Genomic DNA, 72,089 nt, shown 5'->3' on the forward strand with positions numbered 1-72,089 from the left:
ACTCTCTCTCTCTCTCAAGTCGGTTCCCACTCTCTCTCTCTTTGGTGTTTGGAAATTTTGAAGGAATTTGAGAGTCTTAGGCTAAAGAATTGAGGGATCTTGCTTGTTGTGCTTAAAGGAAACAATTCGAGGGAGGAGATACCACAGAGTTAAGGGTTAATCTTACTTATTTTAATGGTTTTTCTGTTTAATTCTCTTGGAAATATTGGCTTACATGAAAATGGGTTCTAAGTGTGATTATGGGTGTTGGCTAAGTTTAGGGAATTGTCTATGGATTTGTTATGGAGCCTAGGTTGTGTGGAAAGGAGGTTTAGGCTTAGTTTTGGGCTCAACTGGTATTTGAGGTGAGAATTCAAGGGTTTGGTTCGGAGAAACATGTTGAATAAATTGTGATTTTCTAGGTTTGGAGGCTCGAGCCGCAGCCCTTGTGTGTCGAAGAGGTTGGAAGCCTTTGTTTGCCCAGGCGCGCTACAACCCAATGTTTGGAGCGTCGCAGCCCGTGTCTCTCAGCAGAGAGGCATTTTGACTCTGACTTGGGACGTGCCGTGGCTCTTAAGTGGCTGGGTCGCGGCCCAAATGAAAGATATTAGCTGTTTGAGGATTTTGGCCTAGGAACCCAAAAGTTAAGGCTCAGGAAGGATTTTACCACCCGGATTGGTAGAATCCAAGGTCTCAGAGGATACAATTATGTTTCGAAGTTATTTATTGGATTAGAACTTGATGGATGGATATTATGAATGCATTGGGACTAGGTTTTCAACAAGGCTCGGTTTAGAAGACTGTGCTCGGGATTGCAGTACTCAGGAAGCTTGGGACGCAGGTAAGAAAACTGTTGTACCCGTAGAGCAGGGCGTGGCCCTATTATTTGTATTCCAGGGCATGGCCCTATGGATTGGATTGCAGGGCATAGCCCTATTGTTTATGTTTAATATATGTTTAAATATTTTTTTATATTATGCTATGTGGTGTATATTTGTGAATGAACGGTGAAGGATGGGAACGGCAAAGGCCGAAAACGGCGAAGGTTGAGAGCGGCAGGAAGCTGAGTATGGCAAGGGTCCGGAACCGTGTTGAGCACGCGGAGTTCAAAGCCGAGTACGGAAAGAGGGCGGGAACAGTGTTGAGCATGCGGAGTGCAGGCTGTTAGGGCGAGACCCTCCTAGAATGCTGGAGTCATCCTCTCGGTGAAGACCGCAAACCCAGGGCCTGGTAAAGCACTTGGGACGGCATGGACGCTATGTGTTTAGCCTATTGGCTGCTTTGTTATATGCTATTGATAGATATGCATATGTTGTTTTTTTTGTATTAAGTTTTCTTGCTGGGCTTCGGCTCACGGGTTCTCTATGTTGTAGGTAAGGGTAAGGGAAAGGTCGACCAACCATGAGTACGGAGAGGGTGGAGCGACGGGTACATGTTCCGCCTGCCTAGCTGCCACGACTAGGGTTATTTTTGGGGAAATGTACTATAATAGTTTTTTTTTTTGCCTAAGTCAACCTTAAATGTATTATGTGATGTAAAGTATTTTCTAAATAGAGTTTTTGGGATCGCAACTGTATAACTTTTTATGTTTTCAATGAATAACCAAATGTTTTGTATTTAATGTCTTGGAATGGGTTTTATCTGAGTTTAGTCACACTTTTAATCTAAAACATCGATTAGCGAGCTAATGGCACATTTTAAACTCACTTAGTAACGACTCTAAGGAAGTAGGGTGTTACAACTTGGTATCAGAGCCAGGTTTATGGTTCTTGGAGATCGACCGAACATGTACGCTTGCTGCTAGTGACAAGCTCGACTTAGGGTTGGTTGGTATTTAATAAATTATATGCTTGATTGCTTATTAAGTGCCATGTTTGGCTGAATATTTTAATAGAGCATGATGGATGAGTTGACATATGCATGATGTTAGGGCATGGCCCCCTAGATTGTTTTATGCTATTTGTGATATGTGGATTTGCTGATTGTGGTTGATTGATGAATTTGGTAGGTGGTTTTGGATATTGTTATCATGCCTGATAAGCGGCGTCATTGATTGCTGGCATATTGTGATAATGCCTCGATGATCAATCAGACTCTGTGACAATAGGGCCGGGGATGACAACCAGGGTCAGGACCCTCCACCTGCCCTACCAAATTTGCAATAGTATTTTGCCGAGATGGAAGCTAGACTTCACTGAACAAAAGAAGAGTTTCGACAGGTGAGGCAACAGGCCCCTCCTCAGAGCATTGGGTTGTAGGTTCCACAGGTTGTGGAACTAGTGCCAGCCCAGCCTGCTATGGAGAATAGATGGGAACCTTTGTATGAGAAGTTCAGGAAGCAGCATCCTCCCACCTTCAAGGGTGGACCAGACCCATTGCGGGCAAAGTAGTGGATGAACATGGTTTCTTCCATCTTGGATTTCATGAGGGTGGAAGGTAATGAGAGAGTAGCTTGTGCCCACTACATATTGAGAGAAGACGTCCGCATCTAGTGGGATGTTGTGTCGCAGAGAAGGAATGTTACAGTTATGACCTGGGAAGAGTTCATGAACATTTTTAATGAGAAGTATTACAGTGTCGTAGTCCGAGCTACAAAGGTTGATGAGTTTACCAACATGACTTAGAATCGAATGATGATTACTCATTATGCTTTAAAGTTTGACCGGTTAGCAAAGTTTGCACCGGATTTGGTGCCGACTGACATGGCGCGGAGAGATCGGTTTGTGCGGGGATTGAATGTTATGATCGCCTGTGATGTCAAGATAACTTTAGATCCGAGGACTACCACTTATGCATAGTTAGTGGATAAGGCCCTCGCATCTGAGGGGGCTAAGGATCAGATATGGAGAGAGGGCGCTGCTAGGCGCGATGCTCAGAGGACGGTGCATCATTTCGCTAGATCTAGTCAAGGCAGTGGCCCTAGTGAGCAAAAGAGAAAGGCCCCAAACTATTTTTTTCCTCCTAGCTCGGATAGCAGGGCACGCGGTGCTTTCAATGGCCATCAGGGTGGGGGAGACAACTGGAGGAATTTCCCAATGTGTCCTCGGTGCAGACGGCGACATCAGGGAGAGTGCAGGATCAGAACCTGCTTTACTTATGGGAGCATTCATCATTTGAGGAAGGGCTTCCCATAAGCCAAGAAGGAAGAGCCGAAGCAAAGCGACAATCTCACTCCTGCCAGAGTAATTACCTTGACCCAGACTGAGACTGAGGCCAGCTCCTCAGTTGTGACAGGTCAAATTTCTAGTGCTGGTTCTTCTTTTACTGCATTGATTGCTTTGGGGGCTACTCATTCATTTGCATATGCTAGAGTGATAGATCAGCTATGTAGACCTAGTGATTTGTATGCTAGGGTATTTCAGACTTTGTTGCCGACTGGGGAACTGGTAGTCTCTAGGAGATGGGTTAGAGCATTGCCAGTAGAGATAGACATTAAAGAGTCGTCTGTTGATCTGATTGATTTGGCGATGGATGACTTCGATATGATCTTGGGGATGTATTGGTTATGGAAGTACGGGGTGACGATTGACTGCAAGCATAGGATGGTGACCTTTGAACCGGAAGAAGAGGTACCATTTGTATTCCTGGGGACACTGAGTGGACCGCGAGTACCTATGATTTTGGCACTGAGGGCTAGCAACCTGATGCAGGATGGTTGCATAAGATTCATATCAAACATTGTGGATACCTCTAGAGTTGTGTCGGTTGGGCCGAGTAAGACGAGATTGGTATGTGAGTTTCCAGATTTCTTCCCCGTGGACTTGCCAGGGTTTCCACCGGGAGATTGAGTTTGTTATAGAGTTGGCACCAGGGGTGGAGCCAGTATCTAGGACACCTTATAGAATGACTCCGGCAGAGTTGAAGGAACTGAAGATTCAGTTGCAAGAGTTATTATATTTAGGATTCATCAGACTGAGTTTTTCGCCATGGGGTGCTCCAGTGTTGTTCGTCAAGAAGAAGGATAGATTTTTAAGAATGTGTATTGACTACAGGGAGTTGAACAAGTTAACCATTAAGAACAAGTACCCACTACCCAGGACCGACGACTTGTTTGACTAGCTACAGGGGAAGACAATGTTCTCAAGATTGACCTTCGGTCAGGCTACCACCAGTTAAGGATTAAAGAGGAGGACATACCAAAGACCACTTTCCACACGAGGTATGGACACTATGAATTCCTGGTTATGTCCTTTGGATTAACCAACGCCCCAACAACCTTTATGGATTTGATGAATAAGGTCTTAAAGGACTATTTGGAAAAGTTTGTGATCGTATTCATTGATGACATACTGGTGTACTCTCAGTCAGAGACAGAGCACGAGCAGCATCTACGCTTGGTATTACAACGGTTGAGGGAGCATAGGTTATATGCTAAGTTCAACAAGTGTGAGTTTTGGCTACCACAAGTAAAATTCTTGGGTCATATTGTCAGTAAGGAGGGGATTCTGGTTGACTCAAGTAAGATTGAGGCAGTGAGAGATTGGCCTAGGTCAAGCAGTGTACTAGAAGTTAGGAGCTTTTTGGGATTGGCAGGGTACTGTCGGCGGTTCATTGAGGGATTCTCCAGAATAGCCACACCATTGACCGAGTTGACGCGTAAGAAGACTAAGTATGTGTAGACAGACAGGTATGAGAATAGTTTCAAGGAATTGAAGCGGCGATTGATCACTGCTCCAGTATTGAGTCTGCAGTCAGACAATGAAAAGTTTGTAGTCTATTGTGATGCCTCCAGACAGGGTTTGGGATGTGTATTAATGAAAGTTGGAAAGGTAATAGCCTACGCATCGAGAAAGTTGAAGGAGTATGAATAGAGATATCCTACACATCATCTGGAATTGGCAGCGGCAGTATTTGCACTTAAGGTTTGGAGACATTATTTATATGGTGAGAAGTGAGAAATATACACTGACCATAAGAGTTTGAAGTACTTCTTTACTCAGAAGGATCTGAATATGTGCCAGAGACGTTGGTTGGAATTGGTAAAGGATTACAATTATGATATTCTATATCATCCTGGGAAGGCCAATGTAGTGGCTGACGCACTGAGTCAGAAGGGCCCAGGACAATTGTTCAGTTTGAGACAGATATCAGATAAATTAGCTGAAGAGATGACTAGAACGCTCATAGAGTTGGTGGTTGGTTAGTTAGCCAACATCACTCTTCAGTCTACGCTCCTTGAGAGGATCAAGGAGGCATAGGGGGAGGATCCCCAGTTGAGAGAGCACAAGGAGAGCGTACTAGACAAAGCGACTAAAAACTTATCTATTTTGGAGATGGGACTACGAAGTACAAAGGCCGGATTTGCGTTCCGATGGATTCTGGTATCCGAGGAGAGGTCTTGGATGAGTCTCATACCACTCCCTATTCTTTACATCCGGGTATGATGAAGATGTACCAAGATTTGAGAACTCTGTATTGGTGGCCGGGAATGAAGAGGGATGTGGTGGATTATGTGGCCAAGTGTTTGACCTGTCAGCAGGTAAAGGCTGAACATCAGAGGCCAATAGGGTTGTTGCAGCCTTTAGGGATTCTGGAGTGGAAATGGGAGGATATTACCATGGACTTTGTGGTTGGATTACCGAAGACCGTGGGACAACATGATTCAGCGTGGGTGATTGTGGACAGGTATACTAAGTCCGCCCAATTTTTTCCTGTTAGGACAACTTATAATGTGGAGCAGTATGCTGAGTTGTATGTGAAGGAAATTGTACGACTTCATGGGGCTCCGAGGTCGATAGTTTCTGACAAGGACCCCACCTTCACCTCCAAGTTTTGGGAGAGCCTGTAGAAGGCTATGGGCACACAGTTGCGGTATAGTACCGCTTTTCATCCTCAGCCGGACAGACAGTATGAGAGGACGATTCAGATACTGAAGGATATGATGCGAGCCTATGTGCTGGATTTTGGGGGATCTTGGAGTAAGTATCTCCCTTTGATTAAGTTTTCCTACAATAACAGTTATCTGGCGACTATCCGAGTGGCTCCGTATGAAATGTTATATGGGAGAAAGTGTAGATCTCCTATCCATTGGGATGAGACAGGTGAGAGGAGATATCTGGGTCCTGAGGTTATTCAGAGGACCAATGAGGCGACTGAAAATATTAGAGCTTGAATGCTCACCACCCAGAGTCTCCAGAAGAGTTACTCAGACTTGAGATTCAAGAGAGTAGAGTTTCAAGTCGGTGACCATGTATTTCTCAGAGTTTCTCCCTTGAGAGGAGTGAAATAATTTGGTTACGGGGCAAGCTGAGGCTTAGGTTTGTTCGCCCCTTTGAGGTTCTGGAATGGGTTGGAGAGGTAGCTTACAGATTGGCGATGCCTCTAACTTTATTAGGGGTTCACAGTGTGTTTCATGTATCCATGCTCCGGAAGTATGTATCAGATTCTACGCACGTGCTGAGTTATGAGAACTTGGAGCTGGATAAGGATTTATCGTATGAAGAAAAGATGGTTCAAATTCTTGACTGAAAGGATAAAGTCTTGCGGAGCAAGACCATCGCTTTAGTGAAAGTGTTGTGGAGGAACATCAAAGTGGAAGAGGTGACTTGGGAACTTGAGAAAGATATGCAGGATCAGTATCCCGAGTTATTCAGGTAATTTCGAGGATGAAATTTCTGTAAGGAGGGGATAGTTTTAGCGTCACAAATTTTCTAATAAGGCTTAGGGCCTTGATTAGCGTGCCTAGAGGGCAATAATTGATTTAGTTACGTTAATATGTGAATTTGATGATTATGTGATTAGAAATGCATGTTTAGGTGAATTAAATATGCATGTGGGCCCCATTTGGCTATTAGGGGCATATTTGTAATTTTAGCCTGTTGAGGGCATAAATGCAATATTTGTGTATATTGTGATTGATACCACGAGTGAGTAGAGATTTATTTGTGAAGCATGATTCGAGACAATCCCAGGGAGTAGTTTAGCTACAAAGTCACAACGGGGTCAAATACCCAGCTCGAGAGGAGTCTAGGGGTATTTGGGAACGTAATAAGTGTTCGGATTTATCGAGTAACGAGTAGAAATTTATCAATTATTTCGACATGTCAGGTTTGAATGAGGATTTATAGGAACATTCGAGGAATTAGCAGGTTTTGGCTGATGAAGAAATTGCCCTTGGTAGTACTTGAGGATTTAGATAAATTTAAGGGGCATTTTGGACTTTTGGCAAGGGATGGGCTTTGACTTCTTTGACTTGCTGAGATGTTAGAAGGAAAAGCAGAAGGGGAGATAACATAAACTATCTCTCTCTCTCTCTTTGGTGTTTGGAAATTTTGAAGGAATTTGAGAGTCTTAGGCTGAAGAATTAAGGGATCTTGCTTGCTGTGCTTAAGGGAAACAATTCAGGGGAGGAGATACCACATAGTTAAGGGTTAATCTAACTTATTTTATTGGTTTTGCTGTTTAATTCTCTTGGAAATATAGGCTTGCATGAAAATGGGTTCTAAGTGTGATTATGGGTGTTGGCTAAGTTTAGGGAATTGTCTATGGATTTGTTATGGAGCCTAGGTTGTGTGGAAGGGAGGTTTAGGCTTAGTTTTGGGTTCAACTAGTATTTGAGGTGAGAATTCATGGGTTAGGTTCGGAGAAATATGTTGAATAAATGGTGATTTTCTGGGTTTGGAGGCTCGAGCCGCGACCCGTGTGTGTCGAAGAAGTTGGAAGCCTCTGTCTGCCCAGGCGCACTGCGTCCTAATGTTTGGAGCATCGCTGCCCGTGTCTCTTAGTAAAGAGGCATTTTTCCTTTGACTTGGGGCACGATGCGGCCCTTAAGGGGCTGGGTCGCGGCTCAAATGCAAGATATTGGTTGTTTGAAGGTTTTTGACGTAGAAACCCAAAATTTAAGGCTCGAGAAGGATTTTACCACCCGGATTGGTAGAATCCAAGGTCCCGGAGGCTACAATTATGTTATGAAGTTATTTATTGGATTAGAACTTGATGGATGGCTATTATGAATGCGTTATGACTAGGTTTTTAGCAAGGCTCGGGTTAGAAGACTGTGCTCGGGATTGCGGTGCTCAGGAAGCTTGGGACGCAGGTAAGAAAACGGTTGTACCTATAGAGCAGGGCGTGGCCCTATTATATGTATTCCAAGGCATGGCCCTATGGATTGGATTGCAGGGCGTATCCTTATTGTTTATGTTTAGTATATGTTTAAATATTTGTTGTTATTATGCTATGTAGTGTATATTTGTGAATGAATGGTGAAGGCCGAGAATGGCGAAGGTCAAAAATGGCGAAGGCTAAGAGCGGCAGGAAGCCAAGTATGGCAAGGGGCTGGGAACGACGTTGAGCACATGGAGTGCAAAGCCGAGTATGGCAAGGGGAGGGAACGATGTTAAGCACGCGGAGTGCAGGCCGTCAGGGCGAGACTCTCCAAGGATGTTGGAGTCATCCTCTCGGTGAAGACCGCGAACCCAGGGCTTGGTAAAGTGCCTGGGATGGCATGGATGTTATGTGTTTAGCCTGTTGGCTGCTTTGTTATATGTTGTTGATAGATATGCATATGTTATTTTTTTTGTGTTGAGTTTTCTTACTAGGCTTCGGCTCACGGGTGCTCTATGGTGTAGGTAAGGGCAAAGGAAAGGTCGACCAACCATGAGTACGGAGAGGGTGGAGCGACGGGTACATGTTACGCCTGCCTGGCTGCCACGACTAGGGTTATTTTTGGGGAAATGTACTGTAATAGTTGTTTTGTCGCTTAAGTCGACCTTAAATGTATTATGTGATGTAAAGTATCTTCTAAACAGAGTTTTTGGGATCACAACTATATAACTTTTTATGTTTTCAATGAATAACCAAATGTTTTGTATTTAATGTCTTGGAATGGGTTTATCTTAGTTTTGTTACACTTTTAATCTAAAACGTCGATTAGCGAGCTAATGGCACATTTTAAACTCACTTAGTAACGACTCTAAGGATGTAGGGCGTTACATCACTGCACCTAGAACACCACAACAAAATGGTGTTTCTGAAAGGAGGAACATGACATTATTAGACAGGGTTAGATCAATGATGAACTATTCATCATTGCCATTGTTATTATGGGGCTATGCCATTTAATGTGCAATGTACATATTGAATGTTGTTCCATCCAAGTTTATCAAGAAGACACCATTAGAATTATGGAATGGTACTGAACCTAATTAACACAACTTTTGTATTTGGGGGTGCCTAACACTTGTGCTGAAAGGAAAGACTGGAAAGCAGGAATCTCCCACTGAACTGTGCATGTTTGTGGGATATTCCAAAAAGACTAGAGGTAGTATATTCTATAGTCCTAAAGAAAATAAAATATTTGTATCGACAAATGCTACTTTTATTGAATATGACTATATTACCAACCACAAGCCTCATAGTGAGGTTATAATGGAGGAGATGGTCTTTGATAAAGTAAATAGATCACCAATTTTTCACAATGAACAATGACTAGTAGAAGCCCCAAGTTCTGGTTAGAACATTAGAGAGCTTCGTCGTGGTGGGATGGTTTTCAGGAAGCCAATTCGCTATGAACATGGAGTTCAATTGCTTGTGTCTGACACAAACAAAGATGATCCTTTGACATATAGAGTTCAATGGAAGATGTTGATAAAGAAAAATGGCAAGATTCCATGAACCTGGAAATGGAATCGATGTATTCCAATTCAGTCTTGACTCTCGAAAATCTTCTTGAGAATGTTAAACTTATTGGTGGCAAGTGGATATTCACGAAGAAAAGAGGAGCGGAAAGCTAGGCTTGTAGCCAATGGCTATACTCAGCAAGAAGGGGTTAATTATGAAGAAACCTTTTTCTTTTGTGGCCATGCTTAAATCCATGTGCATACTCTTTCCATAGCTGCTTGCATGGATTATGAGATATGGCAAATGGACGTTAAGGCAACATTTATGAAGGGTTATCTTAACGAGACCATTTATATGTCTCAACGAGAAGGGTTCGAAATAAAAGTTCAAAAGCAAAAGGTTTACAAGATTCTTAGGTCCATTTATGGAATCAAACAAGCTTCTAGATCTTGGAATCTAAGATTTCATGACACAATCAAAACGTATGGTTTTGAACAAAACGTTGGCGAGCCTTGTGTCTATAAACAAATCAAAGATGGCATTGTGATATTCCTAGTTCTTTACATTGACGATATTCTACTGATTAGAATTGACGTAGGAACATTGAAAAAAGTAAATAAATGGCTAGCTAAGCAATTCTAAATGAAATATTTGGGAGATACAAACTACATTATTGGCATATAGATCCTTCAGAATCGAAAAAACAAAGTTTTGGCTCTATCTCAAGCTACTTATACAAATAAGTTACTAGAGCAATCCGGTATGAAAAATTCCAAGAATGGTGATATTCCAACCTATCGGTATGCAAAATTCCAAGAATGGTGATATTCCTTTTTAAATAGCAGTGTCCTAAGACACCTCAAGAAGAAGAGGATATGAGACAGTATCCCTACGCCTCTGCGGTAGGCAAGCTAATGTACGCCATGTTGTGTACAAGACCTGACATTTGTTATGCAGTAGGGATAGTCAGTCGTTAGCAATCCAATCATGGATTGAATCATAGGGTTGCAGTAAAGAATATTCTCAAGTATCTTAGGAAAACTAGATAATATATGCTTGTATATTCAGGTGGTGACCTAAAATCCACAAGATACACTGATTCTGATTTTCAATCAGACAGAGATAGTCTGAAATCGACTTCTAGTTCAGTATTCACAGTTGGTGGTGTTGGGGTTTTATGCCATAATTAAAACTCAATTTCTTTGTAATCTTATTTTATTATCAATAAAAGAATAGAAATCATTTTTGACTTAGTCAATTACTTTTCTTACGTGTTTTATTTTCATGATTATTTGTTTGATATATACTTTCATTAATTTGCTAGCATATAGTTAATCATATTTATAGTGACGTAATCATAATGGAATATAAATATCATTATATGTTAAAAAATAATTTAGTCCTAAGATTAGTTAGTGTACAAGATTTATAATGACTTGCCAATCTTAGGACTAAATTATTTTTTAACATATAATGATATTTATATTCCATTATGATTACGTCACTATAAATATGATTAACTATATGCTCACTTGCCAATCTAATATGATTTTCTTACACATTGTAGTGTTATGTTCTTTCCAGAACATTAGCAAAGTAGATAAGATCATATGTATTTGTTACATCGAACTAGATCGATATTGATTTTAGATAGATAAGTAAATGTATTGTTATTATCTAATATAATCATATCATAAAGTTGACCATATGTTAATTCAATCTCAATTCTGGGTGGTTAGTATTCTATTTGATTGTATTATTCAAGTCATTTGATTTGTTCGTTACCAGCTTACCATACGGACTAGCCCATACTTACATCTTGGGGACTTGGTAGTATAATTGAGTGGGAGCGTTAATCATAGATTTGAACATCAATAGTTTCGAGCAAGAAGTTAAATGATGATCACCTTATAGCTTGGTTCAATGCGTTAAATGATTGGGTACTCATTTCTGTGATTAAAGTTCACAAAAACATCATTTACAAGGAACTTAGTGGTATTTAAGGATAAAATACAATGAGGGGTAAAATGGTAATTTACACCCGAATTAGTTGTATATCGTCTACAGAGGATTGAATAACAAATTATAGTTATAACAATAGATAACGTATTTACTTTAAGTGTAAAGCGTTTTATGAGTTCAAGAGTGCAATTCCTAGTCTTTAGTGGAGTCACGAAGAAATAATAAGGTAGTGAAATGATTCAATAATAATTCTACAGTAATTTACTGGAGCTTGAATTCATGGGTCCATGGTCCCCGCAATGCCTTTGATTAAATCAACTAGATAGTCTCGATTAATTGATTTAATTATCAATTAGAATGGTCAAAATTGTTTTGTGTCAATTTTGGACAATTTTACTTAGATGAGAAATTTAGAGATGAAAAGAGAAATTTGATCAAATTTATTAATTATGAAAAATTTGTGTCAAATTGATAAATAGTATTAAATCAGATTCAAATTATAATTAGTTAATTTGAATAAATAATATAATTAATTAATTAAGTATTGTTTAAATATAATTATAATTATATATATGTATATAAAAGTTTTATAAAACCTTATAACGTTTCGTTTATGACGAAATTTGTTTATAATATATATTATATTATATTTATTTAATTAGTTAATAAGAGTTTTATTTTATTATATAATTATATAAAATAATAGTATTTGAATTTTAAAGGCTTTTATGCTTTGAATTTAAAAATTGAAAATCCCAAGGTTTGGCAAAGAAAATAGTATTCGGCTATATAATGAATTTTAAAGTTATTATTTTAATTATTTAATAAATTAAATTAACCCTTAAATGATGTTATATATAGGTACTTAAGTCTAGGGTTTTGAGATCTTAAGTTTTGAAAAAGCAAAAACCTAGACCCAAAAGACCTATTGTGGCCGCCCACTTCTTCTCTATAATTTTCCTATCTCGTGTGTTGAGAATTGCCCACCCTAGTCTAGGTGATCAAAGGTAATTGTGGAAGATTGTGTAGTTTGAAGATCCAGTTCACTCTCTTGTCATTACTCTACGACAGAAAGGAACAATGGGTTAGAGAGAGTGAATGAATGAGTCTCAATATTTGTTGCGTAAAAGTAAGATTCGTAAACTCTGTTATTTGATTTAATTTAGGAAATTCATTACAATCATGTTTCTAGGTTGTTTTATATGTTAATTTGTTTAATATATGAAACATACATGAAAATATTTATGATCCTATAAAATGTATTCCCTACAGGTGGAGGAGCTGTGGTCTGGCATATTATCAAACAAACCAATATCGCAGATTCTACCATTGAAGTCGAATACATTGCAGCTTGTGAAGCAGCTAAAGAGGCTGTGTGGCTCAAAAAGTTATATTATGATCTGGAAGTGGTTCCAGACATGGATAAGCCACTAGTCATGTAGTGTGATAACAGTGGGGCGGTAGCTAACTCGAATGAACTAAGGAGTCACAAGGGGGGAAAACATATCGAGAGGAGATACCACTTGACCAGGAATATTGTCCACAGAGGAGATGTAGTAGTTACGAAGATAACTTAAGAACATAACCTGGTCGATCCTTTACTAAGACTTTGTCTACCAAGTATTATAAAGATCATGTTAGCAATATGGGTTTGAGGGAGTACCTCATTTGCTTTAGGGAAAGTGAGAGATTGTTGGGATTAGTGCCCTTTAAAGCATATGTGTTGAACAATGTTTTATGAAATAAATAATTGAAATGAATTTTTAGCATATATTGATTGTTTGTTATTATTGATAGAATAATATTATATGAATATTAGAAAATTCTCAAATTCGTTATTGTAACTACAATCTTGTATTGGTACGAGAGGATTAAGATTGTAGGGAACGAATTTAAATAGTTCATAGTAACACAAAGTTATATGGAATCTTTGAATTAAATATTGTAAGTATGGTTCACTAGTATTATGAATACATGTAATCTAGATCTAGATAACTAATGTAGTAGGACATCTTAGTAAAGGTACTTTGTATAAAGTGGTTATACATGATGAGACCCGATATGTTATTAATACTTGATAATATTGTTTATTTTATAAGTATTAATTAAACATATCAATAAGATGATCATATACAAATTGATCTTATTCCTGAAGTTATTATGAACTCTTGTGTTATGTCATATGAGTTCTTTGATTCACTCGTTATGGTTTGTCAAAATGATCAGGCTGAAAACTTTTATTTGGGGAACTCATTGATGTAAATGGCTGGGACATAATATACAAATGTGGAATCTATACCTTTCCGAGAGGAATTGAATAATGGTTATCTTAAGGGTTGGCTTTTGGAACTGAAAGGTTATTGAGCTCAAATTCATAAATCAGTTCATGAATTAACCTTTACTAGTAAATTTAATGGTACTTAAGGAAACAAGATATAACTAAAGAGGTTAAACGATAATTAATTCCTACTTTAATTATGAACCATTAATATATGATTGAATTGTATGTAGTGATTAAATCGGTGGACACTTTTTATACTTAAAAGTACTCAATAAATAAATGTATATAATTATAAGAGTGCAGTCTCATGTTTTTGTGGAATAATATTGAGATTAATAAATTAAGGTTATTACATTAAAGAGATTTTATTAATAATCTAAATTCATTGGAGCTTGAAATTATAGGTCCATAGGTCCCCGACATGGCTCTATCAACACTATTCAAGGTAAGAGTTGAAATTGAAAAAAATCAGGAAAATGGCATATTTGGAAGAAATTTGTTATTTATGGTCAAATATGTAATTGAGACAAATTAATTAATTAATATATTCATTTTCAAATTTTATTTTTTAAATAAAATAAGGATTTTTAAAAATAACATTTAAATAATTAAGATAATTAATTTTGAATTAATTAGTTTTATTTATTTAATTAATGTGAAAAGATATTTATGATAATCCAAATTGGATTTGAATTTGAAATGATATTTATTTTTTAATTAATCTGATAGGATATGTTAGCAAGTTTAAATATTTTTGAATAAATGATTATTAAATAAAAGTGGTTAAGACACATATCTCTAAAATTGGGATATGGTGTGATTGGCGTGCGACTAGGTCCAAGACCGAGTCTTCGATATTTATTTAATAATTGGTTTATAATTTTAATGTTGAATTTAATTAATTCTTTTATAAATCTATCTAATAGAAATTAGTTTCTACAAGATTCTAAAGAAAATCCCATGCTTTTTAGAGAGAAAAATATATCATATTATTTTTCTCTATCCTTGAAAATTGTTTCAGACCGAATATTCCACGATCTCATAAGTTAATTACATCTTGTGGATCTAAAATTTTTCCACCATTACTCTACGTGCCCACACACATCTTGAGGTGTAGAGATGCATCTTGAAAGATCTTGGTCTGAGTATTCAAAATGCTACTTTGGATTGGATGTTCGTTGGAGGTACTAAAATATAGGGAGGATTCTTGATTGTTCTACAATTGGTAAATCCTCATCATGTTTTTCTTTCTCTATGATTAATGGATCCGTTATTTAAAGATTGTTTAAATAATTCTTTTTTGAAATCTCTGGGCCCACCACCCCGTGCTTTCCATTATGCATATGGTAAACCAATTACCAACACCTCATCCCTTGCTGCAACCCCAACCCTCGTTGTTGCTAAATATCACAGAGTTGGTACAGAGGTTGGAGAGTGTTGAAGGTCTAGGAGACCATCCTGAAGAATCAGTCTGTCATCATGGACATAGTTAGCCAGATCTTGATATTTATACAGGAGTGATCGAGAGGCTTTAGGGGTGATGCAGCAGAGTCAGACTCAGAGTCACTGGATATGCCAAATGATTTTGAAGTTGACGAGTCATCCACTCCTCTAACTATTATTGTCATAACAGATTCTACGACTCCGGGCATAGCTATTGTCAACCCTCAGGAGGTGGCTGGGGTTGAATTTAAGAGGAAAAGACGCTGCCCCGATTGGTTTCAAGATTACACTGATCCCACAAGAAAGAGATCTTGTGGTGATGCTACTACAAAGGAGCCATTAGTCATCGTTCCTCTCATGAAGCCAGCTACCAAACAATATAGGACACTTTGCAAGTGGCTACTTGGAGACATCCCCAACAAGAAGCTGAGGGACGTCAAGACAGAGAGTCAAGGTCCAGCATGGTTTCTAACGTTGAAGACACCCCGGTCGTGGCTCGATGATGGGGTAAGATATATTTTTTTTAAATTTCTGTCCTATATAATAATTTTTAATGTTGTTTGAACTGGCTTGATAGAAGCTCGATGCATGCTCGATAGTTTCTCGATAGTATATTTTAGTGGCTCGATAGCATCTCAATGCATGCTCGATAAGTTAGCTCGATAGGATATTTATCTGGCTCCATAGATTATTAGTTCAATTAGAGCTCGATAAGAACAGTGAGCATTTGGAAGATTTTGATCTTGCACTGGCTCGATATGAGCTTGATGGGAGCGCGATAGGAGCTCGATAAGAACAATTAACATTTGGAAGGTTTTGATCATGAACGGTCTCAATATGAGCTCGATGGGAGTTCGATAAGAACATTGAGTTTTGTGATAAATTAAATAATTGATTTTAAATACGCAAGGGCACGTAGTCACATAAGTAATACAATGATAAGTAAATCGTCTGCACAGGGATTGCAAAATAGAAAATTAAGCAAAAACAATTACTAAACAACTTATAAGTTGTAAAAATCAATGGGTTGTTTTTAGGCTAAACAAAGTATTTAAAAGATGGGAATACTGAAATTAAAAACTGAACTGAACAAGAAAATTGAGAGAATTATATGGATTGCAAAATGGATTTGAATTATTGAATTCTCTTATATTAATCATCCTGAACAAATTGCGGACAGATTGCGGCAGCATTATTTTAACAAAACTCCCAAGTTAACAAGAATTCATTTAAACACCCATAAAACTTTCCCAAATTTTATGACATTAATTCTTCTACCTAATTAAACATATTCCTATGCAAAATCAGATTCAAGAATGCAAATCAAAGTTTAATTCTGAAGAGTTACACAAGGCAAATAACATATCCCTATGTTACTTACTAACATAACCTAACCTAGATTATGACTTGTGTCATCCAAGTTCTTCCCATTACATTTAATCTTTCCAGCATTAAACATAATTAAATAACTTGTCATTGCTGGCCAAACAACAACAAGAAATTAATATAAGCACACTTGAATGAACAAAGGAGATTTTACTAAAATAAAGTGCAAGAAATTGATTGACTATAACATAGGGTTCATCAACAATTAAAGCCACCTAAAAATTAGTTCATGGCTGAGTTCATAAACATTAATTCACAATCAAAACAACCCATAATATTCAGATTCAGCAATCACTAAGAAAATGTAAAAATGGAGTTTAGAAATAGAAAGAAGAACAAATCCAAAGTGATGCTTGAGCTAGCTTCTTCCTTCTCCTTCTTCTTGCTGATTTTTGGTTCTCCTTGTTTCTTCTTCTGGTTTTTCCTTTCCCAAAATGGTTGCTCATTTCATATTACAAATGATGCCTCTTTTGTGTATTCTAGGTTTTCCTCCTCTTTTTTCCAAAAGTACTATAATGCTCATTTTTCTCCAAAAACATCAATTCTTCCTTTCTCTTTTTGTCCTTTTCTCCAATATGTTGATTAATTCTTTCTGCCCTTGCCACCTCAGCCAAAATTTTCAAGTTACTCATTGACTGCCACGTGTTCAATGTGCCCAAACGTTGCCTGATCAAAATGCTTCTGTTTTGCTGCAGCAAACCTGATAATTCAGTCATCAACAACAAAATTAAATCAAAATAGTTTCACATGTTAGTTCATTCCTTGTGCGAATATTTATCCATGAAACTATTACCTTTAACGCAATAGCTATTAAAAACTAAAAATAATAATTAAACTTAATTAAGATAATGAAAACATCAAAGTTAGCTACAAAAGCTAAAAATAAACTAACATCACCCATGATTTTTTCACAATTATAAGTTCAAAAGAACATGAAATAACTCTTTATTCAAGAGTTATCACACCCTCAAACTTACAACATTACTCATCCTCGAGTGATGACTCTAAAAACAAAATACAACTAACAAAAGACACAAAAGGCACAAACTAAACAACAAAAGACAAGAAAACACAAAGACAAAGCACCACAACAATGGAAAAACTTTGCTATGCCAATGGTAAAAAGGGGAAGGCTCTCGGAAAATTTTATTTTGAAAAAGAGAAGCTGAATTTCAATCTTTCACAAGTTTTAAACCAAATTCTTCAAGTATTAATGTTGCTGCCAAAATATGAAGAAAGTTTTTCACCGTTTAGTGCATGCATAGCTTTTCCTAAACAATTTCAATCACCAAAAATCAAGCTAGACCTTGGTCCTCAAGTTTAAATAATGTCTCCATAAGTTACTTAGTGATTCCCTCTCCACTAATGTAGACAAACACCACACCAAAGATCAATAGGACTTTATCAAGCTTGTAATGATAGGCTAGGGTGAAGGTAGGATAAGAGAGATAAATTTTGGCTCAAATCACCCTAAACACCTCAATCTTTCTAGGACCTAAATACATAAATGCACACATTAATTTTCCCCAAAGAAAACCCCACAACACAATATAAATCTTGCCACCAGCCTTTATTGATAACATACAAAGACAAAAACTAGAACAACTTTTCCTTTATTTGAAGAGATACACCCCCAAACCTATCTACAAACGTACATGCTTTTTGCATTTCTTTTTCTTTTCTGATTTTTTTTAGATGCTTTGATGCAAGGGAGTGCACTCATTAATTTTTTTTTTTGGATGCTCTATTTTTTTTTTTTACTATGAAAATAAACAACTAGATGGCAAGAGTATAAGAAAATTGAGAACACACTGTCCCCAATGGTGAAAACAAGCAAAAGAAGAAAAGGAAAACACTCACCCAATTTTCTCTCAATCACTCAACTCAACTCGCCAAAATGCACAACAAATAAATCCTATAAAGATCATGGTGCTAAAAGGGTGTGGTGAAAAGAGGTAATTATATATATGTTAAGCTAAGCTAATGTGTGGCTAAGAAAGAAAAAAATGACACTTAAGCTCAATGGGGTGACTAGGGATAAAAATGCATACAAGGTAGGTTTCAAAGGCTCAAACGGTCCAAAGATAGCCTAAATCATTTCATCGGTGTGGTATTGTTTAGGATTTCGCCTCAAGGAAAATCACTAAGTAATTCTAGAAACTTAAGCTCTCACAAGAAACTAGCTCCTTCTAGGGTCTCAAAATTGTTTAATCAAACTATGCACAAACTAAAAAGAGAAACACTCTCATCAATCAATTGCTAGCAACATGCACACCCAAAGAATTTAGTTTAAAATTTAAGAAAGAAAGACATTCAGCCTAAAAGTGTATTTAAAGTGTTGCTAGATTGTCATTGAGCCCTCTAGTTAAACACGGACAAAAGCAAAGAGCATCCTCAAAAGAACGACAACACAACAAGACAAAAACAAACTAAAAACAGAACAAAGATAACTATACTAAAAAGTACCTTCCTAGCAACAAAACACAAGGCAAATGACTCAAATTGCGGTGCTCACTACACAAAAATCACCAAAGAAACATAACTAAGTACAACACAGAGCACTAGTCCACAAAACACAAAATTCATTATCAACACTTGAGACCGAAGTATAACACAACATAAAAAAATTTCCAATAAGTAAGAACTACACCTAAAACAGAGAATACAAAGAAACAGACATAAACAAAATCAAATTGGGGAGTAGAGTTCAGAAATGCTCATTCACCGAATATGCAGGCTCTGCTCAAGGGATGCGTAGCTGGGTCACTCGGTGCTTGGGTGAGGCGCAACTAAATACAACACAAATCACTAGTACAACAACTGAACCAGGCACCCACACCAAATATCAAATACACTGCTTCTTGATGAACATACTGTAGGCAGCCTTTGGACTGACCCGAGGCTTGTAGATGCGATTGACCGAAGGGTTGTTGTGAGCCAATGGGAGGGTTGGTTGTGCAAATGAGGCTCAGATGAAGCCAAGGGTCACAGTCGACTGAGCTGGGATGCTCTTGGGGAGACTCATGCGACTTGGGTCGCACGCCTAGAAATTGCTAGGCGCCTCGCTGGAACACGGAAAGAGGCACGGGCATGTGGGATGCGCGCGCCAGGGGTCATTTGGGCTCGGCCTGGGCTGGAGGTGTCGAGTGAAGGTGCGCCTGGGAGTGGTCCTCTACATGGTGTGTGAAGCTGAGCCGCACCTAGTTTTGATTGTGGGTAGCGTGTTGGGGATATGGGATATGGCTGGTGAGGTTTGAGGATGGCTGGGCTGGTGAAGAGCTTCTCATGGATGGTGGTGGCTCTCGGTCTAGGTGGTGCTGAGGGTGGTGGAAGGCACGAAAATTTCTTGAGCAGGGGTTGAGGGTAATGGTGAAAATGGGTTAGGGTAAATGGTGAAGATAGAATAAATATTATATACATATATGTATTTGATATAATATATAAGTTTTACTGAAACGGATAGCTTATAGTATATATATATACTATTTTTTTTCTTTTTGATACATATTTCTATATATGTATATATTTATATATTAACATATATACAGGTAGTAAAATATATATATAAATAATATTAAATATAGTAAAAAAAAAATTTTGGTATATATATACTAATACAGTATTATATATATATATGCTTCTCAATGAAACCACGACTCAAGATTTTTTCTCTGCCCAGATTACTAACATTTTGCTTAAACTTTGCTTCAGCAACTATAATTTGAAGTAACTCTCCATTTTTTTTTTGGAAATATTTGCGGCCATTTTGCTAAAGTAAAAATCTCGCAAAACTATCAGACACCAAAATCACTTCCAAAACAACCTGTTTCTTGCTTTCTTAACACCTGGAACACCAAAATACACATAAAACCACTCCAAAACATCACAATAAAATTGAATTAAAATTACAAAAAGTAAAATTAAAAATAAAAAATAAAAATAATTAAAAACACTCATATGTATATGTCTTTTCTTTTCTTTTATTGGTTGATTTTTTTTCATTTTTTTCAATGCATTTTATTCTTTCTTTCTTTGAGTTGCTTTACAAATGAATCCTCCAAAAACCATAGCAACCCAAACTTCATTTTTTTTTTCTAAGGATGTTTAAAAGAAACTGAGGTTTGGTATTGCTCAACATCGCTTCCCCCAAACTTTGCTTCTTTCCTTGTTACCTTAAATGCTCATCCCAAATGCTCATCAAATAATTTCACTACACCATTGGGAAATACCTTGCTCACTAAGAACCCACCATCACACCTTGATTTCACTAGAGAGTTTGAGAAAAACATTCTATTCCCAACTTCCAACATTTGTGATTGAGGCTTTCTACTATGTTTCTTTTTCTTCTTCTTTTTCTTCGGTAGCTTTGGAGAATGAGATGGTTCTTCTTCCTTACTTATCCATGACTCCCCACCTTTCTCAATTTCTTCAAAAGGGATCTTTTTTCTTGACTTCATTGATATACTTTCCATGCATCTTTTCAATTAACTTGAAGTTAGAAGCACTTATGGCCAACACAAGCTTCAACTTCATTAGGAGATTGTATAGGATTAAAAACCTTGAATGTGACTTGTTCGTCTTGAACTCGAATGGTGAGCTCTCCTTTTTCAACATCTATCAATGTCCTCCCGATGGCAAGAAATGGTCTCCCCAAAATGATCAGTACATCTTTATCTTCCTCATAGTCAAGAATAATGAAATCCGCCGGAAAAATGAACTTGTCAACTTGTACTAGGACGTCTTCAATCTTTCCCTCTTGATGCACCATAGAACGGTCAGCCAATTGCAAGGTGAGAGTAGTTGGCCTTGCTTCTCTAATTCCCAACTTCTTAAAAATGGACATGGGCATCAAATTAATACTAGCTCCCAAATCACAAAGAGCTTTACCAACTTCTCGTCCCCCCAATAGAAATTGGAATTGTGAAGCTGCCCGATCTTTCAATTTAGGAGGAATTTTATTTTTCAATATGGCACTACAACCTTCAGTCAAAGCCACCGTTTCAAATTCTCCAAGCCTCCTCTTCTTAGTTAAAATATCCTTCAAAAACTTCACATAGTTGGGCATTTGCTCCAAAGATTCCACCAACGGTATATTGATGTGAAGTTGTTTCAAAACATCTAAAAATCTCCAAAATTGACCATCTTGTTGCTGCTTTTGAAAGCGCTGAGGAAATGGTGGAGGTGGCTTGCATATAGGCTTTCCTATAGCATTTTGCGGAGGAATTGCTGCAGCAATTGCTTCAGGATCAGCATTTAAATTTTTTGAATTCGTAGCTTTGTCTCCCTTGTCCACACTACTTTGGATTGAAGTGGGCTCGCTGTTTCTAGTACAATTCTCCTCAGTCAATTCCAAATTTTTACCACTCCTCAAGGTAACCGCCTTGCAATGCTCCTTACCATCTTTCCTTGGGTTTTCGGTGGCACTAGGCAAAGTGCCTTGTGGTCTATTCCTTAGCTCATTAGCTAGCTGCCCCATTTGAATTTCTAAGTTCCTCAATGATGCCGCTTGGCTCTGAATCACAGCATCATTCTTGGCATATATTCTTTCATTAAACTCTCCAAAGAGCTTGATTAAGACACTTGAGGAGGAGGTGGTTGAGCTCTTGGTTGTTGTTGAGAAAACCCCAGTGGATATGTACCCTTGTTTTGCATTGGTGCTCTGCTTGAACTAGCTCCTTGACCCCCCCCCCCCCCCCCCATGATAAATTTGGATGCTGCCTCCTGTAGAGTCCAAGAACTTTACTTAGCTAGTTAGATAGTAGTAGTATTGTTATGACTGTGGACTTTGGTTCAAACCGGGATTTATTTGGACACTCATAGTAACACTTGTAGATTTTCTAAGTTTAACCTATAGTTTAAGAATATTAATTTTAACCTACGGTCTGATTATATGACTGATATTGGTGGTGATAAATATTATATTATAAGGTTTAGATAGACCCAATAAGAAAGTAACACTTGTCATGTGTATGTTTAATAGTAATTAAGTAATTTTGAGGAATAAGTTTATTAAGAATAATATTTGAATATCCTAGGGTCTATCAGCAGCTTTGAAAACGTTAGGGGACTTAGTCAAGGCTATTTACTCAATTCAAATTAAGCTAAAAATGTGTAATTTCGTGTTTAAATATTCAGCGTATGCCGATATATCACAGCTATAAGGGGCAATATATCGTAGCACGGGGATACGAAAAACACAAAACGTCGCACGATTGCCTCGGGCATACTGGCCCAGGCGATATATCGCCTACAAGGGGCGATATATCGCCTCCTTCAGGGCATTTTGAAACTTTTGAAAATGTTCTCCATTCAAATCTTCAACCTCTTGATAAGTCCAACATCTTTCTGAGCGAGTCTTCAGCCTCTGCTGAACGATAATTCAAATATTTTTCACTTAAAAAGCTATTATTTTATTCAAGTTAAATGAAGATCTTTTCATTCATAAACTCTATAAATAGGACCTAGTACCCAACCATTTATTCATTCATCAAGCTAAGTTCAGAGGCTGCAAGTTACTAGGTTATTGTGAGAGTGTAAACACTAAGGTTGGGAATTATAAGCTTACCAAACACTTGGGAAGTAAGGTTTATAGCATATTTCAATTCAAGGTTTAGATTGGCTTTAGAAGAATTCAAGGTATTCCACACTCTAGTTCATTTGGTATTATTTTCTTTAAGTTCTTATAGTTTTCTACTCAGCACCCTAACTCTATTCTTTATTCTTGGTTAGGAAATCTAAAACCCTGCACATAAGATTCTTGGTAATTGTATTTTGATGGTATAGTTCCTTCATCACTTTCATCCCTTTTCTTCAATATACTCACCCTGTTATAAATGGTTTTTAGGAGTGTACCAAGGTCCCAAACCTGTTTCCAAATCCCGGTAACATTTGGTAAGGAAAATAAGATAGGATTTATGTGTTATATGATTTATATGTTATGATAAATGTTATCTTATGATAATGTGTTATGTAATATGCTATAATATGTATAATTGTAGACTTGGGCGTATAACCCGTACAACTAACAAGCCCCAATAAATTATGGGCATATGACTTGCTTAGCTAGCAAGCCGCACTAATCTAATGGGCATATGACTTGTTTAGTTTATGGGACCCCAAGAAATAATGGCCATTATAGTATGTATGTGACATATGTGTTATGATATGTTTTATGTTACATTATGAAATTTATGTATATGGTTTATGTGTTAGATTTTCCTTGCTGGGCATTAGGCTCACTCCTTTTTTTTGTTTATATGTGCAGGAAAATAGCTTTGATGGCGGGAAAGGTTCTTGGTAGTTTGGGCATTTGTATTGAAGCGGAATGGAATCGAAGGGCCGAGAGTTCGATTCGAGGATGAAGTTTCTTTACTTATGGTTTTATATGTATTTTTCCGCACCTTATTATGTAATCAATCTATCTACAATTATGTTATGTTTTTCTTTTAAAACAATGGGATCCCATATCCTACTTTAAGTTTTATGTAAGTTAACATTTGTTTTTACAAGTCTTTAATAAAGTAACGATTATTTCACTTGTAAGTTTTATTAAAGATTAATTGTCGTTAATGGTCCAAAGTCTAGAGTAGTTGGGTCATTACACCTCCACCCCGGATTATAAGAGTTCGAATATGGGTTATTTCGATTTGCATTTTGATTCCCCACATAAAAAACTGAAGCGGGATTCGAAGGACAACTCTCAAATGCGTGCCTATCTCCACAATAAACACAAGATACATCGACAACTTGTCCCATAGCAGCTGGTTGTACCATTCTCCCCCATACTCATGTTCTTGAGAAGGTTAGTCATTGAAGAAACTTGAGCGGTCAAAGTTGTCAATGCATCCACTTCAAGTATACCAACCACTTTTCGAATTGTTGAGGCTCTAACATTGGACCATTGATAATTGTTGCTAGCTATCCTCTCCAAAATATCATAGGCTTCATTGTAGGACTTGGAGAGAATAGCCCCATTAGCTGAAGCATCTAACACCATACGAGTGGAAGAATTGAGCCCATTGTAGAATGTTTCCATTTGTATACAATGCGTAATCCCATGGTGTGGGCACTTTCTCAATAACTCCTTGAATCTCTCCCAAGCTTCACAAAATGATTCATCTTCTAGCTGCTGAAATGACATAATTTCATTGCAAAACTTGGCATTTTTGGTAGGAGGGAAGTACTTCATCAAGAATTTTTCAGCCAACTCATTCCATGTAGTCACCGAGTCGGGAGAAAGGGTGTTGAGCGAAGAACTAGCTCGATCCCTTAAAGAGAAAGGGAATAATTTCAACCTTAGGGCCTCGTTAGTCACTCCTTGTAGCTTGAAAGAATCGCTCACCGCCAAAAATGAACGAAGGTGAAGATGAGGATCCTCAGTAGGCAGCCCACTAAATTGACCCACTGTTTACAACATTTGGAACATCGCGGGCTTTAACTCGAATTGAGGTGCTTGAATTTCAGGCCTAACAATGCCCGGATTGAGCTCATTAAACATGGGGGCAGCATACTCCCTTATGGCTCTCTCTTTATCATCAGCCATAGCAATTGTGTTAGTGACATTATTAGCACCCTCAACTCCTTCAACCTCTTCAGCCATATTAAGACGATTTTGAGCCTGTTGTTCCCTTAGTCTTCTTCTAATTGTTCTTTCAATTTTAGGGTCAATAGGAGCTAGTTCAATGTCTTCTTGCTCATTCATATAGTAAATCACCTTAGGAAACACAAGAGCAAGCAAAAAAGTTAGCTCAACAAAAAAAAAAAATTGCAAGTAATTGATATTACTAAAATTTCTAATTCCAATCCTCAGCAACGGCGCCAAAAACTTGTTATGATAAATTAAATAATTGATTTTAAATACGCAATTGCACGTAGTCACACAAGTAATACAATGATAAGTAAATCGTCTCCACAGGGATTGCAAAATAGAAAATTAAGCAAAAACAATTACTAAACAACTTATAAGTTGTAAAAATCAATGGGTTGTTTTTAGGCTAAACAAAGTATTTTAAAGATGGGAATACTAAAATTAAAAACTGAACTAAACAAGAAAATTGAGAGAAATATATGGATTGCGAAATGGACTTGAATTATTGAATTCCCATATATTAATCATCCTGAACAAATTACGGACATATTGCGGCAACAATATTCTAGCAAAACTCACAGGTTAACAATAATTCATTTAAACACCCATAAAACTTTCCCAAATTTTATGACATTAATTCTTCTACCTAATTAAACATATTCCTATGCAAAATCAGATTTAAGAATGCAAATCAAAGTTTAATTCTCAAAAGTTACGCAAGGCAAATAATATATCCATATGTTACTTACTAACATAACCTAACCTAGATTATGACTTGTGTCATTCAAATTCTTCCCATTACATTTAATCTTTCCAGCATTAAACATAATTAAATAACTTGCCATTGATGGCCAAACAACAACAAGAAATTAATATAAGCACACTTGAATGAACAATGGAGACTTTACTAAAATAAAGTGCAAGAAATTGATAGACTATAACATAGGGTTCATCAACAATTAAAGCCACCTAAAAATTAGTTCATGGCTGAGTTCATAAACATTAATTCACAATCAAAACAGCCCATAATATTCAGATTCAGCAATCACTAAGAAAATGTAAAAATGGAGTTTAGAAATAGAAAGAAGAACAAATCCAAAGTGATGCTTGAGCTAGCTTCTTCCTTCTCCTTCTTCTTGCTGATTTTTGGTTCTCCTTGTTTCTTCTTCTGGTTTTTCCTTTCCCAAAATGGCTGCTCATTTCATATTATGGCTGATGCCTCTTTTGTGTATTCTAGATTTTTCTCCTCTTTTTCCAAAAGTACCATAATGCCCCTTTTTCTCCAAAAACATAAATTCCCCCTTTCTCTTTTTGTCCTTTTCTCCAATATGTTGACTAATTCTTTCTGCCCTTGCCACCTCAGCCAAAATTTACAGCTTACTCATTGGCTGCCACGTGTTCCATGTGCCCAAAAGTTGCCTGATCAAAATGCTTATGTTTTGCTGCAGGAAACCTGATAATTCAGCCATCAACAACAAAATTAAATCAATATAGTTTCACATGTTAGTTCATTCCTTGTGCGGATATTTATCCATGAAACTATCACCTTTAACCCAATAGCTATTAAAAACTAAAAATAATAATTAAACTTAATTAAGATAATGAAAACATCAAAGTTAGCTACAAAAGCTAAAAATAAACTAACATCACCCATGATTTTTTCACAATTATAAGTTCAAAAGCACATGAAATAACTCTTTATTCAAGAGTTATCATTGAGCATTTGGAAGAATGGGGTCTTGAACTGGCTTGATATGAGCTCAAATGGAGCTCGATAGAAGCATTATATGAGCTTGATAGGAGCTCAATGCATGCTCAATAATTACATTTCATCCATTTATAATGAATTTTTCATAACTTTTATCGATTTAATGTATTTTCAATAGTCTTTTCTTTGTAGCATATTTATATGGCAAAGCACATGCTTCATAGGTATTGTTAGTTATACCCCGGGGCATATCACTAGAATGTTGTTGTGATGAATGTCGTGTTCTCACAAATGATACCTGCCAGACATGAACAATACAAGAAAACCAAGGAGAAGTTCCTCTTGGAAGATGACATTTTATCGCTACTGATCGACCCCCCACTATAGTTTCTTGAGACTTAGGCAGGAGTTAAGGATGTATATTAGTGCCAGAACTATGAGCATTCTCATTGGTTTGCCATTGAGGCGTCTACACCCCCAGTCTAAGAGAAGGCGAACAACATCATCATTATAAAATTTTAGTTTCTAAGCAAAGTTGTAATATTGTAAATTTAATGTCTATATGTTTTTTGTAGTGGCGATTGTGGTGTGTATGCTATCAAGCATGTCAAGCATCTCAAGTGATGAAAATATTGAGATGTTCATGAACAAGTGGACGACGGACTTGTGGTATCAGAATGTGCGACCTTGACGAGCCTCCATATGACACCATCAAAAGATACTAGTATATATATATATTGGACATATTTTATAAGAGCATGTATAGTATCAAAATGTGGGAATGCTTGGCTATAACACCCTACTACCTTAGAGTCATTACTATGTGAGTTATAGATGTGCCATTAGCTCGGTAATCGAGGTTTTAGGTTAAAAGTGTGATTAAATTGAAATAAAACTTGTTTAACGACATTAATGATAAAGATTTGGACATTTATTGAAATCATAAAAAGTTATACAGTTGGGATCCCAAAATACTGTTTAGAAAATGTATTACAACTCAAAAATATAAACACGGTTGACCTAGGAGACAAAAGCAATCACTACAATATTCTTCCCAAAATAACCCTGGCCGTGGCAGCCAGGTAGGCCAAACATGTGCCCATCGCTCCACGCTCTCCGTACTCATGGTTGGTGGACTATCCCTTTGCCTTTACCTACACCATAGAGCACCCGTGAGCCGAAGCTTAGCAAGAAAACTCAACATATAACATATCACATATCAATCCAATAATATATAGCAAAACAGACAACATACTAAACACATAACGGCCTACGCCGACCCAGGTGCTTTACTAGGCCCTGGGCTCGTGGTCTTCACCGAGTAGGTGGATACAAAACCTTAAGAGGGTCTCGCCCTAGCGGCCTACACTCAGCGTGCTCAACGCTGATCCCGGCCCCTTGTCGTACCCGGCTGCTTGCCGTCTCTGCCTTTGCCGTTCCCGGCCTTTGCCATTCTCGCCCTTCGCCGTTCTTGATCCTCGTCGTTCATTCAAAAACATACATAACATTCACAAATATTTACACGTATATTAAACATAAACAATAGGGTCGCCCTTGAAACACAAACAATAGGGTCGTGCCCTACTCTACGGGTACAACAGATTTCTTACCTGTGTCCCGAGCCGAGTGACTACCGCGATCCCGAGCACAGTCTTTTAACCTAAACCTCGTTAAAAACCTAGTCACAATGCATTCATAATAACCATCCATCAAGCCTTAAACCAATTAATAACTTCATAATATTAATCTAGCCTCTGGGACCTTGGATTCTACTAAACCAGCTAGTAGAATCTTTCCCGAGCCTTAACATTTGAGTTCCTGAACTTAAAACCTTCATTTCACCCTTTTTTTTTCATTTTGAGCCGTGGCCTACCCCCTAGGGCCACAACCCACTACAAGTTAGAGGGCAAAGCCCTCTCTGCTGAAGGACAGGGGTCGCGACATGCTAAGCCCTATGTCGCAGCACATGGGCATTCTTAGGGCTCCCCAGGCCCTTTCGCACGCACCGGCCGCGGCGCAAGTCCCAGAAACCATCCATTTTTCTTATGTTTTCCCTGAGCCTAAATCCATAATTCATACTCCAAACACCAACCAAGCTTAGAATTAAGCCTAGAATCCTTATTCGCACAGCCTAAACTTCTCAACAATCCCATAAACAATTCCATACACTCATAGAATTCAATAGAATTTGCACAAAAAGATTAAGTTCAGGCCCTTACCTCTGAGACATGTTCTGCCCTGAGTTAATCCCCAAGTTCAGCTAGTCTAATCTGTAACGCCCTGGATAGCCAAGACTGTTACAGTGTGTGTTTATAAAGGTGCAAGACTTTCTAATCAAGTCATTTAATTCAAAATGTGTTACTGAAACTATAGTTGAACTAGGGTTAAAAGATTTTGATCTCAAAAATTGCATTTCTTATAATTAAACATTTTCTTTTTAAATGGGATCCCAAAAGTAATAAGTTAAAGACTGTTTACAAAAGATTCAAGATCTAAATACAGAGATTGGCCATACTAAGGCAAAATAGACAATTAAGCATATCCCGTCATGTTCCACTCCTCGGCCGTGGCGACCGAACAGCTGTCTATGTACATTCAGCCCCGCAGCCCTCCATTTCAGGATTGGTCCAACTTGCCTTTGCCTTTTCCTGCACCACGAACTACCCGTGAGCCAAGGCCCAGCAAGAGAACACAATAACAGAGCACAATCATTCAATAAACAATCAGATAACTCATATCACATAAGCATATACTCAACAGTTTAAGCATTCATGATAATCAAGTATTCATCATACCAACTATATCACTTCATATCAACAATCAATCCACATATGATAACTAGGGTTAATGCCCTTAGGCTGCACCCTCTATTTATCCCACTGACTCCGGCCCGCTTAAACCGAGCTCGGTGAATATTAAGCTATCCTCGACTACCAGTGGTCGAGCCACGCCCTGTGCGCAAGTATTATTTACATCGCCCTTAGGCCGTTTATCACATGTCCCATGGAATAATATCATCTATGACATTATACAGATATCGGTAGCGCTTAGTCCCATCACAAACACATAACCGGGTGCAGTTTTCTTACCTTTAGATTTTCTAGCTTTGTTCGATTAATCCTCAAGCACGATCCCTCTTGAGCCCTAGTGCGCACCTAGTCACAACCATAGATCAGAATCATCACCAAACCTTAAGTTCAAAACCTAGCTCAGGACCAATCCCGAGCCCTCGGGAAACCCTAATTCCACCAAACGGGGTGGTGGAATCAAACCCCGAACCCCCAGGCAAAAACCCTTGAAAATAACCCTAAAATCCTTTTCTGGAAACAGGGTAGCGCTACAGCGCTCTTTGGAGGGTGCTACAGCGCTACAAACAGAACCTAAAAATGTCCCAAACAACATGTCCTAGCACTACAGCGCCCAAAGGCTAGCGCTGTAGCGCTAGTCACATAACAGCAACCCTGCATTTTTCCCTCCTTCGATTTTCCCGAGCCAAACCTTACCAAAACTTTTCCAAACTTCAACCAAACTTAAAAACAAGCTTATCAACATTTCTAACTCATCCTAAATGATCCAACCACATAAACCCAACCACATAAAACTTTCGCACATGCACTCCAAATCCCAAAATTCACCATGGTTGGACCTCAAACTCAGCAAAACAGCTAAAACCTCACGATTTTAGAGCTATAATTTCATACCTTCAATGGAGAGTCGACCTTAAGCTAGCCTCTACACCTCCTTGGTTTTCTCCTCCTCAAATCCTCAGCTTTAATTCCCTTAATTCCCCATAAAAACTCAGTTCAGAAAATCATCTCAGCCAAAACCAGAAACATAATAGCAGACCCTAGAAACTTACCTCAGTTGGATGCCTAATCCCTGCTGAATTCTCACACTTGATCAAGGTCTCAAGCACAAGGCCTTAGCCAAGAACTCCTCTGAATTTTAGCTCCAAAAGACCCCAAGGAATGAAAGAAGAATCCTAAACCGACAGAGAGAAACATGAACTTCTATTTTTCCTTCTTTCTTTTTCATTCTTCTTTTCTTTCCTTTAGACTCTAGACTTTTCCCACTAAGGCATAAAGCAACTTAACTCTTATCCCTTATAACCCAAATGACCAATTTTCCCTCCCTTTACTTCTAAGCCTTTTAATCCACCTAGGGGCATTTTGGTAATTTCCCCCAATTCTCGCTAATTCCTCAAATGTCTCTAATATTTATCGCTTAATTCCTGACACCTAACTAGTTTCCAATTATATTCCTCAATATCAAATAATCTCCAATATATTACCTAAATTCCCAAAAATACCCCTAGGCTCGCCCCGAGCCGGGTATAAATCCCCGCCGTGACCTTTTCCCTAACTCGCTCACTAGGATCGCCTTGAGTCACAGATTATAAATATATCCACATAATAATGTGGTCTCATTAATTTATCACAGATATTTACATTTATGCCCTCGACGGGCCAAAACTACGAGAATGCCATTATAACCTAATCAGGGCCTACATGCATACTAATACACATAGTCATGCATTACAAATATCCAAATAATCATATAACATGCTTTTAAATCATTAAATCACATACAATCCAATTATGCCCTCCCAGCACACTAATCAAAGCCCTTAAGCCTTATTAGTAAATTTGGGTCGTTACATAATCCATCAACTCTTTAGTCTAGAATCCTCAAAATTTATTCAAACTCTAAGTGTCAAAGAGAGGGAGAAAGAACCATGAGAGTAAGAGAGACTTAGAGAGTGTTCTATTTTTGTTTTTACTTAAGTCTAGTGTTTTCTCAGAGCCACTGAGTTGCCTAAGTCTATCCTAACTGCCTAATGACCAAAATGCCCCTATGTCTATCCCCAATCCTTTAATGTCACCAAGGGCAATCCCGTCAATTGCCACATCCTGATAAATCCTCAAGTGTTCCTATGAATCCCCATTTAATCCCCGAAACACCTAAACAACGTTAAATTACTGCCCGTTACCCGGTAATTCCTAAACACAATCCATGTTCCCAAAATACCCCTAGGCTCCTCCCGAGCCGGGTATTCGACTCCATTATGAATATTTAGCTAATCCACTCCCTTGGACTATCTCGGATCATACATCACCAATATATCAGTACATTCTTGTGGTATCGATCACAACACACATATATATCACATTTATGCCCTCAAAGGCTAAAATTACAAATATGCCCCTAATTACCAAATTGGGCCCACATGCATTTAATTCACCTAACACATGCATTTCTAATATATAATCATTAAATTCACATATTAGCATAATTAAATCAATTATTGCTCTTCCATCATGCTAATCAAGGCCCTAAGCCTTATTAGCTAATTTGGGACGCTACATCGGCTCTTTATTTTTTTTATGATGATTGTATAAATACAGGTTCTTTATGGGAAAACAAATTAAATGTTCTATTTTTTTGTCATGTTTTAAGAACAATCGATCCTACATCGAGCAATTATCAAGCATATTGTGCTTATTGAGCATGCATCGAGCATTATCGAGCTTTCCAGAATCAACTTTTAAATAATTTAATAAGGCTATTATCGAGCATGCATCAAGCAAAAACCAACTTGGAAACCGAGATGAATAAAAAAAACAAGGGAAACCCAACAATACAGAGTGCATAAAATACAAAGGCATCCAAATTGATACAAAGAGTTTATTGTCTAACTTTACATGAAGCCATGTTGTGGCTAAGACCCACACACCTACTACAGTTACGCTCTTTCACTAGAATTTTTCCATTTAATGGATAGCGTTTTGTCTCTGGTCTTCCTAATTTTTTCTTCTTTGGCCGACCATTTGGTTGTTTCTCAACAAGTACCCCAACTTGCATATTCTTTTATTGCAACATGTGCAAGTAAGAAGGTAACTTTTATATTATATTATTTTATAATATAATGTAATATTATATTATATTATAATATAATGTTTTATATTAAATAAATGTGACAAAGAGTGTCATATATTGTAACATATAATAGAGAGTTACAATATTTAGATATATGAGATATATCCAAATATGTAACATATTTGGTGTTACAAATTTGTAACTTCCAAATATCACTCATTATTGTGTAGATTTGTTGTTACACAATATTGAGATGAATTTCTTAAAGCCATATGAGAAATGGTTGATAGAGATGTGACTTTAACTCCCATATTGTGTATGGAAGTTACAAAATCAAGTGGGAATAAATTTGGAACGTTTTGGAAAAATTGAAAAATTGGTTGTTGGAAAAGGTCTAGGGCCGCGGCACTTGTTTATCAAGCCGCAGCCCAAGTGGCAGAAACACTCTGAGGGTCGCGGCGCCTGTTTGTCAGGCTGCGGCCCAAGTGGCTGACAGCATATTCCAATTTTCGGTTTTATCCAATTTTTAACGTTTCCAACAGTCAAATAACTCTCAAATTCTCTATTTTAATTCCATAAACATCCAATTAATCATTGGTAACAGCCATGGGGGTTGGTGGAATTTAAAATTCAAAGGTTGTCTCAAAACTCTATAAATACGAGCCTAATGCTCACTTGTAAGACATAACATTTCTATCCATTAGAACACTTGGCTAGAAACACCTTGAGGCTTGATTATTCCAGAAAGCAATTCCAAAAATCTATGAGAGATCCCTTAGTGCTTGAGTTAGGGGGAAATAAGCTTTTGGACAAAGGTTCCAAGCCTTGTTCAAGTTGGTGATCCCCAAAACTCTTCACTTTGGTAGTGTGAGTGAGAGTTGTTTCTATTTTGTTTTCTTGTTCTTTCTTTCTATTATACTTCTCTTCATCTTCATATTCTTCTCTTTTGTTTATTTGTATTTCTTATTTTGAGTTGTAATCTTCTTTCCTTTTTGTTTCAAACACTTTACTTTATTTGTATTATTTTGCATAGAGTTGTATTTCTCTATTTCTTCTTCTATTTATTTGTATTTTCAGTTATAGAGTTGTAACTTTATTTAATCAATAATTATTTATTTGTAATATTTTGTTTAGAGTTGTAATTATCTTACCATTTCCATTGAGGCAAAACTATTTTTCCTAACAGTAACTTGGAGTAGGAGTCTTCAGGTGTCCCCCTAACATACATGAATGCCTTCTCTCTGCCTCTCCATGCCTTCATATAACTCATATCGATCCCAAAAGATTTCTTAATATCCTCATTTATGTTGTTTTTCATGTAGCTAGTGCCATCAATAGCATATTTGTTCTTGATAAGGTGTCCAACGACCCACGGTGCTGCTTTCTGTCGTACTTCTAGTGAGCACGTATGTACACTATTATAAACAGTGATCTCAAACATGGAAGATTACACTACTTTTTTTCCCCTAAATCTCCAACCACAGTCAGGATCCTTGCAGGTGATATACCACACATCAGTACCAGACTTCTTCACTATAAACTCAAAATTATTCTTCATTGCGAAGAGAGCCGCTTTGGTTTTCAAATCCATCTTATCATGAAAAGTCTTCCCAAGGTGTATTTCTCCCAATGTTGCACCAGATGAGGAGGTCTGTGATCGACCAAAGGCCATAATATCTTCTTTCGTAAACATGGGAGAACTCCATCTTGTGTGATCTTTTGTTGAAAATATTGGAACTTTCCCTCTACTATATCTTCTGTTCTAGTAGGATGACTAGTGCTTATGCCAGGTGTTCGACGTCCTTCACTTGGTAGGTGTGCCCGTGCAATAGGAGGTACTGGTTCTTCTTGTACTTGTTCGACTTGCAAATCATCAAACATGTCAATCAACGCTTCTGCACTATAATATGCCTAGGAATCATCCTCCGACCCCTCCTTGTTATCTTAATAAAATTCAGCTACTAGATCGTCATTCACATAGGGGTCGTACTCATACAGGTTGTCCTTCACGAACACCAGTGGGACCTCCAGTTGGGATATAAAAATCAACAGTACCCATAGGATCTCTTTCAGGAAGAAAAGTGTCCACCTCACTAAGAACTTTGTCAACACTGGGATTGGGAGTGGAAGATGGATCTGTAATGACAACCTTCTTAACAGGAGTGACACATAAGGGAGTCATTTCTTGCGATGTTATTCCTAAGAATGCACAGATATCAAGATCACTTTCAACATGGACGAGTGTAAATGGTTTGTCGTCGCATGTGTAAGGTACCTCCAATTTCAATCCATACAATGTTTTACCAACCTGAAGTGTCTTGTGCAATGTGTCAAGAAGTTTCAAGTACGTTACATCATTATCCATCTGTATCACTATACACTGAGCATCCTTGAAAATCCACTTCCTCCCATCCATTTCCCAAGCACCATTGTAAGAAACAAAAACATAAACATTGGAACCTGTGATGAAAAAAAAACAAGGAATTGTTAAAAAAAATTATACATTTTTTTCAGGTTTAACAAAGAATCCTATCAAGCAACTATCGAGCTCCTATCCAGCAGGCACCAAGAAAGAAATATAATAGAAAAATTCACCCAGCTTGACCCCTAACAAAGTATGTTCATTGAGCCCATATCCAGCAACAATCAAGAAACTACTAAACCAAAAGTCTATGTTCCTTTAACGTCCCAATTTCCCTAATAAGGCTTAGTGCCTTGATTAGGGGGCCAAGAGGGCAATAATTGAGTTAATTATGTATTTATGTGTTATGAGTACATTATTGTGTGAATTATGTAAATGGTGTGATGATATGACTATGCTTGCATGTTTAAGTATATTAAATATGCATGTGGGCCTGTTTCTTATTAGAAGGGAATTTTGTAATTTTGACATGTTGAGGGTATAAGTGTAAATATATGTGAATTATAATTGTGACCAAATTATTAGGTGGATATATTTGAGTTACCTGGCACGAGGCAGAAAAGTCACAACGGAGTAAAATGCCTCGCTCGGGGTGAGCTTGGGGGTATTTCGGTAATTTGGTAAATTACCAAGATTTATTGAGATTAATGGGAATTATGCCAAATGAAAATTTTTCCCTTGGAATTGTCTTGAAGAGAAAAAATATGGCAATGGTATATTGATCTTTTGACAATGTGGCTAGTGAAATTGGCTAAGGGTCAAGAGTAGATGCAATTCACGTTTTCCCTCTCTATTCTCACTTGTTAAAACATTTTGGAAGAGCACTCAAAGAGACTCTAAGGCTAGGCCAAATTGGGTTCTTGAAAGGAATTGAAGGAGGATTGAAGCTTGCTGAGGAATTTAGAGCTGCTAAGCTAGGGATTTCGGCAAGGTTTCAGATTGGGCAGAGGGAATTAAGGTAATTCTCTAGTTCCTTCATTCTTCAATGGTGTACTTGGGTTTTCTAGCTTTGTTTCCTAGTTTTGATTTTTTTTGGGTGTGTCGTGGTGAGATGAGTGTTGGGTTTTGGTTGCCTGAGCTCTGTGGCGTGTTTTGTTGTCGAAATTCTTCTGGAATACTTGTTCTTAGGTCAAAATTTGGTATGGCTGGGTAGAGAAATCGCAAGAGAGCATTTGGGGAAGAACACTTATGTTTCGGGCTTGATTTGTATTTCTGGTGACCTATCCCAACCGCGCTAGTGTCCCAGAAAGGGTAAAATTGAAATTAGATTTGGGGTCTTGAGTTGAGGGGCGTGACTACACCAGGGGTTGGAGCGACCATGCCAATGCCCTGGAAAACCCAAATTTTATGTGGGCGCGACCACGTCAGGTGTCCCGAAAAGTGGCTTAGTTTAATTTTAAGAGTAAGGCCCGGAGGCTCGAGAATCCAGTTTGGGAGCCCACTTGGGGGCTTAAGAGACGTTTTTAGGGCCCTCTTAACTGGGAACAGTGGTTCTGAGAGTTAGAGTCCAGATTTGAGCTTGGGATCTGGGGTTGATTCCTGATGAACGTGTACTTGTATTGTGACTAGAGTTTCTGCAAGGCTCAGGTCAGGGATAGAGCTTGGGGTTGTTTCTTCAATCTACGAAACTCGAAGTAAGAAAACTGCATCCAATATGTGAAATACGTGGTTAGGGCTTGGCCTGGTTGTTAAATATAGATATGATTAGGGCTCGAGATGATGTTAATGAGCATGATTATAATTATGCCTGTGAATATCTTATTAAGCATACTAGAATGCGATGTATTTGTTTATTTGATGAATATGTTATATGTATGATTATTCCTGATTGGAAAGCTCGGCTTATAAGCCATGGTCGGCACTATGGGTGCAGAATGCGGGCTGCTATGGCTAGGCCACTATGGGAGTGCATTATGAACTTGTCCGGCTCGGATGCCACTTGAATAAATGGAAGTGTGATACACACTTATGTGACTTTGTGATCACATACTTGTAAAATGTGTCTGCTTGGTTACAATTATTACTACTAGCATGTGTTTAAATTCTGTTGGCTATCTGAATTGGTTTAATTAAGTTTCCTTGCTGAGTCTTGGATCACAGGAGCTATGTGGTTTAGGTAAGGGTAAGGAGAAGCTTGGCCTGCCATGAGTTGGAGAGTTTTAGGGGCGGAGTGTACTATGCAGTCTGCTCGACCGCCACGACCGAGATATCACAGAGGAACTAGGGTTGGACCCTATTTTTCCACATAGGTCAGCTTATTTTGTAATCATTTGGGTTGTAAAGAACTTTTAAGCTCCTATTTTAGGATCCCATGTAAAGACTAAAACTTATTAATAAAAATGTTTATTCCTTTGACCAAAATCTTTAATACCTGAGCCATTAGTTACGTAATCACATGTTTTAGTCTAAATGACTCGTTTAGTGAGTCCAGCACTATTTTAAACATACTTCGTAACAGTTCCTGATTAGTAGGATGTTACAGTTCCAATCGAACATTATCGAGCTACTATCAATCACCCATCAAGAAAACATAAATATATCTACCGAGCCATTATCGAGCCACAATCGAGCTCCATAATAGAACATATCATCTACATCTTATTGAGCCCCTATCGAGCCAAAAATTTTTAGAAACCCCAAAAAATCACAAATCAAGAAAACTTTCAAACAAACCAAAAACATACACCAACCTATACTCAGATCTGTTCTAAATAGCAAAAAAAAAAGTAAACGAAGAATACCCAACACTGAAAAAATGAACAATCTTCTTACCCATGGGGTTTCTCCTCCAAAATTCCTAAAAATAGATGTTGTCTTTGATATTGAGATATTTACAACCATAATGGAGATGACTTTCAACGATTTTACAACGAAATGTGACTATGATTGTGGTATTCTAGTGTAAACCGTGGGTTTAGGTGCGGGAGACCCTAAGTTTCATAAGAGAGAAGAGAGAAAAAGAGAAGAGATGTGATAAAAAGATAAGGGATGGGTATTTTGGGAAGTTGGGGAATCGATAACATCAAATTGAAAAATGAATAGTAGATGGTATTTTTTTTAATTAGGATACACCATTAGGCATAGAAAGTAAAAATGAGACATTAGGCATAGAAAGTGAATTTCTCATTCTATAATACTATTGTGCTCGATGACCCTTTTTCTCATTGCATAATACTATTGTTGTAATGCCCCAAATTTCCTAATAAGGTTTAGGACCTTGATTAGGAGGTCGGGAGGGTCATAATTGATTTATTATGCCATTAAATAATTATATGCATGTTTATGTGAATTATATTATAATATGATGATAAATGCATGCATATGGGTCCATTTTTACTTATAAGGGCATTTTGTTAATTTGGCCCGTTGATGGCATAATTGTGTATTTTATGCATGTGGGTGAATTATGAATAATATCATATTATATGTGGATTTTTTCGAGCCATTCGGCATGAGACGATCATGGAATGCAAGTTGTCGGTCTGGTCATAACGTGATTAGTTTCGAGGCTCGGGGTGAGTCTCGGGGTAATTTGGTGATTAGAACATTACCGGGAATTAAAGGGTAATGGGATATGATTTATTAGCATTTGAGAATGTTGAAAATATCGGGAATTTGAGGGTGTTAATTATGATTAACGAGATAGGCGGGAAATGGCAATTTTACCCTTGGTGGCTGTTAAGGGAATTTGAAATGACCTAAGGGTATTTAGACTTTTCACCCTAAGGGATATATATTGGCCATTAGATGGCTATGGAAGTTAATCGAAACAGAGCACATCCTCCTTCTTCAACTGATCATCATTTTCCTCTCCATTTCTCTTTGGATTTTGAAGCTTCTTTTAAGGAACCAAGCCAAGGAACCAAGCTTTGATAAGCCAGGGTTGTTTTCCACCATTGAAGAGGGTGCTAAGTTGAGATTGAGGTGAGTTTCTGGCCATTAAAACCTTAGTTCTTGCTCTGTTTTCTCATTGAGTTTTAGTTGGGTTTTTGGTTTGAAAGTTGAGTTTCAATGGGAGTTTTTGGCAAGGGTTACTTGGGTTGTGATGCCTAGGACATATGTAGATGGTTTTTGGGTTCAATTGGGACTTAAAATGAGGTTTGGAAGCTTTTAGTTCAGGTTGGAAATGGTGGAGTCGAAGAGGAGAAGAATCAGGGCATTTCTGCCTGGTTGTAGCGCTACAGCGCCCACAAGGGGACGCTACAGCGCTAGCTAAGGGTTTGCCAATCTGCCTAGAGTGTCGGGGCGCTAAGGGGGTGGTGCTACAACGCTACCCCCCTTGCTTCTTCAGATTTTTATTTTGGGAATTTTTAAGGGTTTTTGGCTCAAGATATCAATTCCTAAGGCTCGGGATCGAATCTACTCACCGTTTTGGTACAATTCGGGGTCCCGGGAGTGAGGTGTAGGATTTTTGTTGATTTTCATTAATGGAGATTGTATTTGGTTATGACCAGGTGACCGCTAAGGGTTTAAATGATCGATCATTCTCAAAGGTCGTTCATTTGTTATTTCTCGCTCGAACCAGAGGTAAGAAAACTGCACCCAGTATGTGAGCATGTGATGCACGAGAAACATGTGGTTAAGACATGCCATGAATGTTGAGTATGAGATTGATCAGAGATTGATCAGAGCTTGAGTCTCTGTGTTTGTGCATGATCCTAATTATGCTAGCAATTGTTAAGTAAGCATGTTGAATGCCCTACATTTGGATATTTGACATATGATATGTGCCTGGTAGCATTGCTTACTTGTGCGTGGCACTGACTTACTAGTCAGAATCGGCAATGATGTCAGAACTGACTGTGAAGTTGTGACTTACTAGTTAAGTTCGATAGTAGTACTGAGCATTGATCGTATGTTATTGACCTATGAGTCAGGAGCGGCATAAGCGTCTTGAACGCAGAGCCGAAAAGATTAGATCTAATTGACATCTGCATTGAATGACTCATCATGAGCATTAATGCCACACCGACCTCAAGTTTGATGAAAACTAAAAGTGCTTGCCTAGTTCCATGACTAGTCACTCAGGGCTAGGGCCGGAAGGCCCAAGTGACCGTATTGTCACATGGCTAAGGGTACGGAACCCACACTAGTGACTTCATGGTCACTCATTTGGTTCAGGTTAGTGACTTGCTTACCAGTCACTCATCTAAGGGTGCAGATCCCATGTTAGTGACTTGCTTACCAGTCACTCATCTAAGGGTGCAAATCCCATGTTAGTGACTTGCTCATCAGTCACTCATCTAAGGGTGCAGAATCCATGTTAGTGACTTACTCCTCAGTCAATCATTTGATTAGGGCTATAAGCCCTAGCATGGTTATCGGAACCTCAAGTGTTAATCACACATCTGTTTAGTCCATACAGGAGGGCAGGGCCCACAACCATCATTATTTGAACGTATTTGCATGAGTGATTAAGGTTATTATTGCTAGGCATGCACATTATGATTTGATGACATGTTATTACTGTTTATGAGCATATTGAGTTTTCTTGCTGAGCTTCGGCTCACGGGTGTTATGTGGTGCAGGTAAAGGCAAAAGAAAGTTGGACCATCCTTGAGTTGGAGAGCTTACGTGATGATGTGTACCTATGCGGCTGCTCGACCGCCACGATCGAGGGTTGAAAGAGGAACTAGGGTTTAACCCTATTTTGCCGCTTAGATCGACTGGTTGTAAATATTTTCTTGTAATTAACCTTTAAATTATATTTTGGGATCCCAATGTATACAGTAAACGTTCTAGTGAAACATTATATCATAGCAAAAAAATTTAACCCTCAACGCTAATCATACTTAGTTACACGATTATGACCAAATGACTCGATTAACGAGTTTAGTACTGTTTAAAATGCACCTTGTAACGGTCCCTGGAGTTTAGGGCGTTACAATTGTGCTCAATGACCCTTTCTTCTAAATGATTAATTTTAGAATATGTCAGTCTGTTATGTTCAATTAGTTTGTTAGTCAAGTTGTATAATATGTTATGTATATACTTGAGCTCTTCCTTGCCTGTATAAGGTTGTGTCTTGTACATTATGGATTGATTCAATAATACAATTGTTTTTCTCCAATTGACATCTGTTTTCCTAATAGGGTATGGATTGATTAAAGAGTAAATAATATTTTTGCCCCCCGAACTATGACTATTATATGATTGTGCCCCCTAAATGATTCGTGATATTAAAAATTTCATCCGAACTATGCATGTTACTGAAATATGAGACTTCTGTTAGATTTTGTCATAGGTGGCTAACAGATTGATGATGTGGCATTTTGACTGTTGATGTGACACTACCATGTGTAAAATAATTAACAATTTTGCCCCCCAAACTTTGTCCACTACCAAATTGTGCGTTTTTTTATTAAAACTATATTTTTTTTAAGAAAACCTCATTCTTTTCCTTAAAAATAATAATTATATCCTTAAAAATTAAAAAAAAAATCATTTTAAAAGATTAATAAAATAAACAATACTAAAGGTTTCAAACTAATTAAATAAATTTTTAAATACTCAAAAATTAAAAATCTAATTAATAACAAATATTTTTTTTTTACTTTTTTTTTTTCTTTTACAATATAAAATAAATATATCTTAAAATAAAAATTAAAAATAAATCTTAAAACAAAGTTTGTTCCCCTTCATCCTCCTCCTCTTAAATTAAAAGTTTTTTTTTTTATTTAAGCCCTTCGTCATTCGTCCTCATTTAATTAAATTTTTTTCTTTTTTTGGATATTTATTTTAAATTTTCATTTTAAAATATATTTATTTTATATTATAAAAGAAAATAAAAAGTAAAACTAAAAAAGAGTTATTTGTTATTAATTAAAATTTTAATTTTTTAAGGATTTAATTATTATTTTTAGAAAAAAAAATTATATTTTTTTTAATAAAAGGGGTATTATTTAGTAGCGGTCAAAGTTCGGAGGACAAAATTGATAATTATTCTACATATGGCAGTACCACATCAACAGACAAAATGCAACATCATCAATCCGTTGGCCACTTAAGACGAAATCTATAATAGAAATCGCATATTTCAGTAACATGCATAGTTAATTTTTAACGTCGCGAATCATTCTAGGGCATGGTCATATAGTGATTATAGTTCGGGGACAAAAATACAATTTATTCTTGATTCAATAATTCAATTGTTTTTCCCCAATTGACCTCTGTTTTCCTAATAATTAATCAACTGAATAATTGGTTGATTTGATTCAAAACAATAACTGAAATTTGAAGTCTACATAAAATAAAGCATTGTCCGGGTGCTATAAATGTCTTTGAAGTTTCTTTTTCTTTATTCCTTTCAAAATTTATAAAAGAAAAAACAAAACACTGGACCGCGGAAAACTATTCTCCGAGTGTTTTTCTATTAGAAAAAAAAAACGAGAGGAATAAAACATTAGGGTCCACAGGAGATAAACACCTTTTTTTTCAAATACATTATTTTTAGATGCATAAGTATTATGCATGATATATATATATATATATAAATATAATAAAGAAATAGTTGATTAAAGATTTTTTTTAATTATTAATATCGGTAAGAATCGTTTTTTTTATATATATAAATTTAGTGTTTATTAAAATTAATACTGTATCGATAATGTTTTTTATTATATCATTAAATTAAAAATAAATAGTTGATATTAATTTTCTTTATTAATAATAATAAAAAAAATTCTTCTTGCAATGTTTCCATATGTATATACATATAAATTCCCTTGAGTACTTTTAAAATAATGAATTTAAACATTTTAGCATCTCAATCAATATAAATGTCTTAATGTTTTAATATGTGTTCTCTAATCCATTTATTTATTTGTATTTATTTATATGAAACTATATAATTTCATAGAATTAAAAAAACTACAGAATGTTATTTAATAAACTCCACTGAAAAAGAAAAACAAAAAATTCATTCATTTTAAGGGTATAATTAGAATTTTTATTTTGTTGGGCATCAGAAAAAAATATTTAAGTCATAATAACTAAACTAAAATAACAATAATATTATTCTGTGAGCTAAATTGCAAAAGAATATTTCACTTATATTAAATTTAATTAATTAGCATTAAAATTTAAAAAAATTAAAAGAATATATGTATTGATAACTTCTATACCAAATTATATTCATTTGATCAAATTAATGTTGTGTTACTATTATTAAATATAAAAATTGATGATTGTAATTATATTTCTGTATCCATTATTGGAGAAAAACAAATATAAAAATACTCTCGCTAAAGGTGCACTACAAAACTACAAATAAAGGAAGAGGCATGCTTCACGGCTTATCTAAGCTGCCACCGGCCAACTCAATTACAAAACAAATATCGAACTCTACTCATATATAATATTTAAATGGAAAATACTATTTTGGTCATTGAATTTTTTCTGAATACGCGATCGGCTTATGTATTTTGTTAAATTACAATTTGAATCCTGCGTTTTACAAAATGAATCAAAATAGTCTTTTATACCTAATTTTGGTAAAAAAAAATCAAATATAATTTTTCATTCTTAGCTCATCGTCCGCTTTCTCCGCTTCTCTGAACTCATCGTATTACTAACGACTCGAGAATTGATTTTATAATTGAAAATATTTTGACCAAAATCGGATATAGAGTACTATTTTGATCAATTTTGTAAAACACAAAGACTGAATTGTCATTTAATAAAATACGTGGGACGATCACGTATTTGGAAAAAACACAGGGGTCAAAGTAGTATTTTTCCTATATATATTAAGTCAAAGTAACGTGCATTTACATAATTTTATTTTTAAAATATATTAATTTATTTTTATTATGTTTTTTTAATTATCATATAAATTTTAAATATATAAACAATGTCATATATTATAAAATAATGATATAAATATATTTTTAAAAAATTAAACCAAAACATTGCCTATAATTTAAAAAAAAATAAAAACCTGTTAGACTGAGAATTCATTAGACACTTTTTATGTATGAAGATATCATATATTCTAGTTTTAAAATTAAATATTGTTTTTCTAATTTTTCTTTTAAAAAAATACGTATAAATTTCAATATAATAAAATATTAAAAATTCTAACTTAATACGATAAATTAAAAAAATTATTTCATCCAATTTTGATTATTTAATTTAAAAAAAATTAAAGCCAGTGAAAAATTTATGTATAAATACATATTATTTAACTAATGGCTAGAGTAATTAAAATAAGTAATTTCTAATAAAAAAATAAACGACAAAATAAGAAAATATGTATATTTATGTCTTATTTCACTATTACATATATGTTTGGATAAACAAAATACGTTAAATGACAAAATAAATAATTAATAAAATAAAGCAAAGAATAAATTTAAGCACATAAATATTTTTTTGTTATAGTTTTGAAAATATAAATGATACAATAATTTTTAAATACTTTAATATAAAATCTTAAAATATGTAATTAATAAGAAATTGTTATGGCTCATTTATTACTTTTTTTTTCAATTAATTTACCTTAATGAGATGACTTTATTACTTTTTATTTTTTTAAAACAAAATTATTTATCTTATTTAGACGATTTTAAGACTAACAATGTTAGAAAACAATAAAAAAAAACAATGCTAGATATAAGCAATGTGTAATGCACGTTTGCTTAGTTTTATTTAAAAAATGTATTAATTTATTTTTATTATGTTTCTTTTATTGTCGTATAAATTTTAAATAATAATAGAGTATATTATAAAAGAATGTCATAAACATATTAGAAAAAATTAAACCAAATTAGATACACATTTTTTTATATACTAGGTAGAAGCAACATGCAATGCATGTTTGCTTAATTTTAAAGTTATAAATATGTTTATTCAAACATGTATTATTTTTATTATATTTTTTAATTATCATATAAATTTTAAATAAATAAAAAATATCATAAAAGTAAATAAAAGATGTTTAATATAATGTATGACATAATGTATTAAGAAAATTAGGGCAAAATATTATCTATAATTTTAATAAAAATTCGTTCATTTTAAAAAAAAATTATATCTATATATAATAGAATTAATTATAGTTCTATAATATATATATATATAAATATTTATATTAATAATCTCTACATATATGATATCTAAATACAACATTCACATAGATATATATTTACATGTCTACATGACAAATGTATATAAATTACAATAATATTTAAAAAAAACTAATAATAGAAATAAAATAAAAATAGAAAAAATCATAGTGTAGAGTAGTATACATGCATCAACTATTTTGATTAATTAATTAATTTTTGTTTAAGTTTATGTTTGTTCTAATTTTTTAATTTGGCAGTGACAATAAGAAATTATATATTATATGTTTAATATTATAATGAATTTTAAAGTTAAGTTTGTTGCTAGTTGACAGTAGATTATATTATATTATATGTTTAATATGATATTATTCTAATACGTGAAGTTTAAATTTAAGTTTAATTAAATTTTATTTAAGTTATAAAACGTATGGTTTTGTTATTTTTATTCAATTATCATTGTAAAATATTACAAAATTATTCTATTTTAATTTTTTTAATTATTTATTTATTTTATTTTATTTAAGTTTAAGTCAATATCTCAAAAATATCTTATTTTCATTTGTTTAATTATTTATTTATTAATTTTTTTTTTAAGTTTAAGTCGTGTTTATAATCTACCGTTAAATATAATAATATTCTATTGAATATAAGAATATTCCGTTAAAGTTAATGGAAAAAAATAAAAAAAATTTAAAACCAAGGATTGTTGTTATCTACACACTTTTTATATAGAAGAGATAAATATATGGTGCATTCTAGTTTTAAAATTAAAAAAAAAATCTAATTTTCTTTTAGAAAATATATCTACGAATTTCAATATAATAAAATATTAAAAAATTCTAAATTAAAACTATGAATTTAAAAAGTTTATTTGATCAAATTTAATTATTTAATTTAAAAAAATTAAAGCCAACAAAAAATTATATATAAATATATATTATTTAATTAATGGTTAGAAAAATTAAAATAATTAATTTCTCATTAAAAAGACTAAATGGCAAAATAAAAATATATATTTATGTCTTACTTCACTATTACATATATGTTTAGATAAACAAAATATGTTAAATGACAAAATAAATAATTAATAAAATAAAGAAAAAAAATTAAAGCACATAAATATTTTTCGGTTATAGTTTTGAAAACATAGTTGATAGAGTAATTTAAATACTTTAATATAAAATTTTAAAATATGTGATGAGAAATTATTATGACTCATTTATTACTTATTATTTTATTTTTCAATTTATTTACCTTATTTAGCTAATTTTATTACTTTTTATTTTTTTTAATATATTTACCTTATTTAGATAACTTTAAAATTAATGGTGTTAGAAAATAATAAAAACAAGTGTTAAATCTAATTGAAAACAATAATTTTCGTTAAACTCAAATTTATAAGATATAAAGATATATATATTTATATATATATATGAGATGCAAGTAATGTGCAATAACATATTTACTAAATTTTATTTAAAAAATTTAGGACAAATAGAAAATTTCCCCCTGAACTACAGTCCTTATAGAGTTTTGCCCCTAAACTATTTTTTGTGGCAAAAATACCCTTGAACTATGGAAATCATTGCAAACATGTCCATTTTGTTACATTCTGATCATATTTTTAAGCAGTTTGATATGTAGTCACATGCATAGTTACAATATGAGAGTCTATTTAACTAACTGAAGTTAGTCAAAAATTTATTGACGCTAAACATTCAAAAATTAGTTCTAAAAATGCAGATATATATTTTTAAAATTTGTCATTATATCACTATGTATGTATGTATGTATGTATTTGTCTGTTAGGACTGTCGAATCCTACCACATTAGTGCAACATCAGTGCTACATGAGCAAATTGTTTAAAAAAGTTAACAAAATTTAATATAAGGGACACATTTATAGTATTTGTTATAATTCAGGGAAAAAATTTGCCACAAAAAAAATCAGGGGCAAAACTCTATAGATGTCATAGTTCCGGGGGAAGATTTCTTATTTATCCAAAAATTTATTAATTATATTTTTATGATTGTCATATAAAATTTAAATAAATAAACAATATTATATATATAAGTATGACATAAATATATTAAAAGAAAAATTAAATTAAAATAGAGTTTATATTTTTTTGGACTCTGTGTTTTGTCAAATTACCTATTTTGACCTTGTGTTTTGATAAATGACTTTTTAGACCCTGTGTTTTGTAAAATGGTTCAAATAGAACCCTAAACTCGATTTTAATCAAAGTTTTCTGAGCTAAAATTACAAATAATTCATCAAACTACCAATTTAAAACAAAAACAAAATCATTTTGCCTAACAACTATGTTGTTATATTCAATTTTTTCTTCATCAAAATTAGGTTTATGGGTCTATTTGAACAATTTTACAAAATACAGAGTCTAAAAAAGAATTTATCAAAACATATAGTCAAAACAGGTAATGAGACAAAACACAAGATCAAAAAATATATAAACCCATCAAAATATTGTTTATATTTAAAAAAAAAAGTAATGTGATAATATTTTAGATCACAAATTTATATAAAATATTTATGAAATTATTTAAATCACGCCTTAAAAGAAAAATAAATTTGTTTTTTATTGATAAATGAAAAATGTTACTTTAATTTCTTTAATATATAAAAGATATTTATTTTTTAAATAACATATCCTGGTTGTCTAATTTCAACCAGTTAAATCTGAATAATATTTCTTTTTGGTGAAAGGGCCCTCTGAGTAGCTGCTTTTCGATATGTTCAAAGTTAAGAAGATAACGCATTATTGAATTTGTATTGTGCCTCAAGTTTGCCATATATGAAAGGGACTTCTTCGTCCACTTCCCTCTAAAGTCTTATGATCTTACCTAACTTACCCTTACAATTATTTTCTCAAGAATTGAAAGGCTGATATTAATTACTATGATATAATCTAGTGCCCATCATCGAATATTACTATAAAGTATTATATGGTGCCTAATAGAACTTGAGATGACACAGCATAGATTGTTAAAATCAGACTCCATTCATTATAATTTAAGGGAAAATATGAGTTTGGCCTCTATATTTTTTTATGAATATGCAATCGGTTTCTGTGTTTTGTTAAATAATAATTCAGACTATGTATTTTATATAATTGATCAAAATAGTACTTTATACTCAATTTTGGTAAAAAAAAATTCAAATATAATATTTCATTCTCAGTTCCTCTACTACTTTCTTCACTTCTCTGAATCCATCGCATCACTAACGATCTGAGAATTGATCTTATAATTGAAAATATTTTAACCAAAATCGGGTCTAGGGTACCATTTTGATCGATTTTGTAAAATACAGTCTGAATTGTCATTTAACATAATACATGAGCAAGTTGAATATTAAAAAAAAAACACAAGAGTCAAAATAGTATTTTATCTAATTTTAAATATTAAAACTAACAAATACAATCAATTATAAAGTACTTTTATATATCATTAAGTCGTCATCATCTTCTTCTTTGTATGATCAACTTGTTTGATTAACCAATCTCGATTATCTATTGTTTGTTTTGGATATTATTCCATGATGATATTACTTATATCAAATCTATTGCAACCAATAAAAACACAGTTAATTGTAATAATTACTCTACTTATTAATAATAATAGTGTAGTACCACTACTAGCAAAGTTGACTTTGGCTCGTGATTTAAAATTTGTAGTTGATGGGGACAAATAAAATGGGAATAAAGAAAAGAAACTAAAAAAAATACAAATAATTATTTCTTGTTGACTAATTTAATTGTAATTTATGATCGATGAAAAAGCTCACCTAGGTACGTATGGATCACAGAAAACAAGATCGATGTATAAACAAGAAACTAATTCAGCATTTATTATCGTGACGTCCTTAGGACAAAGACATACATATGAATCTAGCTAACCCATTATAATAAATACACAGACAAGGCCACGCGTACGGTGGATATGTACTGGCAAAACCCTCGGCTGCATTATAAATAGTAATATTGGGTAACAGCCTCATTATACCAACCATCCAAAGAGTAATAATTAGTGAATATTAATCCTCTTTATAATCTGTTTTTTCTCTTCATCCAAAATATTCTATACAGAAAAATGTCTTGTAGCTGTGGCAGTAGCTGTGGGTGTGGTAGCGATTGCAAGTGTGGAAAGAGGTACCCTGACTTGGGAATCTCAGAGATGAACCCCACCACTGCACCGATGATCGCTGGAATTGCACCACTCATCAAAATGTAATCTCTCTCTCTCTCTCTCTCTATATATATATATATATATATGTATATAATCTATACTAGATACTTCACTTCACACCCCTTATCTTGTTATCCATATATATGGGATTTGTATTATTTATTTATTTGTGATAGAAAATAGGGTAGAGAAGAGAATGAACATCATCATAAAAAATCTAAAGGTGCATATCGATCCCAAATAAGTTTTGTTGGGATCTATCCAAAAGATAAATCAAAATCTTCATTCGAAATAATAATAATAATTGAGAATCAATATTGCAGGAGCTTTGAGGGAGCTGAGATGAGCTATGGGGCAGAGAATGATGGCTGCAACTGTGGCTCCAACTGCAGCTGCGGCTCAGACTGCAAGTGCTAGTGATCGACGAATCATGCAAGCCACACACACACAAAAAAAAAAAAAAAAAAAAAAACCAATCCATTAATAGGAAAATTAAGGGATAATATATATATATATCACTATAAAATAAGGGAATTGACTAGTCTGGTTAATGGTTTGGATATGTATACTATGTATTGTATTTTAAATGGTTTTGATGTAAATAAAGACTGTCATGTAGTGATTAATGTACTAACTCCATTTCCTGTCCTATAGACTGGTTTTGTGGGTTTGTATATGTATGTAATCCATGGCAGTTTGTATACTTTGTATAACATGATTGTCCAAGATCTTTTTCATATAGTGGTTGTGACGTTTGATCCTTAATTTACTTGTGCCAATGAGTTTGAATTAGCAAATATAATTTGAGGTGTACAAAATCATTATTAATAATTATATTATTATATTGTTCTGTGTTTTCTTTATTCCTTTTCTTTTGAAAGGCATATCCTTGACTTTTTCACATAGTAATCAATTTACTTAAAAACAATTAAGGAAGCACGGGCGGCTTAAGCTGATCATCATAGCTTATAGCAAATATATATATATATATATGCAGAAATTCTCGGCTTCACCTTAAGCGCTACTAGTAGGGCTCTCAGTATTTACAACCCGTGAACATTTTTCGGCGCGATTTTTTTTTATGACCGTGTATATTGTAGTTCTTTAGAGCATCCTGCAAATTTTCAGAAAATTCCGAATAGTTTACAGTACCGAAAACTAGGTTCAAACATGTTGTTGCACGCGTGACTAATTTTTTTTATGCGCGTGGAAAACAACATGCTTGAACCTAGTTTTCAGTACTGTAAACTATTCGGAATTTTCTGAAAATTTGCAGATGTTCTAAATAGCTACAATATACACGGCCATAAAAAAAAGTAGCGCCGAAAACTGTTCACAGGTCGAGAAACACTGAAAGCCCTACCGATAGGGCTTAAAGTGAAGCCCCTATAAAAGAATTGTCTATAGGTATATGTTCATTTGTAAAGCATATATTTAGGTTTTGATGAAGAAAACCTAAAATAATGACAAGTAAACGTATACGCATGTAACACAAATGGGTTAGCTAAACCTACGAGATAAACTTTGAGTGTGGTACACATATGGATTTCAAAATTAGTGCCAAATTTTTATCCAAGTTTATATTGCAAATCTTTCAATTTATTGGAACTTTACAAATATTCTCATTTCCGACATAATATAATTATGCTGGAAGCCTGGAATCGTAGCTATCAAAACTTTGACAACTTTGGAGGGAATATAGTAAATTAATATATAAGGTGAGAAAATTATAAAAATCTTCCGGTATTATGAGTATATTTATTTCCATTTTTTCTATAAAAAAATTCTGTTGAAAAAAATAGATATTTTGAAATATCCAATTTTTCTATGAGAATATCTAAACTTAAAAAATTGTTTAATTTAGATCTATTATATATGTACATATATAGTATATAAGAAAGCTAGGGTTGACACTTGCTTTAACTTTTATTTTTTGTGATATATATTGTCAAACAATCTAAAGAAGAAAAAAATAGCAAAAAAATGAGGAGAATAAGGTTTCAAATTGATAATTTGTTGGAACTTAATTTTGTATATGAATTAAAAAAATATATCTTTTTTAGTCTCTTTACGATCGGGAGTCCCACATTACTTTTGAACACGTCTTAGGACCTATATATATAGAATAGTAAATATAGCCAAAAGAATGTGCCCTAAAATGGTACTCACTTTTGTGAGAGAGAGAGAGAGGCAATAGGTCTATTCTTATAACTGCCCACTCCCTTGTCTCTATCCCAGTAATTTACGCTAAAATCATCTGTCAACTAATAATGTGTTTGATTTTGAAGCCTAACTTTAAATATTATTATTGTGGTCCACTTAAAAATAAATTTTATTTAAATCATGTCACATTCTTTTATATACATTTTCATAGTGAAAAAATTACATTATATGTAAGGGCTTTTTTTTATTAGGTTACTATTATAATGAATTTAATACTATATTAATGGTATATCTATTCTATATAAAAAAATGTAAGATAATGGAAATTCTTAGTTTTAACCGTATATTTTTTAACTTTAACAGAATATTTTAAATATTTAACGGAATATGTTTTTGAAACTAACTAAAAATAGATATTAATTATATTAATATAAATTCAAATATTATAAAATATCAGTATTATAATAATATATAATATAACACTACATATATAATAATTATATTAATATAAATTTAACTTTAAATTCAAATGTTATAAAATATCATTATTATAATAATAATATATTGTAACGTCCCAAATTTGCTAATAAGACTTAGGACCTTGATTAGGGGGTCAAGATAACAAATTATCGAATTATGTGATTATATGATATTTATGTGTAGTATCATGTGATTATGTGAATAATATTATACTATGACTTGATATGCATGTTTAGGTGTATTAAATATGCATGTGGGTTCATTTATGTTTAATTGGACAATTTTCATAATTTGGCCCGTTATGGGTATATTTAGCATATATGTGGTATGTGTGTGGTACTATATTATTATATGGTTACGTTTGGGTTACTCAGCATAAGACAATCCTAGGGAGCAAGCTAGTGGGAAAGTCACAACGGGACCCATACTTGACTTAGAGTGAGTCAAGGGGTATTTTGGGTATTTAGCACATTACCAAGATATTGGATAATGAGAATAAATATTTAATTATAAATTGGGAGTTAGTGAGATCAGGGAGAAATTTTGGGAATTTTGACTATTTTACCCCGGGGGCTTTTTTGGATCCCGAGCATTAGGATTTGCTTGAGGTTACTTAAGCTCGAAGTAACTTGTTAGAATTATAAAAGAACGTTCTCTCTCCCTCTCGTTCCCTTTTCGACACCTGATCACATTTTCAAAGGAAACTCGAGTCTTAGGACCCGGATTCAAGCAATGGTCAAGGCATAGAGATTCTAGGGAAGATTAAAAGCTTATTAGTCAGAGGATTTAGTTGGAAAACGACTCAATCAGAGATAATTCGAGTTTTAAGTTTTTGAGTTTTTAAGATTTGATAGGATTTTACGTTTTGATGAGTTTTTGGATGGTTTGAGACTTGGGTTTTCATGGTTTTGGGAAATTAGGATGTTTAGGAACTTTGATTTTGGGATTTGGATATGTTTGGATAGGCTTTTGGAGGATTTTAAATGAGAAAAAATGAAGGAAATGGCTGGTTTTGTGGTAAAGTCGTGTAATGCCCCAAAAAATCCCTAATAAGGTTTAGGACCTTGATTAGGAGGCCGAGATGCCATAATTGATTTATTATGCGATTAAATGATAATATGCATGTGTTAGGTGTATTAAATATTCATGTGAACCCATTTTTGATTAATTGGGCGATTTTCATATTTTGGCCATTTTGGGCATATTTGGCATATATGTGGCATATGTGTGGTGCTTTATTATTATTTGATTATGTTAGGGTTACTCAGCACGAGACAATCCTAGGAGGTAAGCTAGTGGGAAAGTCACAACGGGATTTATTATTGACTCGGAGTGAGTCAATGGGTATTTAGCACATTACCGGGTTATTGGGTAATGAGAATAATAAATATTTGATGATAAATTGTGAGTTAGTAAAATCAGGGGGAAATTCTGGAAGTTTTGACTATTTTGCCCCCGGGGACATTTTCGGGACCCCGAGCGTTAGATTTTGTTTGAGGTTACTTAAGCTTGAAGTAACCTGTTAAGAAATAAAAAGCACGTTCAGTAATTCTCTCTCCATCAAAGTTCCATTTCGTCTCCCGATCACATTTTCAAAGGAAACTTGAGTTCTAGGATTGGGATTCAAGCGAGGATCGAGGCATAGCGATTCTAGGAAAGATTAGAAGCTTATTAGCCAGATGATTTAGTTGGGAAACGACATAATCAGAGCTAATTCAAGTTTTAAGTTCTAAGTTTTTAAAGTTTTTAAGCTTGAATTGGACTTTGTGTTTTGATGAGTTTTTGAATGAATTGAAGCTTGGGTTTTATTGGTTTTGGATCATGGGGATGTTTGGGAACTTTGATTTTTGAGTTTGGAGATGTTAGGATAGGTTTTGGGAAGGTTTTAAAATGGTAAAATCGAGGAAAAATGGATGGTTCGTGGTTGGATCGCGACCCTGTTCTTGGACGCCACAGCCTAGGCTCGATGAAGAAGGTGGAAGTTTCTAAAAGGCCTGGGGGCCACGACGCTTGGATAGTGGGGCCGCGACACTTGATGCCATTTGTGGCCAAAATGATATTTTGATCATGGGAACTCAACCTTAGGCATCAGGATCGTTCCTACTACTCGGTTTAGTAGGATCCGATGTCTCGGAGGCTAGGTCTACCACGAACCTTTTATTTCTCATTTTGATAAGGTTTTTATATTATGGTTGTGACAGGTTATCACTTGGGGCTTGGAATCAGGATCGTGCTTGTGGCTCGTTTATTGGTAACCTGTGCTTGGACCAAAGGTAAGAAAACTACACCCAGTTTGTGATGCATGTGATGCATGAGATACATGTGATTAGGGCATGTCATGAATGTTGAATATGAGATTGATCAGAGCTTGAGTCTCTGTAAATGTGCATGATCATAATTATGCTAGTGATTGTTGAGTAAGCATGCTAAATGCCTTATATACGAATATTTGACATATGATATATGTCTGTTTGCATTACCTCATTGAGGAAGCACTGACTTATTAGTCAGGGATCTACATTGGTGTCAGTATTGACTGTGAAGCTATGACTTACTAGTTAAGTTCGGCAGTAGTACGGAGCACTGGTCGTATGGCATTGACTTATGAGTCAAGGACGGTTGTAGCGTGTTTAATGCAAGTCGATAAAAATTAGATCTGATCGACATCTGCATTGAGTGGCTCATCATGAGCATTAATGTCGGACCGACCTTAAGTTCGATGAAAACTAAAATCACTTGTCTAGTCTAGAGGCTAGTTACTTAGAGCCAAAGCCGGAAAGGCTGAGGTGACCTACACGTCACATGGCTAGGAGGGTATGGGACCTCTGAGACAGACTTATTAGTCATCTGATCGAGATGGACTTATCTGTCATCTAATCGAGATAGACTTATCAGTCATCTGATCGAGATGGACTTATCAGTCATCTAATCGAGATAGACTTATCAGTCATCTGACCGAGATGGACTTATTAGTCATCTGACAGAGATGGACTTATCAGCCATCTAATCGAGATAGACTTATTAGTCATCTGATCGAGATGGACTTATCAGTCATCTGACCGGGATGGACTTATCAGTCATCTGACCGAGATAGACTTATCAGTCATCTGACCGAGATGGACTTATCAGTCATCTATTTAGAGAGTGACTTATTAGTTAACTGATCAAGGAATGACTTATTAGTCATCAACCTCAGAGAGACTTATTAGTCATCTACCTCAGAGCGAAAGACTTATTAGTCATCTACTCAGAGCGCAGGACTTCACAAACATGTATTTGTACCTACTTGCATGCATGAGTAGGGTTATTACTGCTAGGCATGCCTGTTATGACTTAGCAACATGTTATTACTGTTCATGAGCATATTGACTTTTCTTGCTGAGCTTTGGCTCACGGGTGCTATGTGGTGCAGGTAAAGGCAAAAGAAAGCTGGACCATCCAGGAGTTGGAGAGCTTAAGTGACGATGTGTACATATGTGGCTGCTCGACCGCCACGGCCAAGGGTTTAAAGAGGAATTAGGGTTAAACCCTATTTTGCCGCTTAGATCGGCCGGTTGTAAATATTTTGTTGTAATTAATCTTTAAATTATATTTTTGGGAGCCCAATGTTTATGGTAAACGTTTTAATGAAACGTTATATCTTAACCAAAATTTTTAACTTTAAACCGCTAATCATACTTAGTTACATGATTATGGCCAAATGACTCGATTAGCAAGTTTACCACTGTTCAAAATGCACACCATAACGGTCCCTATAGTTTGGGGCATTACAAGTCACGACCTTGTTCTAGCCGCGACCTGGATGAACCAAGAGCCAGGAGGGCTCTGCCCGTGGGACGCGCCGCGACCCAAGAGGGGCCAAGTCATGGCCCACACCCTGAAGCCCAGGCAGAGGCTCTCTGTCTTGGGGGAAAGTCGCGACCCTCAGGGCCAAGTCGCACACCGCCTGTGATCCGTAAGGGGAAAGACCGGGTAAGATGTGCAATCCCACACCGCCTGGGGAAGGTCAAGTGTGATGATTCTAAGGCTGTGTAGGTATGGGACTACACAGTTGAAGATGGCTTAAATGGATTGATGGGTACTACCTATATCAACAAGATGCATATTCTTTTCGGTAGCCCATCACTTGAGAACTCCAAAGTTAAGCGTGCTTGACCTAGGGTAATCTAGGGATGGGTGACCTCCTGGGAAGTTTTCCTATGAAGCATGTGAGTGAGGACAAAGCATGCTGAAAAGACTCATGTTGGTTTGTAGGGCCAGTCGTCATTCCAGAAAGCGGCCATAGTGACGTGGGGCGCCACATATGGTATCAGAGCCTTGACCCAACCGGAAGTGTGGCCGATAGGGACGTCGGGCCCGTAAAGGGGGGGGTGATTGTGACAGTCAAAATCCCGTGATCCGTAAGGGGAAAGACCGGGTAAGCTGTGCAATCCCACACCGCTTGGGGAAGGTCAAGTGTGATGATTCTAAGGCTGTGTAGGTATGGGACTACACAGTTGAAGATGGCTTAAATGGATTAATGGGTACAACCTATATCAACAAGATGCATCTTCTTTTCGGTAGCCCATCACTTGAGAACTCCAAAGTTAAGCGTGCTTGACCTGGGGTAATCTAGGGATGGGTGACCTCCTGGGAAGTTTTCCTATGAAGCATGTGAGTGAGGACAAAGCATGCTGAAAAGACTCGTGTTGGTTTGTAGGGCCAGTCGTCATTCCAGAAAGCGGCCATAGTGACGTGGGGCGTCACAGGTATAGAGTTGTTGGTGAGCCAGTTGGCCAATATTACACTACAGTCTACACTCTTAAAAAGAATCAAGGAGGGTCAGTTGGGTGATCCACAACTTACCAAGATCAGAGAGGATGTTATAGCTGGAGTGTCCAGAGATTACACAGTGTCTGACTTGGGCTTGTTGAGGAACAAGGGTCGGATATGTGTTCCGTTAGGCACTGCTATGAGACGGGAGATTCTGGATGAATCTCATACTACACCCTATTCTTTGCATTCAGGCACCACGAAGATGTATCATAATGTGAGATCATTGTATTGGTGGCCTGGGATGGAGAGGGTGTAGTCGAGTATGTGGCTAAGTGCTTGACATGTCAACAGGTCAAGGCTGAGCATCAGAGGCCAGCAGGGTTATTGCAGCCTCGAGACATCCCAGAGTAGAAATGAGAGGACATCATGATGAATTTCATTGTGGGGTTAACTAGGACTGGTTGGTCAACATGATTCAGTATGGGTTATTGTGGATCGCTACACCAAGTCAGCTCACTTCTTACCAGTGAGAACTACTTATATAATTGACCAGTACACAGCTCTCTATGTGAGAGAGATCGTTCGCCTCCATGGAGCACTGAGGTCGATCGTGTCAGATCGAGACCCCACATTCACTTCCAAGTTCTGGGGAGTTTACAGAAGGCCATGGGAACACAATTGAAGTTCAGACATCCTCAGACAGATGGACAATCTAAGAGGATGTTTCAGATATTAGAGGACATGCTGCGAGCATGTGTACTGGACTTTGGTGGATCGTGGAGTAAGTATCTTCATTTGATAGAGTTTTCCTACAACAACAACTATCAGTCAACCATTGGGGTGGCACCTTATGAGATGTTGTATGGTAGGAAATGCAAGTCTCCCATTCATTGGGATGAGACAGGGGAAAGGAGATACTTGGGTCCTAAGGTAGTTCAAAGGACCAGTGAGGCCATTGAGAAGATTAGAGCTCAGATGCTCGCTTCTCAGAGTAGGCAGAAAATTTATGCAGATCCCAAATGCAGGAATGTGGAGTTCCAAGTGGGAGACTATGTCTTCTGTAGAGTCTCGCCATGGAAAGGGGTGAGAATATTTGGGAAGAAGGGCAAGTTGAGCCCTATATTTGTAGGTCCATTTGAGATCTTAGAGAGGATTGGTCAGGTGGCTTATAGGTTGGTCTTACCACTGACATTATGAGCCGTGCATAATGTGTTTCATATTTCAACCCTTCGGAGGTATGTATCTGATGTGACTCATGTTTTGAGTTACAAAGATCTGGAGCTTGAGGCAGATTTCTCCTATGAGTAACAACCAGTCCAGATACTCGACAGAAAGGACAAGGTCCTTAGGAATAAAATGATACCTCTGGTTAATGTATTATGGAGGAACAACAAGGTCGAGGAAGCAACTTGGGAGCTGAAGTCAGATATGCAGAATCAGTATCCCGAGCTGTTCAGGTAAATTTCGAAGGACGAAATTTCTATAAGGGGGGGGGGGGGGGATAGTTGTAATGCCCCAAAATCCCTAATGAGTTTTAATGGTCGGATTAGAAGGTCGGGAGGGCCATAATTGATTTATTATGTCATTAAATGATTGTATGCATGATTATGTGAATTATATTATTATATGATGATAAATGCATGCATGTGTGTCCACTTTTCATTATAAGGGTATTTTGGTAATTTGGCCCATTTAGGGCATATTTGTATATTTTCAAGCATGTTGGTGAATTATTGATGAGGCCACATTATAATGTGGATTTGTTCAAGCTATTCAGCATGAGAGGATCTTTTGAATGCAACTTAGCGGTTTGGTCATAAATGGGTTAATTTCGGGACTCGCGGTGAGTCTCGGGGTAATTTGATGATTAGTACATTACTGGGAATTAAAGGGTAATGAGATATGATTTATTAGTATTTGAGAAAATTGGGAATAACGGGATTTGGAGGACGTTAATTATAATTAACGAGATGGACGGGAAATGACGATTTTTCCCTTGGGAGTTGTTAAGGAAATAATTAAGCTTGAGGGCATTTTGGACATTTGACCTTAGGTTATATATTAAGTTGGAAGGTTGTAGAAATAAGGCGACAAAAAAAGAGTACTCCTTTTCCTCCTCCCCGGTCATCTTTTTCTTCTTTTTCCTTTTGAATTTTGAAGCTCCAATTTAGGATTCAAGCTAGGGAATTGTGGATGCTCAAATTCCACCAAGGGGAAATATGGAGGTCGACCCTCATTAGCCTCAGATAGTTCAAGCAACCCGATATTTTTCCCTCAACCCATGTCTCATAGGAGGCCTTAATAAAAATGCATCAGGAGATCCGAGGAGTCACACGAGGCTCCTCCGCGTGCCCCGCGCGAAGCCCCTGCCTCGCTCCACGGTGCGCCCACGCGAGCCCTGCCTCGCTCCGCGGCATGCCCACGCGAGGCCCCCGCCTCGCTCCACGGCGCGCCCATGCGAGCCCCGCCTCGCTCCACGGCACACCCACGTGAGGCCCCCGCCTCGCTCCACGGTGCGCCCACACGAGCCCCGCCTCGCTCCGCAGCACTCCCACGCGAGGCCCCCGCCTCGCTCCACGGTGCGCCCACGCGAGGCCCCTGCCTCGCTCCATGGTGCGCCCACGTGACCCCTGCCTTGCTCCGCGGTGCGCCCACGCGAAGGTCCTGCCTCGCTCCATGGCACACCCACGCGAGGCGCCCGTCTCGCTCGACAGCACGCCAACAGGTCAGCCGCGCCGGGGGGACGCGAGGTTGGCACCACGCCCGCGCACCCGCCGCGCCATGGGCTCACGAGGCCAGCGCCTCGCTCGCGTACAAGCTGCACCAGGGGCTCGCGAGAGACACCCCCACCTTATGAAGGGGAATGACCAAGTATGATTCAGAAAGGTCATGCTAGTGTAATCTTGTACGGGGTACGGCTTTTAGGACCCCGTACGCCTGACCATAGCCCTCATGTTATACAAGCGGTTGGAGCATTGGGAGAGAGGACACGGCCTGCATGCTCCCAACCAGATGCCAGAGCCGACACCATTACCACCTGCACCACTCCTCTGACATTCGTACGGTCAAGTAGTGGAGACATCCTCCTGGCACCTGTCCCAGTACTGGTTGCAAGACCACTACCTCTGAAACCATTCTCCTGACAATGTATTTATGTACTGCCTGGTCCCCTGGACCACAGTGTATCTAGGGCCATTAGAGCCCACTATAAAAGGAACCACACTTCCAAATGGGAGGGGGTTGGAAAATTTACTGTAGCAAGTGCACCACAGTGAATGAAAACTAATTTCACCATTGTTCCTCTGCAATTGTTCTTGGAGTTGATACTTAGATTCCTTAAGTTTTTCTTTTGATAATCTTTACTTTTCAAATTTTCTAACTTAACATAGTTGACGAGTTCTCACCGTCAAGGGTCGTTCTTTTATTATTTCTCACTCGAACCAGAGGTAAGAAAACTGCACCCAGTATGTGACATGCATGGTTATTAATGAGGCATGTTGAGTGCTCTTTAAGTGGACATTGATTTCATTTTAAATGCTTAGCAATCTTGCTTACTTGTGAGTGGTATTGACTTATTAGTCATAATCGATAATGGTGTCAGTATTGACTGTGAAGCTGTGACTTATTAGTCAAGTTCGACAGTAGTACTGAGCACTGGTTGTATGGGATTGACCTATGAGTCAAGAACGGTATTAGCATGTTTAACGCAAGCCGAAAAGATTAGATCTAATCGACATAAACATTATCAACATAAGCATGAAATGCTTGAAGGACCTTAAGTTCGATGAAAACAAAAGTGCTTGTCTCGTATAAAGGCTAGTTACTTAGAGCCAGGGCCAAAAGGCCCAGGTGAGTGCATCGTCACATGGCTAAGGGTGTGGAACCCAAGTTCGTGACTCACTCATGAGTCACTTATCTGATTCAAGTTCGTGACTCCATAGTCACTTATCTAGTTTAAGTTTGTGACTTACTCATCAGTCGCTTATCTGATTAGGGCCACACGCCCCAGCATGATAAGTAGAATCTTGATATTATCTGATTAGGGCTACAAGCCCTGTATAATTATCGTAATCATCAATTGATATTGTATACATGCAGTAATGAGTTTTCTTGCTGAGCCTTGGCTTACGGGTGCTATGTGGTGCAGGTAAAGGGAAAGAAAATTTCACCCAACCTTGAGTGGAGAGCTTAGGTAGCGATGTGTACATATGTAGCCGCTTGACCACCACAACCAAGGTGTTTCTCAGGGGAGCTAGGGTTTAACCCTATTGTTGTCGCTTAGGTTGGGGGGTTGTAATTTTTACACTGTAATGACCGTTTTGGATTGTAAATTACTTGTAAACGCTTTTTTGGGCCCATGTACAGTTTTATGTTTTGAATAAAATATATCCATTCCTTTTGATCAAGATTTTTGACCTTAGCCTATTAATGACACCTAGATGCATGTTTATAACCAATGACTCGTTTAGCGAGTTAAGCACGGTTTAAAGTTCACAGTAATGGTCTTGGAGTAACCAGGGCGTTATAGGAACCCCAGAGATGGACTCATTAATCATCTATTCAGGGAGCAGATCCCTAGAGATTGACTCATTAGTCATCTATTCATGGAGTGGTTCCCCAGAGATAGACTCATTAGTCATCTATTCAGGGAGCAGATCCCTAGAGATAGACTCATTAGTCATCTATTCAGGGAGCAGATCCCCAGATTGACTTGACAGTCATTTATATAGGGTGCAGGGCCCCATAGTCATTTATTTAAACTTTCCTGCATGTATGAATAGGGCTATTACTGCTATGCATGCTTATTATGATTTAGTGATATGTTATTACCTGTTTATGAGCATGTTGAGTTTTCTTGCTGAGCCTCGGCTCATGGGTGCGATGTGGTGCAGTTAAGGGTAAAAGAAAGTTGGACCATCCTTCAGTTGGAGAGCATAAGTGATGATATGTACATATGCAGCAGCTCGACCACCATGGTCGAGGGTTTAAAGAGGAACTAGGGTTAAACCCTATTTTGTCGCTTAGGTCGGTTGGTTGTAAATCTTTAAAATATATTTTGGGATCCCAATGTATACATTAAACGTTTTATTGAAACGTTGTATCTTTGACCAAAAATTTTAACCCTAAACCGTTAATCATACTTAATTACACGATTATAGCCAAATGACTCAGTTAGCGAGTTTAACACTGTTTAAAATGCACAGCGTAACGGTCCCTGGGTAGTAGGGCATTACAACCTGGTATCAGAGCGATCCAAGGTTAGGGGTTCCTGTAGACAAGCTGGGCATGTACACTCATCACTAAAGACAAGCTTCACTTAGGGTATGGTAACTATTTATGTGGTTATGTGCTTAACTGCTTAAATATGATGTAAATGCTTTACCTGCATACTGTATTAGGGAGCATGAGATTCTGATAGAGTCTGGCTCTTGATTATTGATATGATTATATGATTACTTTCTCATTGAATATATATTTATATTATTTGCATGCTGATGTTGAAAGCATGGTATGTATGTTGGAAGAGCAAGGGTTATGGATTGATGTGTGAATCTTGTCACATGTTTTTAGCACCAGAGTGGTATATGAATGTGGTGTTATGTGATTGTTCCCGTGGGGGAAAGCTTTTGAATGTGCTTATCATGCTTAATGGATCAAGTTATTGACTACAGAATGATCAGAGGTTATGTACCCAAGGCATTAATGAGACCCGGTGGTGGTTATACCGAGGTTGGGAATTACAGCCAGGGCCTGAGTTTTTCACCTGCCCCTAAGAATTTGCAGCAGGTGTTTACAGATATGTAATTAAGATTGCAGAGGAAAGAGGAAGAGATTAGGTGTTTGAAACAACAACAAGTTATGTCAGGAAATACCTCTTCCTTTGTTATACTAGGAGTGGCACTTGTATTGGCTCTCAACCTAGGATAGAGAATAGGTGGGAATTTCTTTGTGGAAGATTCTAGGAATATTGCCCTTCAATTTTTGAGGGAGGCCTAGTTCCATTCAGAGTTGAGCAATGGATGAGCATGATCAGTTCCATCCTCGACAGTATGGGGGTGGTAAGTCACGATAGGGTGATCTGTGCTACATATGTATCGCGGGATGATGCCCGCACGTGGTGGGAAGTAGTATCCCAGACACGAGATATAGTTGTGATGGACTGGAAAGAATATTTGGCAGTTATTTAATGAAAGATATTACTGTGATGCAGTCAAGACTGTTCAGATGAATGAGTTTCTGAACCCAGTTCAGGGAAATGCACCGGTAACCGAGTATGTTAATAGATTTGATGGATTGACCAAGTTTTCTTTTGATATGGTACCCACGGATGTAGCTCAGAAGGAAAGATTTATCCAAGGATTGAATCCCAGAATAGCTTAGAGCATTATAGTTGCCCTAGTGCATGAAATCTCTACCTACGCTCAGGTGATAGGGAAGGCTCTTGCTGTTGAGCGCACATTAAATGAGATTGAGAAGGAGAGTGCTGGAGAGCACGGAGCTCAGACAGTGATACCTCCATTTATTGGATCAGAAAAGGACAAGAATTGGAAAGCTTACTCAGAATGTACTCGGTGCAAGAGGCGTCATTTGGGAGAATGCCAAGCAAGGGCATGTTTCTTATGTGGGATGTTTGGGCACCGTAATAGGAATTGCCCAAGGTGAAGGAAGGATGAACAAAAGGGGGTGGACAACTCGACTCCAGCTTGAGTGTTCGCTCCAATGCAATCAGAGTCAGAGACTAAGACTGAGACTAAGGTTGGTTCCTCAGTAATTCCAGGTCACCTTCCTAGTTTTGATTTTTGTATTATGTTGGCTGGTTTTGGTGCATGTTGTTATTTGCTTGTTACATCTAGAGAAGTATAGACCTGATATGCAGATTACATAGTTATGTTGTGATGAGAATGTGATACTCTATTGGTAATTTGAAGAGATGGGCTAGGTTATGGTGAGAAGGGACTCATCAGTTGACTTGATAGAGTTGGTTATGACTGACTTCGATATGATCCTGGATATGGATTGGTTAGCCAAGTATGGGGCAATGATGGATTGCAAAGAAAGGATAGTAACTTTTGGGTTTGGGGGTGAGAAACCCTTGTATTTGTTGGAACTGTGCATGGACCTTATATGCTTATGACATCTATTTTTAAAGCTAGAGATCTAGTGCAGGAGGATGAATGTAATGTCTCAAAATCCCTAATGATTTTTAATGCTTGGATTAGGGGGCCAGGAGGGCCATAATTGATTTATTATGCAATTATGTGATTAAATGCATTATTATGTGAAATGTATGATGATAATTGTATATGTGTATATTTATGTGCATGTTTATGATTTATGGATGAGACCACATTATAATGTTGATATGTTTGAGCTATTCAGCATGAGATGATCTTAGAATGTAAATTAGCGGTTTGGTCATAACGAGATTAATTTTCGGGCTTTGGGTGAGCCTAGAGGTAATTTGATGCTTAGTACGTTACTGGGAATGAATGGGTAATGGGATATGATTTTATTATTATTTGAGAATATTGGGAATAACGCGAATTGGAGGATGTTAATTATAATTAGCGGGATAAGTGAGAAATGATTGTGTTTGCCCTTGGGTGGCTGTATAGGAATTAAATGGGCTTAGGGGCATTTTGGCGTTTTGACCATGGGTTATACTTAAGGTTAGTGGCTAGTCGTAGAAGGAATTAGACAGCAAAAACAGAGCTCTTTTTCCTATCTCTCCTTATCCTTTCTTCTTTTTCTTCTTGTTTGGAATTTTGAAGTCAGCTTGATGATCAAAGCTTGGGAATCAAAGCTTGAGGTTTTATGCTAGTGATCATCCATTAGAGGGGATTCAAACCTGTGTTTAAGGTAAGATTTCAGCCATAGTTTTTTGGTTTGCTCTGTTTTTGAGTTAGTTCTTGAGCTTGAGAGTTTTGATCTTAGGTTGGTTATTTTATGTGGTTATGAATGGTTTAAAGCTTAGGTTTTGTTGGTTGAATGATCGATATGTTGTGGTAAAGCTTGGCTGTGATTTTGGGATTTAATTGGTGAAGATTTTGGCTGGTTTGAATTGAGAAGATGGGCAGGGGAGCTAGGTTCGCTGGGTCAAGTCGCGACCAAGTTCATGCAAGTCGCAATTTGGACCTAAGCCAGAGGCTCCCCTGGGATCTGTTAGGCAAGCACGCCACGAATCACTAGGCCAAGTCACAGCCCGCCAATGGTAACCCAGACAGATTGCTCTCTGTCTTAGGGGCGCGCCACGACTCACTAGGCCAAGTCGTGGCCTGCCCCTTCCTTTTATGCCAGGGAGGAGTTTTTCAAGGGCTTAGGCTCGGGGTTCCATTTCCTAAGGCTCGAGACCGAATCTACTAACCATTTTAGTACTATTCGAGGACCTGGGAGCGAGGTTTTAGATTATTTTATTATTTATTTTTATTGATGGGATTTCATATTGGTTATGACTAGGTGACCGCCAAGGAACTTAAGGACTGATCGTTCTCAAAGGTCGTTCTTTTATTATTTCTCGCTCGAACCAGAGGTAAGAAAACTGCACCCAGTATATGACATGCATGGTTCTTGATGAAGCATGTTGAGTGCTCTATGTATTGACATTGATTGCATAGTAGATGCATAACAGCTTTGATTATCTGTGTATGGTACTGATTTATTAGTCAAAGAACAACAATGGTGTTTAGTATTGATCCTGAAGCTGTGACTTATTAGTCAAGTTCAGAGGTGATATGAGCACTGGTCGTATGGTATTGGCTTAAGAGTCAAGAACAGCATTAATGTGTTTAACACAGGCTGAAATGATTAGATCTAACCACCATGAGCATGAGATGCTTGATCGACCCTAAGCTCGATGAAATCTAAAAGCGCTTGTCTAGTCTAAATGCTAGTTACATAGAGCCAGGGCTAGAGCCAAAAGACTCAGGTGACTGAATGTCACATGGCTTAGGGTGCAGAGCCCTAGAGATAGACTTATTAGTCATCTATTCAGATATAGACTTATTAGTCATCTATCCAGAGATAGACTTATTAGTCATCTATTCAGAGTATGACTTAGTAGTCACTTATCTGATTAGGGTGCAGAGCCCAAAGTGTGACTCACTATCTGATTAGGGATGCAAACCCCAGAATTATTACCATAATCATTTATTGATATTACATACATGTAGTAATAAGTTTTCTTGTTGAGCCTGGGCTCACGGGTGCTATGTGGTGCAGGTAAAGGGAAAGAAAAGCTTACCCATCCTTGAGTGGAGAGCTTAGGTGGTGATGTGTACATATGCGGCCGCTTGACCACCATAGCCAAGGTGTTTCTCAGAGGAACTAGGGGTTAACCCTATTTTTCCTGCTTAGGTCGGAGGGTTGTAATTTTTACACTGTAATGACCATTTTGGATTTTAAATAACTTTGTAAACACTTTTATAGGCCCATGTACATTTTTATGTTTTAAATAAAATATATCCATTCCTTTTGATCAAGATTTTTCACCTTAGCCTATTAATAACACCTAGATTCATGTTTATAACTAAATGACTTGTTTAGCGAGTCAATCACTGTTTAAATCCACAGTAATGGTCTTGGAGTAACCAGGGCGTTACAACTTGGTATTAGAGCATGCCAATGTTTAGAGTTCTTGTAGATTGGTTGGGCATGTACAATCGCCATTGAAGACAAGCTCGACTCATGGTTTGGTAACTATTTATGTGGTTATATGTTTAACTGCTTAAATAGAATATAAATGCTTTACTTGTCTACATGAAATACATTGATAAGGTTGGGCCTTGACTGCTGCATCATAAGCAAGAACGTGCTTATTACTACTGATATCACTAGAACATGCTTATTTTCATTGTTGATTGATAATGGTTAATTTCTAAATGCTAAATGTTAAATGTTATGAACATGTCTCAACATGTTTATCTGTATGATTGTGGAACATGGATGAATATCTGCTTGTTCTTGGATCGTGAAGCGGCAAGAGGTTTAGTTATTACTAGCTAACTGGCCGCATTGACTATTGCAACAATGTTTAAGTTGATAATATGCTTCAAGGGTAGATTGATTCATCAGTTGGCCAGGAAAAGCAGGGCTAGAATGACAGACAGGGTCAAGAGAATGATAGACAGCTATTTATTGATTTACAGGCAAGACTTATGAGGCAGGAAGAAGAAATTCTCCTCCTGAGACAACAATAGGTTCTTGCAGGGAATGTTTTACCTGAGGTACCACTACAGCAGTTGAGCAGCTACTAGAGACTGGAAGCAAATGGGAACCTCTTTATGAAAGGCTCAGGAAACAACAACCTCCAATTTTTTTAGGGTAGTGCAGATCCAGCTAAGGCAGAGCAATGGATGAGCATGATTACCACCATCCTTGACTATATGAGGGTGTCTGGTAATGAGAGGGTGGCTTGTGCCACATACATGTTCGGGAGGATGCCCGAATTTGGTAGGAAGTGATATCCTAGACCAGAAATATCAATGCCCTGAGTTGGGAAGAGTTTCAGACTCTATTTAATGAGAAGTACTATAATGATGCCATCAGGGCTGCAAAAGCTGAAGAGTTCAGCAGATTACTTTAGGGGAGTCTGTCAGTGACTGAATATGCTCTGAAGTTTGATAGATTGGCAAAGTTTTCCATGGAGCTAGTGCCCATTGATGGGACCAGAAGAGAGAGGTTTCTCCAGGGGCTACAACCTAGAATAGTTCGGGATGTTCGTATCACCATTATGGCTGGAGTTACTACTTATGCACATGTGGTTGAGAAGGTTCTCACAGTTGAGAATGCATAGAACAAGATATGGCGGGACAATACAGCTAGAAGAGAGTTTAGGAGGACAGGACCTCCATCTATGAGTTCAGGTAGGGGGCGGAGGCCCCAATGATCAGAGGAGGAAAGCTCTTGATACCTTCCTCGCTCCAGGTCCTGGCAAGCGACTATGTGGTATTTAAATGGGCCACCAGGGTAGCAGTGAAGCCTTGAGGAACTATCCGGAGCGCCCTAGGTGCAAGAGACGCCATTTGGGAGAATGTATGGAAAAAGATTTATTCTTATGTGGGCAGTGGGACATTTCAAGAAAGATTTCCCAAAAGCAAGAAAGGAAGAACCTAGAAAGGCGGACAACTCAGCCCCAGCTCGAGTGTTCGCATTAACTCAAGCAGAAGCTGAGGATTCATCCCTCAGTAGCTACATGTCAGCTTTTTATTGCTGGAACCCCTTATACAGTTTTGGTTGATTCTGATGCTACATATTCTTTTGTTGCTATTAGAATTATTGATAGACTGTGTAGACCATGTGATTATTATGCTGTGGGGTTCGGGACCTTATTACCCACGGGGAGTTAGTTGTATCAAGGAGATGGGTCAGATCACTATCAGTGACAGTAGAGGGTAGAGAATTGTCAGTTGATTTGATAGAGTTGGTAATGACTGACTTTGATATGTTCTGGGTATGGATTGGTTGATGAAGTACGGGGCTACCATAGACTGTAGAAGGAAGATGGTAACCTTTGAACTTGAAGGTGATGATCCTTTTGTATTTACTGGTACTATGCATGAACCTCGTATACCTATGATATCAGTTTTGAGGGCTAAAGATCAATTGCAAGGGGGTTGCATAGGATCCTTAGCCAGTGTGGTTTATACTACTCAAGCCATGTCAGTGAGGCCAGAGGATTAGATTAGTGTGTGAGTTTCTGGATGTGTTTCCAGAAGATCTACCAGGGTTGCCACCACACAGAGAGATTGAATTTGTGATAGAACTGGCACCAAGGACAGAGGCAGTATCTAGTGCACCATATAAAATGGCCCCAGCAGAGTTAAAAGAGTTGAAGGTACAACTGCAGGAGCTGTTAGATTTGGGTTTTATCAGGCCTAATTTCTCACCTTGTGGTGCACCTGTTCTGTCTGTGAAGAAGAAAGATGGTTCCCTGAGGATGTGTATTGATTACAGAGAACTGAACAAGATAACAATCAAGAACAAGTATCCTCTGCCAAGGATAGATGATTTGTTTGATTAGCTGCAAGGTAAAAGGGTATTCTCTAAGATAGACCTTAGATATGGTTATCATCAGCTGAGGGTCAAGGAGGGAGATATACTGAAGACTAATTTTCGCACTAGATATGGGCATTATGAGTTCTTAGTCATTTCTTTTGGATTGACTAATGCCCCAGCTGCTTTTATGGATTTAATTAACATAGTGTACAAGGATTATTTGGACCAACTTGTGATCGTCTTTATCGATGATATTCTAGTTTATTCTCAATCAGAGTCAGACCATGAGCAGCATCTGAGGTTGGTTCTACGAAGACTGAGGGAACACAGATTGTTTGCAAAATTCAAAAAGTGTGAATTCTTATTATCTCAGGTAACTTTCCTTGGGCACATTGTCAGTAAGGAGGGGATTAAAGTGGATCTAGCTACGATTGAGGCGGTCAGAGATTGGCCAAGGCCAAAGAATGCTTTTGCAGTTAGAAGTTTCCTTGGATTGGCAGGTTATTACAGATGTTTTGTGGAAGGGTTCTCAAAGATGGCTACTTCATTGACTGAGCTAACATGCAAGAATCAAAAGTTTGTATGGTCAGACTGGTGTGAGAACAGCTTCCAGGAACTGAAACAGAGGTTGATTATAGCTTCAGTTCTGAGTCTTCTAACAGATTAGGAGAAGTTTGTGATATATTGTGATGCCTCACATCAGGGTTTAGGTTGTGTTCTGATGTAGTCAGGAAAGGTGATTGCTTATGCCTCACGTCAGTTGAAAGAGTATGAACAGAGATATCTCACTCATGATTTAGAGTTGGCGGCTGTGGTCTTTGCATTAAAGGTATGGAGACATTACCTTTATGGGGAGGAATTTGAGATTTATACTGACCACAAGAGCCTGAAGTACTTCTTCACACAAAAGGACCTGAATATGAGACATAGGCGTTGGCTAGAGTTAGTAAAAGATTCTGTATTATCAAGGAAAGGCCAATGTGGTATCAGATGTTTTAAGCTAGAAGGGTCCGGGACAGATTTTCAGTGCGAGGCTGATATCCAGAGAATTAGTAGAGGATATGACCAGAGCTGGTATAGAATTGCTGATGGGCTAGTTGGCCAACATTACGCTACAGTCTATGCTGTTGGAGAGAATCAAGGAAAGTCAGTTGGGTGATCCACAGCTGATGAAGATCAAAGAGGGTGTTTTAGTTGGAGTGTCCATAGATTATTTATTGTCAGACATGGGTTTGATGAGATACAAAGGTCGGATATGTATTCTGTTAGACACTGCTTTGAGGCGAGAGATTTTGGATGAATCTCATACTACTCCTTACTCTTTGAATTCAGGCACCACGAAGATGTATCAAGATGTGAGATCACTGTATTTGTGGCCTAGGATGAAGAGGGATGTAGTGGAATATGTGGCTAAGTGCTTGACATGTCAATAGGTCAAAGCTGAGCATCAGAGGCCACCAGGGCTATTGCAACCTCTGGATATCCTAGAGTGGAAATGGGATGACATCATGATGGATTTTTTGGTGGGGTTACCCAGGACTGTAGGTCAGCATGATTCAATATGGGTTATTGTGGATCGATATACTAAGTCAGCTCACTTTCTACCAGTGATGACTACTTATTCAGTTGACCAGTACGTAGATCTCTATGTGAGAGAGATCGTGCGCCTCCATGGAGCACCAAGTTCGATCGTGTCAAATCAAGACCCCACTTTCACTTCCAAGTTCTGGGGAAGTTTACAGAAGGCCATGGAAAAACATTTAAAGTGCAGTACCACTTACCATCCTCAGACATATGGGCAATCTGAGAGGATAAATCAAATATTAGAAGACATGTTGCAAGCATGTGTGCTGGACTTTGGTCGGTCCTGGAGTAAGTATCTACCTTTGATAGAGTTTTCCTACAACAACAGTTATTAGTCTACCATTGGGGTGGCACCTTATGAGATGTTGTATGGTAGGAAATGCAGATCTCCCATTCATTGGGATAAGATAGGAGAAAGAAGATACTTGGGTCCTGAGGCAGTTCAGAGGACTAGTGATTATTGAGAAGATTAGAGCTTCGATGCTTGCTTCTCAAAGTAGACAGAAAAGTTATGCCGACCCCAAACACAGGAACGTGGAGTTCCAAGTAGGAGACCATGTTTTCCGTAGAGTCTTGCCATGGAAAAGGTGAGAAGATTTGGGAAGAAGGGCAAGCTGAGCCCTAGATTTGTAGGTCCATTTGAGATCCTGGAGAGGATTGGTCAAGTGGCTTACAGGCTGGCCTTACCACCATCATTTTCGGCAATACATAACGTATTTCATGTTTCAGCTCTTCGGAGGTATGTATTAGATGTGACTCATGTTTTGAGTTACGAGGATCTGGAGATTGAGGCAGATCTCTCCTATGAGGAACAACCGGTCCAGATACTAGACAGAAAGGACAAGGTCCTGAGGAATAAAACTATACCTTTGGTTTATGTATAATGGAGGAACAACAAGGTCGAGGAAGTGACCTAGAGTCAGAGATGTAGAGTCAGTATCCCGAGCTATTCAGGTAAATTTCGAGGAAGAAATTTCTGTAAGGAGGGGATAGTAGTATTGTCCCAAAATCCCTAATGAGGTTTAATGCTTGGATTAGGGGGCCAGGAGGGCCATAATTGATTTATTATGCAATTATGTGATTAAATGCATTATTATGTGAAATATATGATCATTATTGCATATCTGTATATTTATGTGCATATTTATGATTTATGGATGAGACCACGTTATAATGTGGATATGGTCGAGCTATTCGGCATGAGACGATCTTAGAATGAAAATTAGCAGTTTGGTCATAATGGGATTTATTTTCGGGCTCGGGGTGAGCCTAGAGGTAATTTGACGCTTAGTACATTACCGGAAATGAATGGGTAATGGGATATGATTTAATTATTATTTGAGAATATTGGGAATAAAGGGAATTGGAGGACGTGAATTATAATTAGCGGGATAAGTGAGAAATGACTATTTTGCCCTTGGGTGGCTGTATAGGAATTGAATAGGCTTAGGGGCATTTTGATCTTTTGACCATGGGATATACTTAAGGCTAGTGGATGGTTGTAGAAGGAATTAGACAGCAAAAATAGAGCTATTTTCCTATCTCTCCCAATCCTTTCTTCTTCTTCTTCTCGTTTGGAATTTTGAAGTGAGCTTGAGGATCAAAGCTTGGGAATCAAAGCTTGAGGTTGTAGG

The 72,089-nt window shown here is 36.9% G+C and overlaps 1 protein-coding gene and 1 non-coding gene across 2 annotated transcripts; both read left to right on the forward strand.

Annotated features, from left to right (window-relative positions):
• The first annotated feature begins 24,660 nt into the window (after nucleotides 1-24,660).
• LOC133793289 (small nucleolar RNA R71) lies at nucleotides 24,661-24,767 on the forward strand. Its single transcript, XR_009874741.1, has one exon. It is a non-coding gene; the product is annotated as a small nucleolar RNA R71 (small nucleolar RNA).
• Nucleotides 24,768-49,276: 24,509 nt separating this feature from the next.
• LOC133791080 (metallothionein-like protein 2) lies at nucleotides 49,277-50,244 on the forward strand. The gene is made up of 2 exons (XM_062228970.1): nucleotides 49,277-49,520; nucleotides 49,803-50,244. Exons 1-2 carry the CDS (start codon nucleotides 49,384-49,386, stop codon nucleotides 49,894-49,896), a joined length of 231 nt encoding a protein of 76 aa, XP_062084954.1. The 5' UTR covers nucleotides 49,277-49,383; the 3' UTR covers nucleotides 49,897-50,244.
• Nucleotides 50,245-72,089: the final 21,845 nt, after the last annotated feature.

The sequence above is a fragment of the Humulus lupulus genome, chromosome 7 (genome assembly GCF_963169125.1).
Source record: "Humulus lupulus chromosome 7, drHumLupu1.1, whole genome shotgun sequence".
Classification (NCBI taxonomy): Eukaryota; Viridiplantae; Streptophyta; class Magnoliopsida; order Rosales; family Cannabaceae; genus Humulus; species Humulus lupulus.

What these genes read in the sequence shown, in the direction of transcription:
- LOC133791080 (XM_062228970.1), top strand. Translation starts at nt 49,384, where the DNA reads ATGTCTTGTAGCTGTGGCAGTAGCTGTGGGTGTGGTAGCGATTGCAAG. An exon ending in ATTGCACCACTCATCAAAAT is followed by an intron (nt 49,521 to 49,802) that starts GTAATCTCTCTC and finishes TCAATATTGCAG; the next exon opens with GAGCTTTGAGGGAGCTGAGA.